Here is a 72,089-nt window from a genome sequence, read left to right as displayed (position 1 = left end):
TGAATTCCCATTGGGGGATCTTGAACTCGGCAGGCTTGGACATCCCTCGGCCCCGATTTGCCTTTAAAAGAACATCCAATCTCAAGGACACTCTGATCCATACTCGTCCTAAGAAGACGAGCACTCATCCTCAGAACACCCTCTGGGATTTGCCCCCAGTCACGGGCCACTACCGATGCGGATCATGTGTGATATGCCCTCAGACAACTCAAGGGAAATCCATAGTGCTGTCTAATAATTTTACCTGGCATCTAAACAAACAGACGAACTGCAATAGTTATAAATGCATCTACATGTTAACTTGTCCATGCAAGTTAAACTATATCGGTATGATGATGCGCATTGTAAAACTGCGCATCATGAAATATAACAGTAACATTCGCTGCAAGAAGACACACACCAGGTTAGATGAACATTGCAGACAACATAGCCACCCCGCTGAGAGCATACAATGGACTGTCCTTGAATGTCATCCATCTATCAACCAACAAGCGCTATATAGAATGGAACAGCGATGGGTTCATCGTCTACAGACAGACACACAAGGACTTAATGACTCTGTTCCATGGAATATGCTAGCCAGATAAACCATGCTTAGATTGCCCAAGTATCAACAAAGGCAACGAAATATCCCTTCACTTTTTGACATATGGGACCTATACCTATTTGTGATCTGCTCCCCTTGACCTCCTGTTGTTCTTTCATCTCGCATTGCTTGCATCCCTTGATGCACCATTCCCCGGGCATCTCATCCCCATCTTTATGACTGCGAAAGTACTTTATTCACAGTCATCCCTTTTCTAAACTAGGGAGACTGCCCCGTGCCAAAGGGCTAAACTCATCCAAAAGAGGAAGAAACCCCCCAGGCTCGCTGGGCGACAGTATAAGCCCGTGTTCTTTCTCAATACCCTTTACAAACCAGCTCTACACGGCCCAAAAAAACATAACTTGACTCTGTGCCACAACGAGTCATCAGGTTTACGAGGTTCTCTATCCTGTTGCATCCCCTATTTTACTGGCGTGATAAAACAATTACATTCGCCCTATTGGGGGCCGCTCCATTCCAAGATGGCCCTCCATTTGGACGCTTTTTTAGTACTGCCTCCCTCTCCCCGCCTGACACACCACGCTTTGTTGCGTTACCTAGTAACGCGCCCCTGACCACGCCCACTCACGGCGCCCGCGGAAGCTCGCATTTAAAAACTACTGAGACTTCAGCTCAGTTACCGGCTGTCCTGCGATCCCGCATCGCCGTCGTGGTAGGGGTAGGTGCTTTTCAGCATGTGCCTCGAGCAACCCAGGTATGGTGTGGTGACGAGTGGAATGGGGTATGCCTACGGTTACCTCCGTTCAGCTGATCTCCCAACGCAGCTTTGTGCCGTTTGGTTTTTGGCGCTCTGGTGAGCACCCGTACGGACGATCCTTGTCCTGGCCGCTGCCGGAGTGCTTTGTCCGCCGGGTTCCGCCGGGCTCGGGGCAGACTTGCTTCCTATAATGGGGCAATTGCGGCGATCGCCTTTCGGGAGCAGTATCCCCCTTGGTGAATTGATCGCGATCGGCTCCGGGCGGCGGGGCTGTCCGGTGGTCGTCTGGTGCCCGCGGGGCTATTACCTCCGCGGTCTGCTTGGTTGGGATCATGTCCCCTGGGGCTCCAAAGGGGCCGTGACTGGACTACATGATGCTCGCTGGACAACCCAGTCTATCTCTTCCGTAACCCTTGAGGTCCCACACTAAGAGGACTATGTAACCTTGTCCATTTCCTCTTCTTTTCCCCTCCCAAACCCCCCCTTCTTTTATTCAGGTAACCACCTAACAGCTCAGGCCCCACAAGGACAGTCTGTGGGGACCATCCACCAGGGATTAGGGGTAAGAATTTATGATTAGCATGACACCCTGGTGTTCTTTCAATCCCTCTTCCCCATTGAAGTGCTAATGGCTCGCTTTGTCAGTAGCTACACTACCCCTTGGCTCTGTCACACAAATGAGTGACAAGCATGGAGTGTAACACATTGTGTACATTCATTTAATGTATTCGTAACTTGTTTTTACTGACGCATGCCTCTCCGTGACACACACGGTGTACCTTTTTTTGTTCTCTCTCTCTCTCTCTCTCACTGTGCATAGGTGTGAGCCTCTGAGCCATACCAAACTTTGGATAAATATCCCTCTGTGCGAAGTCCTGACTTATATATTCCATTCGAGGTTGCAGGGAATGATTCAGTCTTTCTTTTCTCCTCTTTTCCCACTCAGGGCGGGAACCGATGCAGGACTCCTTCCTGCCTTGGTACATCCACCACGCAGGTTGTATGTGAAACTTCTTTCAATTTTGATAGATTTCTCTTACCAGTTGATGAGCATACTTAGGTCCTGAAGAATTGCCACTGAGGCATGAAACATGTTGACCACACCATAGGCAAGGGTCAAACGAAGCCCACCCACCTTACCTTTGAGCTTCGGTACCCCTCCCTTCACTATTTTAACAAGGCAGTGAGCCACATGAATAAAGTAATCTGAAGTGGACTTTACTGACCTTTTTTTAACTTTTCCTTCACGCTCACTACTTCACCTCCCAGGCCCCTCACACGCACGCATCTGTTGGCCAGGAACAAAAGAACTCCACCAAAGAGTAGCACTCTGTGCTACCCGTCAGGCATTGCACCGCCAGCCTGTCGCTGGAGCAGGAGGCCAATGATGATACAAAACAACCATCAGGTAGGATGACAACAGTCGTCCAGCTTTTTAGTTGTGTGAGGCATCCTTACTTCCGATAAGGGATTACCTTTATTCCCTGTCACGATTTTACACAACTTTCAGTGAGAGAGTCACCCCCCTAACCTATTACCCTTCTTTTGGGGAACTTTGTACATTCTGTTGGTTTCCAGGTGTCCAGAGCGGCACAAATAAAAGGCAGGTTTGACCCTACAAAGGAAAGAGGTGGAAAACCCACATGGAGAGATTATAAGGATGATGATGACTTACATGAGTAGGTATTACACCTTGATTATGATGAGGATAGAGATGAATTTTCAAAGTTCATTGGCATGGATGTACGTCATTAAATCGCATACCAATACCACATGTACCATTACAACGCGGGTATTACTACGCAATGTCAATGACAACTACATGCCATTACATCGCAAACTTTTACCACAACTATGCCTTTACCACACATGCCATTACAACGCAAAAGCATGCGTGGTAAAGCTATACTTGTGGTTACAGTTTGCAAGGTAAGTGACTACCCTACCCTTGCACACCCCTTCCCCGATCCCAGTCCTCTCTCTACAATACACTACACTTCCCTGCACAACCCCCTGACACTACCCTAAAACACTACACTACACTACACCACTACCCTAAACCCTAAAACACTACACTACTCAAACACTACAACACTAACCTAAAACCTAAAACACTACACAAACACTACAACACTACCCTAAGCCCTAAAACACTACACTACACAAATACTACAATGCTACCCTAAACCCTAAAACACTATACGACACAAACACTACAACACTACCCTAAAAATTAAAACACTACGCAAACACTACAACACTACCCTAAACCCTAAAACACTACACAAACACTACACTAGTGGAGTGGTGTGGCTCACTGGTTAGAGGCGGCAGACCCGGAAGCAGAGAACGGCCCGGGACCAGGGTTCAATTCCCGACGCGGCAGGGTCGTGGACCAGGGTCAACGGACTCGATAATTCTCGCCTCGGTGCCTACTCTAACCAGCGATCACACTCGGCAACTCTGGGCATTAAGCTTGCCTCATCTCTACAACGGCCCCCCACAGACGCCAGGGATGCCTGGTTTCACCCTGGAGATACCCAGAAGGGACCATCTCACAGGGAAAGCCAGGACGGATTCCCCAGCGGTCTTCAGCGCCAGGACACCCCGAGATGGGGTAACAGTGCGCTTTACAAGTATCATCATTACACAACACTATCCTAAACCCTAAAACACTACGCTACATAAACATTACAATCAATCATCAATCAATCATAGCATTTTTAAAGCCCACTACATACCTGTGAGGGTCTCAAGGCGCCTGGGGGGGTGGTGCTGCTACTGTTCGAAGAGCCAGGTCTTGAGGAGTCTCCTGAAGGTTAGAAGGTCTTCGGTGTGCCATAGGCGGATGGGAAGGGTGTTCCATGTCTTGGCGGCGAGGTGGGAGAAGGATCTGCCGGCGGTGGTCATTCTTCGGATGCGGGGGGCGGTGGCGAGGGCGTGGTCTGTGGAGCGGAGCTGGCGGGCAGGGGTTTAGCGGATGAGTCGTCTGTTTCGGTACGCTGGTCCGGTGTTGTGGAGTGCCTTGTGTGCGTAGATGAGGAGCTTGAAGGTTATCCTCTTGTTGATGGGGAGCCGGTGTAGGTCTTTCAGGTGGGGTGTGATGTGGCTTCGGCGGGAGATGTTGAGGATCAGGCGTGCTGAGGCGTTCTGGAAGTGTTGGAGTTGTTTCAGGAGTTTGCCCGGGGCTCCTGCGTAGAGTGCGTTGCCGTAGTCCAGTCTGCTGCTGACGAGGGCCTGGGTGACCGCCCTTCTAGTTTCGGTGGGGATCCACTTGAAGATCCTGCGAAGCATGCGGAGGGTGTTGAAGCAGGAGGAGGAGCCAGCGTTGACCTGCTTTGTCATGGAGAGTGTGGAGTCGAGGATGACCCCTAGGTTTCACGCCTTGTTGGTGGGTGTAGGGGGTGCTCCGAGTGCCGTTGGCCACACAAAGTCGTCCCAGGCCGAGGGGGTATAGCCGAGGATGAGGACCTCCGTCTTGTTCGTGTTCAGCTTCTGTCGTCTGTTCCTCTTCCAGTCAGCAATGGCCTTCATTCCTTCGTGGAGATTGGTTTTGGCGGTGTGGGGGTCCTTGGTGAGCGAGAGGATCAGCTGGGTGTCGTCGGCATAGGAGATGATGTTTAGGTCGGGCGACGTGGGCGAATGGTGCCATGTAGAAGTTGATCAACGTTGGGCTGAGAGATGAACCTTGGGGTACGCCGCAGATGATCTTGGTGGCTTGGGAGTGGACGGGGGAGGAGGACGCTCTGGGTTCTCCCGTAGAGGAAGTAGGTGGTCCAGTCCAGGGCCTTCTCTTGGATTCCGGCATTGTGGAGGTGTGGTCTTAATGTGCGGTGGCAGACTGTGTCAAAAGTGGCTGACAGGTCCAGGAGGATGAGGGCCGCGGTTTCTCCATTGTCGAGCATGTTCCTGATGTCGTTGGTGGCGGCGATGAGGGCAGTTTCAGTGCTGTGGTTGCTGTGGAACCCTGACTGGGATGGGTCCAGGATGTTGTTCTCTTTGAGGAAGCTGGTCAGATGTATGTTGAGAGCCTTTTCGATGACCTTCGCCAGGAACGGGAGCAGGGAGATGGGTCGGAAGTTCTGAGGTCCTTAGGGTCCGCCTTGGATTTCTTTAGTAAGGCGTTGATCTCTGCATGCTTCCAGCTCTCCGGGAAGGTCGCTGTCTCAAAGGAGATGTTGATGGATTTCTGGAGGTGGAGTGTAATGGTGCTGCTGACTTTGTTGTAGATGTGGTGTGGGTAGGGGTCTTCCAGGGATCCAGAGTGGACGGTGTTCATGATCGTGAGGCGATTGGTGCGGGTGGTGGTCTTGGGAGCGGGGGTGTGGGCTGTTGCCGTGGTGGTGACGGCATCAAAGGTGTCGTGGATGTCTGTGATCTTGCGATGGAAGAAGGTGGCCAGCGAGTTGCACAGGTCTTTTCTGATGGTGGGATGTTGTTGGTGTTGTAGCTGGGGTTGGAGAGTTCCTTAACGATGCTGAAGAGCTCTTTGCTGTTGTGTGCGTTGTTGTCTAGGCGGTCTCTGAAGGCGGTCCTTTTGGCAGATCTGATGAGTTGGTGGTGTCGGCGGGTGGTGTTCCTGTGGGCTGTGTAGCTTTCCGGAGTTCTTTCGCGGGTCCAGTTTTTTTCTAGTTTTCGGCAGGTTCGCTTGGAGGCCTGGAGGTCTTCAGTGAACCAACTGGCTCTCTTGCTGGTGTGGGTGTTCAGGGGTTTCTTGAGCAGGGCGAGGGTGTTGGCGCAGTCGTTGATCCATTGTCTGAGACTGCGGGCTGCGGCGTCTGGGTCGGTTGGGTCTGCGGGTGGGTTCTGGGTGAGGGCGGCAGTTAGCTGGTCCTTGGTGATCTTGCCCCAGCTGCGGCGAGGCATCTGATGGGTGCGGTGGGTTTCCGAAAGGTGAAGTGGATGCAGCGATGGTCAGTCCAGTGGAGTTTGGTGGTGTGGTCGAAGAAGACGTGGGTGCTCGCTGAGAAGATGGGGTCAAGCTGTGGGTGCTGTGACGAGTTGTCTGAGTCCGAGTTTGCCGAGGTTGTCGATCAGGGTGGAGGAGTTGGCGTTGTCGTTGCTTTAGAGGTGGAAGTTCAGGTCCCCGAGGAGGATGTAGTACGTGGAGGCGAGGGCGTTAGTGCTGACTCGGTCGGTAAAGCGGTCGCAGAACTGAGGTCGGGGTCCGGGGGGTCTGTAGATGAGGGTGCCTCTGAGGGTAGTGTTGGGGTCGGTGTGGATCTGGAAGTGCAGGTGTTCGGCGGTGCTGAGGGTGTCGCCGGCGCGTGTCGAGATTTTGAGAGTGTTTCTGTGGGCAATGGCAATTCCTCCTCCTATTCCGTTGGTGCGGTCCTTGCGGGTGATCTTGTAGCCTAAAACACTACCCTAAAACCTTAAACACAACACAAACACTACAACACTACCCTAAACCCTAAAACACTACACTACACAAACACTACAACACTATCCTAAACCCTAAAACACTACACTACAGAAACACTACAACACTACCCTAAACCCTAAAACACTACACTACACAAACACTACAACACTACTCTAAACCCTAAAACACTATATTACACAAACACTACAACACTACCCTAAACCCGTAAACACTACACAAACAAATCCTACGACACTACCCTAAACCCTAAAACATTACACAAACACTACAACACTAACGTAAACCCTAAAACACTACACAAACACTACACTAAACCCTAAACCACTACACTACACAAACACTACAACACTACTCTAAACCACTACCCACACTACTCCCACCCCTACACTACCCTAAACACTAAAACACTACGACACTACAACACTACCCTAAACCACCACCCACACTACTCCCACCCCTACAATACCGTAAACACTAAAACACTGCAACACTACCCTAAACCACTACCCAAACTACTCCCGCACCTACATTACCCTACTACACTACACAGCCCTACACTGGTTGACAGTGGGAAAGAAACTCATGTTTAAAGCAATGTTCCACTGTCACTGCATCCTATCAAATAGAGGCCCTAGATACCTTCAACCACTACTGACTAAATACACCCGAGGGCGCAGCTCAAGATCAGTGGGAAGGGCACCGGTGACAGTTCCAAGAATATTCAGAGGACGAATGGGGGCCCACTCCTTCAGGTGCCTAGCAGCAAAAATCTGGAATACAATGCCTGCATACAACTTGGCTGTTCACAAAAACTGAATAAATACAGCTCCCGGGTCTTGCAGTTGGCAGCAGCAGTTTCACTAGCTATGCCTTAGCATGGGGAACCACTGGGCGGTGTAGCCATGCATATTACAAATGATTAATTAAGTAAATAAATAAACCCTAAAACACTACCCCTAGCACGACCCCCTACACTACCTAAACACCACTACACTACCCTAAAACACTACAACACTACCCTAAACCACTACCTACACTAGTCCCACCACTACACTACCCTAAACCCTAAAACACTACGACACTACAACACTACCCTAAACCACTACCCACACTACTCCCACCCCAAGCACAATCACCCTTACCTCTCTTTCCTCTTGGTTCCTCTCCAGCGTCGCTGTCTCTGGTCCCGGTTTCTGCTTCCGGCTTCACGTCGAGGGGCGGTGCACGTCATTGTGAGGAAATAGAAGAGCCTCTGTTTCCTCAAAACGAGCTGGATCGGCATTACTTTGCATGCGTTGTAAGAGACCATGCGATGTAAAATCATGGGTAGTAATGGCTAAGCGTTGTTACATCCCATGCGTTGTTACGCTTGCGATGTAATGATATTGTGGCGAAACAGCCGAGTTGTAATGGCTGTTCCCTATTCGCACTAATGCTCAATCTAAGAAAGGGATGAAAGATCCACTTGGGAAAAAATTATTTAACCCAGCTTTGATTAGACATCCGAGAAGTTTGGAATGGTGGCCAATGGAGCATGTTTCAGAATATATAAAATGTTGGATTCAGAGACTTTTGGAGAGAAATTAGAGAAATCTCATGAAAGCAGAGTGCTCCCGGCCTGTAATTGATGTAAAAGAGACCATGACTCCTAACCTGGACCCGGACCAAATAACATCTATTTAAGTTAGGTTGTGACCCAAGAAAAGGGTTAGAAAGATCGCTTAAGCAATGCGAAGATAAACCTTTAGATTTACTAGGTCTTGTGGCCAGAATTTTTGACATGATGGAAGAGTCATACCTAAATGGTACTGATATTGATTTAGAGCTCCTAAGAGGTTGGAGTCAAAGGGCGGTGTGTTTAATTGGAAATGCAAATGCAAGCTTGATAGCTGAGAGATGAAAGGCAGTCTTATTCAGAATAAGCCCTAAATTAGGGGATTTTGCCAGAAAGGAAAGCAGTGAAGAGTCAAAGGCCTCCTTTTCGGATATGGGCTGGTAAAATCCTTAGGGAAACATGTGCAAACATTTACTTCTCTAGATAAGGCACATGCGTCAACGAGAAGAGTATTCAGAAGTGGAAATTTATATGGCGAGCCGGAAGGAGGGCTCAGTCTTTTGGCAATCCATTTTCAAGAAGCCCATTTTATCAAGGAGGGGGAAGTTCCCAAGTAAGAGGTAGTTTCAGAGTGAATACATTCTATCCACAGAGAGGACGTGGAGGAAGGAACAGAGCAGCTCGGGGAAGTGCAAGTTATCAATCTGGAGGACGATCAGGTCAAGGGGAGTATGAAAAATATTTTTAGTTTTACCCAGAAAAATTTAGGAGAAAGACTGAAAATATTTCTAGAAAAATGGAAATACATAATGGGAGACCCCTGGGTTTTAGAGACAACAAAAGGTTATGTGATAGATTTTGTTACAGTGCCCGAGGAGGAGAGAGAACCAAAGGAAATATTTTTCCAAAGGGAAGTTCAAACTATTATAGAGGACGAAGTGAGAAAAATTTTAAAACTAACAGCAAATAACAAGAGTTTCAGAGGGGAGGAAAGGGTTTGTAAGTACCCTTTTTGTAGCAGAAAAGAATGAGAAAGGGTGGAGGTCTGTCACAAATCTGAGGAAATTAAATCAATATGTAGCTTACAATAGTTTCAAGATGGAAGGAGTCCATCTGTTAAGAGATATTTTGAAGGACAACAATTGGATGGTGAAAATAGACTTCAAGGATGCATATTTTTCAATAGCTATGGCAGAGGAAAGTCAGAAATAGCTTCAGTTCAGGTGGAAGGGTCACCTTTACCAGTTTGTATGCCTCCCCTTCGGACTATCTTTGGCCCCTTGGTGTTTTTCAAAGGTTATGAGACCGGTTGTGGGTTTCCTGAGAGAAAGGCGGGTGCGAAAAGTTGATTTATATGGACGACATACTGATAATGAATGGAGAGGAAAAAAGTTTATTAGTGCAGAATCTGTTGAAGGATTTAGGTTTTGTCTCAAATTTGGAGAAATCTATTGTAGTGCCAGCACATGTTTTATTTTTTGTGGTGGACACGATAAAAAAACAGTTGGTGTTACCTGAGAAAAAGGTTATTTTTTATAAAAAGAGAAGTGAAATTATTGTTAAGGAAACAAAAGGTAAGTCTAAGAGAGTTAGCCATAGTTTTGGGACTTTTGTGTTCAACAATTCAGAGGATATTGTCAGGACCATTGCATTACAGAGCGTTGCAGAGTGTGCAGGTTTGAACAAAGGATTATGGTATGGAGACAAGGTGAAATTGAATGGGGAAGCAAAGGAAGAATTCATTTGGTGGTTAGAAAATTTAGAAGCATGGAATGGCTGGGCAATGTTTGGTACAGCATCAGAATATGTGATAGAGACAGATGGCATTATGCCTCTACTGTCAAGTCCTCTGCAACAACTGTGATCAAAAACTAGAGTGGAAGAGAAAAAAGAAAGGTTTTCAACTGTTTTCTAAAATCTGCCAGCTGGATTGGTATCTGAAATGCTCCACAATATGATTCCAGAAATTGGAGATGAGGCAAACAAAACCTCTACCACGTCAAGGGACTTTTTTGGAGACTGCAGATGATAAATAGCTGTTTGATAAGTACCACAAGAATCTTCTTTTGAGTTGTTCAGGGCCAGACAGATTAAGAGGTTTGTGAGCTGTACAAAACGGTTCGAAGGCGACCCTCTTTTTAACCAGGATCCAATGTAATTCCTCGAAGCTTTCAAGACAGAGTCAAACTTTTTTACATTATTAAGCAGACAAGCTGTTGCATTCTGTATCCTCTACATCTTTTATGACATCCCTTGCTGCAAGAACAAATAAAGGGCATTTCTATATTCCAGCCTCGAAAAAATAGGGGAAATAATAACTGTTGTCCTGAGATCATAAGGAATAAAGGGCAGGATTTTCTTTAGTGTTCTTAGCAGAAACATAAATTATGTGCATGTTGCAAAAGCATCCACACCTGAAAGGTGAATCTATATCTAGCTTATCAGTTATTGTTTTCTACAAGCTTCTTTTTCAATTACCATATCTTTTTCTACTCTACAGACATCTTCAACACAATTATGGCTTTAATGGCTTTCACTGTACTGTTTTGTGTAGTGGAGTCTTTCACATATGCCCTTCTTTTCCGTATATATCGACTTATGGTACCAGTTCCCAATATTAGTGCGCAACTTTCTAAACTAGTGCCAACGTAGGAAGTTGTGCCTTATCTCTAACACGGCATGTATCTTCTGGTTTGTTTAGTTGATGATTGTCTTTTTGAAGAAAACACCTAATGAAAATAATTTAAGGTCCATTGGCCACACTTTTGCAATGCAAAGTTGCAACTAATGCAATGTATAAGATCATCATATCCTGGCCAGTTGCTCTGCTTTCCATGGGCGTTACAGTGGGTGTTCCCACACAACACCCACATTTTTGATGCTTTCCCAGATCTACAAAACCATGTAAAACTGAGGATGCGCCAAAACCTTATGCCTCCCCGGCACAATGAGGAGAAATAACTTTATTTTTCCTAGTTTTTTCCTCTTTCCATGTGTGCTGCATTCTGCAGCACAGATCGAAGGATGAAAAATCCTCTCAGGATTGATTTTATGCCGGAAGGTGCCCCTTTCTGCACATAAATTATCCTGCTGACAGCACAGGCACCCCTGCACCATGGTAGAAGGGTGGCTGCATTGCGGCTAAGCTGCTGAAACAGTGCCAGCGATGGGGGAAAGAACAAGAATGCAGCGTATTAGATAAATACGGTGCATTCCTGCCCTTTCTCTTTGACGTAGGGCGTGCAGCAAGGTGACTTGCTGTGCTGCCCTACAAGAAACCCCCATAAATGAGGCCTAAATCCTGGAACACTAAAACCCCATTCCTGATCAAGAAAATACATCTAACCTACAGAATGATATCAAAGACGGTCTCCTATAAGCAGAGAATTGAATGATTGTATTCTTGCATCCTCACTATGCTCATCATTGTGGTGAATCCTTACACTGACCCATATGGCACCTGAGGGCACACAGATAAACTGACTGCAACTATTCCAACAAATACAAACAATCATTCACTCCAATCAACCTAGCCTTTAATAGAACCTCAATGCCACAACCTGCAGCTGCAGTACATGATGTTTTCACTTTTTCTGGCAATGGTTTTAAAACGTCCTGGATCTAAAAGCAGGCATTGATTACCTTACTTTATTAAAGGAAAGAAAGCAACATAATCTCCGCAAGACCGACATGAAAGTCACTATTCAAGGTTATTCAGCAGCCTACACAGAGTATACTAGACACACAGGCAAACTCAGCAAAAACATGGCAGAATGCACACTGTTGTAGTCTTGAAATGTTAAGATATTCTGGATAAGTGTCAAGCCTGCAATACACCACAAGCATATCAACCAGCAACAAAGATAATGTCAATCCTTTCAGTAGTGGACTAGTCATCGAGAGAGAATAATTGCCCAAACAAATACAAAAAGAAAAGGATGTTCCTATCCCATATCCACCAACAAAAAACTATCCAGACTAACAGACTACTTAATTCAAAGCAGCATTATTTCCTAGAGATTCTCTTCAACTTTAGGGATGTGCAAAAAACTCATACTGAGCTCAGGGATACCATTACAAGTAACCTCCTCTGCATTTGTGTCTTTATTCAGTCATTGCTCATATGCTGTGATTGTCTGTCTCCTCCTGCTGGGATATACTACTGTATATCTATTAGACTGTGAAGCGGGAAATGGATTGGGTAACACAAAATCTACAAAACCATCATTGATCAAACAAATTCCTACCTCAAAACAACCTATTTTTCAAAGTTGAGGCTGGGCTTCACAATGCATCAGCTGTATCAATGCAATTCAGCAGTATTTGTGACCCACCAAGACAGAATATATTATTTGTAAAACTGTACGTTCATCACATATCCAAAGAAACCATGGATTCCATGAACCACATTTCATAAATGGCTTCTACCCCCACTGGAATAAGAGCACATTTCTTTTAAACCTTCCAGTACTATTTTTCTAAAGTCAAACATCTATCTTATGACTGTTCCAACCACATGCTCAAAACTGGCAAACCATGCACCTTGTCATTGCTAAGAATCAAGAACTGCAATCCAGGACTTTATATATTTTGAATGAGGCAATCACCTGATGTATTATTACTGCTACATAAGTAAGAGCAACTATAAAGAAGAAATTCACATACAGGTGGGCTAGTGAATCTATGTAGAATCACACTGTAAAATGAATAAAAATCAGGCTCGAATAACCTGAGAAAAAACACAGATCCCCACTCCCTACCTGCCAAATGGTATAAGACTGTCACTTGGATCAATAATGTTCTATCTCAAAATCCAAGATGAAAATAAACATAATCGATTGTCTCTCATTATTTGTCTATCACCAAAACAGTCAAACAATATGCAATGGGTAAATACCTTACTACCAAATGGTAAATGACAATCATTAACCTACTAATGAGAAAATTCCATAGAACCAATCTCTTATCAGCCAGATTCACTTATCTCCAAATACCAAATGATTAAGAGCCTGAGTTGGAGTTAGGCAGACAGGTTACTCCATCACAAATGGTGTGGATATGACGTCCACCTTACTACAAAAGCCTACAATAGAATGCACTGGTAATTAAGCTGATGGGATGTCAGTCACGTTTATAGTAGAGTAACCCATATGTTCACTTACACTCATACATCGAGCCACCCTGAACTTATACTATTATTGTCCAATTAATCTCCCTCCAAAGACTGCACTTCAATCTTCATCTTAAACCTCCTCTTGTTAAAGCTCTTCCAGATCCAGAGAGATGCATCTCTGGTCTACAAAGACTTACACCATAACACTTCATAGGCATTACTAGAAACAAAGCTAAAAGCTCCAGCAGGTCAACAGGAACTTCCAAGATCATTCAGAAAACAAAACAGAAACATGAAACACCCCAAAAATAGTTGCAACATGATTGCTAAATATTACCATTAGTATTAAAATGTCATTGTAAGAGAGTTTATTTCAATCTACAATAGAAGTTTTCACAAACTCCATACAAAAGTTGGTCCTCATAGCTGCAGTTCAATTTACATCAGTGCAGCAATCAGGGATCGTTCTCATCTTGCAAGCACTATAACTGGTTACTGACCCTTACTTCAATACTCACTCCATTTTTAAATGGGTTGCCTACACAACCAACACCCGCATCAAGACACATATAATTGTTTCTCTTGAGCAATGTGCAGAACATTGTCACCCACAATACTGAAGTGTCCCAACATTGCAAAGAATTCAGCATTGTTACCCACAATATGCTGGAATAGGAGCTTTTTGAAATTGCCTGCTCCTGTTTGATTTTTTCTGCTAATTTCTTTCCCTGTAAGACTATGCCCTCAAAGCTTGGAGGATGCACATATTTTTCATCCAGGTCTTCAGCAAAAGCCAACACACCAAGGACAGTTATTCAAATGTATTTGATGGTGACCAGCCATTAGATGAAAACAAGAAATGGCTTGATCACTTCGTGTTTGACCAGGCTCACCTTACAGCTGAGAGAGTGGGATCTCTGTAATGCATAATCCTATCCTGTCTGGTTGATACACATCAGCTTTGTTTTAGCCTCTTATCTTTGGTTTACAACATGTACAACAGATGCATGTACCTAGCCTGGAGTCTATATAGTAGTAGAGACTCTGCAACAATTCCCCTACTCCCACCTAAGGATATTAAATTGTAGCAACAGCCACATATTTTCCCAAGAAAGTAATTTCTATTAGGGGCCAACCATTTTCTCAGGAGATGGAGGAATGAGTTGCTTCAGAAAATTGCTCCTCAGTGCTTATTCCCTGAAGTTCTTCACATAGTTCTCCCTGAAGTGAGGCTATTGGCTTCATGTGATTTCTCATTTATAATAAGATGGCATATTGTGGTTGTTTTTATGCATCATTTCTGACTTGTTTTCTGTTTTAGATTGTACACTGTTTGCACTGTTCTTGTATCATATTTCTACATGACAGAGATGCATGTGGATAGATTGCCTGTCCTGTACCTCATATGCACCACTGGTTTAAATGTAATTGTAGTATTTCCATCCATCATGTTTGCTACATGAGTTCACAAATGTGACATTTAGACACCTGAAACCATTTTTGTTGAAAAAGCATCTTTTTAACTCTAAAAGTATGTAAGCAAAACTTCTCAGGAAGTGTCCCAAGATGTGGAGTTCCATTCTTCTGACCATTAGTAGAACTTCATTAAATGGTTTGCTCTAAAGGGATTTTCCAGCATTACTTCCTCCCATGATGTGCCCAATGCTAGATTAAAGACTGTCCTCAACTGTTTGACCTGACAGTCTTGGGGTGGTCTTCCCCAACCTTTTGCCCGCCTCCCTCTATTTTTCTGTACTGGTTTTAGGACTCTGCACACTTTATCACTACTAATCAGTGCTAAAGTGCTTGCGCTCTCTCCTCTAAATATGGTAATATTGGTTCATCCCCAATTGGGATGGATAATATATTTAAGTAACCGGTAAAGTGAACTACATGTAACCTGGGCCTGTAAATTAAATGCTAATAGTGGGCCAGAAGCATTGATTGTGACTCCCACATAAGCAGCCCCTCAACCATTACTCAGGCATTCTATTGCAGGCAGGGCATGAGTGTACAGTTAATATCCACATTGACTTGCCATTTAAAACTACATGCCAAGCCTTAAACTTCCCTTTTATTATACATAAGTCACCCCTAAGCTAGGCCCTAGGTAACCCATAGGGCAAGGTGCTGTGTAAGGTAATGGTACGACTTATAGTTTGGTGTTTTCCATGTCCTGGTAGTAACAAAGGGAAAAAAATCGTTTTTCACTGCTTTGAGGGCTACTTCTCTCATAGGACAACATTGGGAATTCCTTAAAATGCACTTAAGCTGTAATGCCTGGCTAGAAAGGAGTAGCTCCAATATGTTTCATATCTTTGGAATGGTAATGATAAATCCTCTGCAGATTTATCATTGCTTTTTTTAGAAATGCTACTTTTAGAAAGTGTATTATATTGTTTGGGCAACACGATAGGCCTTGAAGATTTGGTTAACAAAATTTTCATCTTCAGGACAAAAAGATTCTTATGTGGACTGAAGACCCCTTTAAGACTAGTTCAATGTAAAACCTTAAAAAAAATTAGTCCAAGTAGTTAATAGTGCATCTAAAATGTTTTTGCTATTTTATATGCCACCAGTAATTGGCAGAGTTTCAAATCAAAGTCATAGAGAAATTCTGCCTTCAGAATTTTGGCATATCTATTATTGCGTTTTCATGTCCGAATGGTGCCATCTGAGTGCGACATCCCAGCAAAGAGAATCTAAACAGAAGCTGTTTCTCTATGACTTTGTTTTGAAACTACGCCAGTTACTCTTGCCATATCGATGGCAACAAAATGTGTTTGATTTATTATTATCTACTTGGACTAAGTACTTTAAGGTCCTACATTGATCTAGTCTCCAAGGCGTCTTCAGTCCACATAAGAATGATTTTGTCCTGAGGATGGTCTAATAGATGAAATACATGACAAGACTGAAACGTCAATCAGTCTAACCCATTTTCTGTGAACCAATTGTTATTCTGGAATTTTTTAATGAATGTTAAATAAAAAATTCTATTTGCAAAAAGGCTTTAAAAAAGGGTTATACACATACGTGACCAGTAGACATTTTATTTGGAAGATTGTCAATTTCTGTCATTTATGTAAATGTCAATATTTTTTAATACCCTTTGAAATAAATGATTAGATTATAAATTTCTACAACAAAGTATACACCCATTGTTGATTCATTTTTTTGATTTATTCACTTTTGATTAGATACATTGATTTAGAAAATTCATATATTTAAGGCCATAAGTCTGGCCACTCATAAATAATGTTAAATTGTTTCACTAATCTGAAATAAAATCCCTTGCAGGCACTTTTACCTGACAAAACTTTTAGAAAGTAGACATTTCTCTGCTTCTCTGCTCTCACTGCTCTGTGTGCCTTTCAGCCTGTCTTCAATTCACGTCTGGGCTGGGTGACAGTTACACTTTGAGCATACCCCTGGACAAACACAGGGAGGCTAGGTGTGCCTGAGTGCCCATCTACGTACAGCTGCATTCTGATGGCCCTTCCTGGGCAGGGAGGGAGGAAAGGGCTCACACTTACACTTCAAAGAGTAGTGACTTGACCCCGCATCAAGGACTAATTACCCCCACAGATAGCCTGGCATACCAGACTGGAATGAAAGGGATACTTGTAAACTTCAAACCCATTCTTTAAAGTTTCCCCCACTTCAAAGGCACATTTGGATATAAGCACTAGGTCTCTGACCCATCAAATCAGGCCCTTCTTGACCTACACCTGAACCTCTTTCGAAAGAACTGCTGAGCTGCTCAAAGGACTCAACTGGACTTCTGATCTGGAAGACCTGCTTTTATGTTTGTTGCCCTGCTGCATGCTGAACTTTGACTCTGCTGAGGGACTGTTAGACTCTGCCTTCTTCCAAAGTGGTCTCCAAGGGCTTGTGCTTTTGCCTCCTGTTGCTTGAGACTCAGGGAAATCAGTCTCTACCGCCGCTCCTGTGTCTGACTCACTGGAAGTGGCCTTTTACTCGCATAACGGACTTTGATGCATCTCCTATCTGCTTGTAGGAGACCCAGTGCATTGACCCAGTTGTGGGAGTAGAATCAGCGCATTGCCTCAAAACTAGTGGGTTGCATCCAGAGATCAACACATCGTACAGTGTATCACCGCTGCTGCAGCTTGATCGATGCATCCTCTCAACTGTGTGGCAGAAACCGGAGCATCGCTCGATGCCTCTCCACTTCGACACTCGTCTTCCGAACTGACGTATCACCTTCATTGCAATCAGATGATCGATGCATCTCGCTATTTGCGAACAGGAATGGTGCTTTAACCGGGGGCATGAGTTGAGTCCTGTAGCCAGTCGGTGCTCCATTACGGTCAGCCTGAACTTTGACTTTGCCTTGGCCCAGAGCTACCTAAAGTAAACATTTTAGCTCTACATGTTTCTAAGCGCTTCAAAGTATTTTTGTCTTCAAAATTCAATAACCCAACTTCTGTGCATTTGATTTGTGTCTTTTGGTCTTGTTTTATCTATAAATCCATACTTTCTTTTTTTTAAACTATTGTGGAGTCTTTTTGTGGTGTTTTCACTGTGTTACAATATGTTTTTGCAAAATACTTTACTACTTTAAACATTGCCTTCAAAGTTACGCCTGCATGCTCTGTGCCAAGCTACCAGAGGGTGAGCACAGGATTCTTTAGGTTGTGTTGTGACTTACCCTGACTAGAATTGCGGGTCCTACTTTGACAGGGTGCATACCACTGCCAACCAGAGACCTCATTTGTACATCAACCCTTACTCTTTCACTGCTACTGTAAGCAATATTAAAATGGATTTATTCAGAAATTAAAACAATTCAATGGATAAAACCTTTAGTGAGCTTTATTTTTATGATCATGAAAATGTTGTTTCAAAAACAGCTTTATCCACGTACATTAGCAATATATTGTTGAAACCTATAAAACTAAATTTGAATAATTATGGTACTATGACATTTGTAGCAATGAACATTAAGCATAATAGGGACTAATCATAGAGGTATTTTGGAGTTCATAAAACAGCACTCTTGTGGTTCTCTTACGTGGCTTAATGACATGGCACCATACTATCTAATATGGGAATATTCATGCACAACTAGTACACATGGAAAGTCCAGTACACTCTTTGCATTTTACTAATAGGGAGTTGGATATGGTGGAGCTGTTTCACAAAGCCATGTGAGAGTATCCAGAAGAGTACACTTGTAGTACTCTTTCCATACTGATAAATGGTTTTGTGAACAAGCCACATATGTCTTGCCAATACTTCATGTAGCATTCACACCAGTAAAAAGCCTCAAAATAGGTACTATTATATTGTCAAGCTGTCATCAATTAAAAATAAATGTAAATGCCATTAGTTTGTTTTGGTATTGCAATGAATGAACACAAGCAATGTATTTTACAAGGATTCATCTCATGGCATGGCCCGGATTTTAAACACATGACTTTAGGACTTCTACTAGTAAATGCAGTACAACACCTTTTATGTGTCTTAGAGAAGGATAAGATTCAGGCTCTTAAATTTGTTAATGGCTTGCCAATGAAACAATAGCAATTTCTTCGGTATGGTCTAGAGCTGTCTATAAGTAATAAGAAATAAGGCAGACATCCATGATGCACCACCTAGATTACTATGGGTACTCCAGATACTTGAATATTGATTTGTGGGTCAGTGGAACCAGAAACCCTCAGATTAATTGAATAATTTATAAGGATACAAAAGAATATGGTGGTGCAATTCATACACCAGACTAAAACCAGAGTGAAAGAACAGATGCCTGTAAATAGTCCACAGGTCAGAGGATTTTCCATTATCATCTAATTTATTAAATGAAAACTTAGGCCATTTCACAGTCCAGCTAAAGAATGGTAAGTATTTTCAACAACTCCATGTGAATGGTAAACTATATGGTAAAGCGTCAGCACAACGCTGAAGTGATGGTTTTAAGTGTTTCATCAGTTGCTGATGCTGCTGCATCTACCCAGGAGGAGCCTGTGCTATAGCTCTTTTAATTAGAGCAACAAATATAGTTATGTTATGTTACGTTATGTTATGTTATGTTATGTTATGTTAAAAGAGCTTATATAGCGCTCGGCTGCCCCAGCAAAGGGGCGTCCCGGCGCTTTAAAGACAAAAGGTGTAGCTGCAGATGGAACTTGCAATGAACATAACAATACCAGCTTAGCAGAAGAGGTGGGTTTTCAATACCTTTCTAAAAGATAGAAGATCGTTCAGGCCACGGATCGGGGGAGGTAAGGCATTCCAAAGCTTGGCCGCAAGATAACGGAAGGAGCGACCACCCATCCGGGCTAGCTTAATGCGGGGGACATATACAGAGGAAGACACATTCACTTCACACTCATACCTATTTGAAGAATCAGTGCAAACACTAGTGTGAATCATTATTGACATTATGCCTAAATGATCAAAGTTCAAAGCACTCCAGAAACCAAGTGTTCACATACATGCACTCATTAGCGTCCCTCTTAAACCTCACCGCATTCTTGTAGAGGTTTAGAGATAACTGAGTGGGAGGAGTCATGCCGCACTTCGCAGGTGATGGACGGGGAGTGTTTCCAAATGTGGTTGGGCAGTTCAAGAAGGCTGATTAGGCTGTAGGAACCATCCCCATCCAAGACTGGTACCACGGTGGCTTCACTCGTGGTTACGCTGCCATTGATCTTCCAAGTCACTTCCAAGACACCTGGATAGAAGTGGCTGACGACACACAGGATGTACAATATAGGTGCAGAAGGGTCCTTGTCGCTTGTGAGTAGTATCACAGAAGGTTGCCGCACTGTCTGGCCTGCAATAAACAAAAAAACAAAAACAGAATACAAATGATTTATTCTAAACATTTGATGTACTATAACAAACTGAAGCCTTCAGTATTTTAATATCTGTAGATCTCCTGTGTGGATATTTCACCCACCAGTGTCTGACATTCATACCTTTTCAGTGTCTGGCATTCAACATGTATGTCCCTGTCCCATTAGTAACCCGGTTCAAAACCACCCAAATCCATACTATTCTGTGGTGTCCTGCACATCTAGCACTGTTCCTTTGAAGAATCTCCACAGTTCAAGGCTGCTTTTGGTTATATGACTCCCTATGTACAAGTGGTATAGTAAATGTAAGAATATGGAAGAAAGTTTATGTTGAGGAACCAAAATAAAAGGCCAACCAGAGATAAAATTGTTCCTGGAGGATGACTTGATCTAAAGGGCCTCTTTCCAAGGCCATTTGGGAGAATGTAAAGTAGTACTCTTGTAGCACTCTATACTCATTCTGAAATGCCTTTGTGAATTGGCCTCCAAAAGATTTGACAGTTCCAAACTTTCCTTTTTAACACATATAAGTCACCCCTAGGGTCGGCTCTGAACAGCCCATAGGGCAAGGAGCAGCGTTTTTAAAAAGTTGGAGACGCACTTTTAAGTTTTATGTGTCCTGGTAGAGAACAATACTTAAATGTGTTTTTCGCCATTGCAATACATACCTCTCCCATACAATAACATTGGGTTTCCTTATTACACTTATTAAATGATAACTTTTAATTGGGATCAGGATGACAATCCGAGTTTGGTGTCTAAAGATCTGTAATGTAATTAAAACCCCTTTTTAATAGTAAAGTTGGATTTTAAGTCATAATTCTGAAAATGCCTCATTTAAATTGTTGCCATTTTCTCACCTTAACCATTTGGTGACTGCAGCCTGTTCCTGGGTCACATGACAGGTGTAGCTGGCAGTTCGTCCTTAGGTATTGCTCCCAGGCAGTGAGACAAACGGAAGAAGTATTTTGTCACGATGGGCCATTCGGATTTAAAGAGGGGGAGGAGCTGTCACCTACCACACTTGCACATAGGAAAGGCTCTGCCTAAACACACTCACATAGGGTTTGACACAAGTCTTTTGTGCCCCCAGACAAGCTGAAACCACGGGAGGGAGGAAGAGAATGACTGACACAACAGGGGAGTGGACACCTCCAGAACCTTCCTCTACTTCAAAGTGGACACCAGGTGTAAATAATGGACCCTTAGATCCAACTCTTTAGCATACTTCTGGACCTGTGGAAGACTCAAAAGGAGGACTGCTGTGCTGCTTTGCTGCAAGAAGTACTGCCACTCAGCTGCCCTGCTGTGCTGTCCTGCTACTTGAGTGGGACAAACTGGGCCTACACCTTGAACCGGGATCAACAGAGAGATTCAAAGAGATAGTTGGCTGGCCTCCTGATTAGAAGCCTCAGGGACACAACAGGCTTCCTCCATCTTAAAACCAGGCACCTGGACTCTGTTAGCTGTTAGCCCCGCCCTCCTAAGTGGTTCCACCTTCGTCGTTGGCCCTTGGAAGTGAGCCTAAAGGTGCTCTTCCAGGCTCACTATGGGCCCAGCTGAAATGACTCAGCGTGATGCATCGCTGCTCAGAAAATCTGCATTGAAGCCAATGCATGACGCATAGCCTCCAAAAACTCACCACTGCTCACTACTGTGCAACTTCGATTCAGGACTTTACATCACAGCCCACAGCTTCATCAGAATCCCCACTGTGCAAAGCATCCTCAATGCAGGTCTTCACATTGCACGCTCTTCATGGACAGTAGTCTTGATGACAAAGCAGAACTCCACATCACAATCCCCACAGCGCATTTGAAACCAGCCGATGTGTGACACATCTTCGATGCAGGATTTTGCATTGCAACCCCCTTGTCTATGGCTCCCTCGATGATGATGCAGGACCTCGAATCACAGCATTGCAGCTTCTTGGAACAGTCACTGAGAGATACATCTCCTCACCAGGACATCCCATCGCCTTGACTTCATGACACATTCTCAACATGGGACCATGCAACGCTCCGCAACCAGGATTTATGGGTCTTTGTACAGAGGGCTTAAACTTTTGACTTTGTCCTAGTCTGGCACAATCAGATAACCACAGTTGGCGCTTAGATCTTTTTGGCACTATATTCACTTAAATCTTAAAAATTGCATATCTCCGGTTCTACTGATTGGATTTTAGTTGTTTGGTCTTTAATTATACACTAAATGTTATTCTATGTTTTAGGATTTGCCTAAAAAATCTCGGGCTGCTGTACAACATATGAAAAAACATTGACAAAGCAAATAGATTTCACATAGGGGAAACATATTTGCTTTGCCAATGATTGTTCGAAATTCGTGTGGGACTTTTCTTGCGTTGTGTTTCACTTTACGGCTGTGTGAATGACTGCATAAAGACTTTACACATTCCATCGATAAAAAGCCTGACTGCTCTTTGCCAAGGTACCAGAGGGTTGAGCACAAGCTAATTTAGAGTTTGCTTGTGACTTCACCCTTACAGACTATTGTGGTTGCTGCTTGACCTGGATTTCAATCTACCGCCCAAACAGTAATCCAATTTCTTACATCCCATCATTGCAATATGCTTATAGAAGACCACATTTGACTCTTGAATTTGAGAAAAAATCACAGGTGGATTTAGGTCATATGAAGTCTTAACTACCGACTGGGTCAATGGCACCTGACCCTCATGCACCTTTCTCCATAAGATACTATATATATCTTTTATTGCAGTGCAATATTAGAGTATGTAGTATAACAAGACATATACAAATATTCGCAGTTATGGTGGATTTGGCCCTTTATGCAGGGTTATCCCAAAAGTTGTTGTCTTCTTCCTCCTATTTTTTCTGACCTTTTTTTGTTTGCTTTAGGACTCTGGGCACTTTACCTTTGCTGATCAGTGTTAACTCCATGGCTGCTAAGGCAATTTCCCTCCTGTGCTGGAAATTGCAATTTGCATTGTTTCATGACGAGCTGGGGTGCATATGCTCTCTGGTGTCAATTGTAATTGTAATTATGATTGGTTATTTATGACTGGCATATTTGATTTACTGGTAACTGCACCAGGTGTGCCCACGGTCTTTAAATGCTACTAGTGTGCCTACAGCACTAACTACTACCAACTAATACCTTCTGTTACCTTGTGTATTAACACTGGCAGTCGTAATAATGGGTGCAATATCTGTCTCCCAAACTTTTTTTCTTGACTACGACGTGCGACTTGGGGCGCATATACTGGGATGAGCAAGGTCTTCTTCGCTCTGGAGGCACAAGCTACACCAGTGATATCGCAGTGGAGGGCATGTAAGATTACAATGGCAGGAACAGGGTTTCAATTGGGACATTTATTTCTATAGCCCAGGGCAGAGTTAAAATGAGTTCCATTTATTTAAATTGTAAGGGACAGGGTGGCATAAACAATGTATGAGTGAATGGCAACCATTGTAGAGCCTCATGAGGGGAGTTGCAGGCCGGAAACTGAAAAAGTAGCACAGGTATTTGTTTTCAGTTCTGCAGCTCACTACTATGCATAGACGCATTTGTTTGTGGCACGTTTCTGCCATATAAAATTGCGATGTGCTTTTAAAAATACTTTTAATGTTTAATTTTACTACTTGTATTCTGTACGTGTCTTTTGCTTGCTCACCTTAAGTTGGTCTTTTGGTAGCCTCTTCTGCCAGCGCCCCGGTCCACCACGGGTTTTCCCCCTTGTTGTGGAGGGCGCCGGCACAGATCTCAGGTCACTTCCTGATTGGGGGGCGAAGGTCACAAGTTGCGTTAGCGTTCCAGCGCTTTCCCTATTTAATGCGCATGACACACTTTGAGCGCAGCGGATGCGTGCAGCAGATGCATGCAGCTGATGCGTGCAGCGGACGTGCGCAGCGGGTGCGCCGCTGGCGCGCCGAAGGTGCGCCAAAGGCAAGCCCTGCTGCGCCCGTCCGTGCCATGATCGCGCCATGGTGGCAGGCTCATCGGTCCCCTTCACCCAAGTAAGGATTTGTTATACTAGAAAGGTCCTGCTAGAACTCAGACCTACAACTAAGATCTGTCACCATACTTATGACACTGAGGCCCTCTTTTAAAGAAAATATGGTGGGTGCCCAAGCTGTGATTTTAAAAAGGGGCCGGAACTGAAGTCCTGGACCGATCTTACTGTATCTAAGTTTGCCTCTAACCCGAAAATTGAAAAAGGGTTTCTTATTAATGCCAGATCATTAGTAAAAAATATTATTGCTTTTAGAGACTTTGTCTCAGCCAGCAATCCGACCTGGGTGTTTGTTACAGAAACTGGGGTTACAGACGCCTCGGGATCCGACCTGGTTGATGCAATTCCTACCGGCTACGCGCTGTCCAGGATGGACAGAATAGGCTGCCGAGGAGGAGGACTGGGAATCCTGTACAAGGATTCTCTTATCTGTCGTACCCAGTCCCTCTCCACTCCCTCTGATCCCTATCAGGACTTCTACTTCTCTATTAATTCTCGCCTTTCAGATTCTTTCTCTGGCCTCCTGTTTTATAGGCAACCAGGGCCCAGACATTCGTTTAGTCAGGATGTTATTAAACTGATAGAGCCATTCCTTGAGAGACCTAATATCACTCTCCTTGGTGATTTTAATTTTAATTTGGAAAATGTGGCATGTAGGGATACCCAGGTTTTCCTGGAAACTCTGGGCTGCTGCGGTCTGGCCCAGTTGGTGGAAGGCCCTACCCATCTGGCAGGACACACCCTCAATGGGGTTTTCTCTAAAAACCCAAGGCTAAAGGTGGGACTTCCTGTCCCACTAGCATGGTCTGACCACTTTGCCGTGCCGCTGGACCTGTATCCTCAGGTAGCAGTACTTCCTTCATCTGGTCCAATGAAGTAGGAGCTGAGAAGGAATCTTAATTCGGTTAATAAAGAAGTACTCGCCCCCTTCCTGAAAAAGCTGGAGCTTGCTGATCCGCCGGACGCTAATTCAGCTGCTCTGGAGTTCCCGCGCACTCTTTTAGGAATAATGGATATTCTGGCCCCTCCCAAGAAGCATTACTCAGCGAGGAAAAGTTCTTCGGCCCCCTGGTTTTCAGACAGACTCAGACAGCTAAGACAGGGCTGTCGAAAACAGGAGAGGCTATGGCGGGCTCATCTTGATCCCTCCGAGAAAGAACGACATAAACAATGCTTAAAGGAATATAAATTAGCCATTATGGAGGAAAAAAGAGCTTATTTCTCTAAAGTCACCGCCTCACTTAATTCCTCTAGAGATCTTTTTAAGGTCATAGATTCCTTAACTTCTCCTCAGGTAGTAGACTCATTTGTGGAATCTCAGGATCTGTGTGACAAAATATCTGCCTTTTTTCATGCCAAAATCCTTGATATCTATGCTACTTTGGAATCTTCAAATTCCTGCATTAGGACTTCCAACCCTCCTCCCTCTCCAGGGGTCAGGAGTTTGCCTGGTGAGCAGACTCCGAGTCTTCTTTCCTTCCCCACTTTGTCACACAAGATCGTGGATCAGCTTCTAGACTGTGCTAAGTCGTACTCTCCTTTAGACTCATGCCCGCTTAAAGTGCTGAAAACCTGCCGGGAAGTGTTTATTCCTCCTCTTATGAAGGTTATGAACCGTGCCATTTCAGAGGAAGTTTTTCCCTCCCTATGGAAGACGGCGGTCGTAAAACTGCTTCTGAAGAAACCTGCCCTAGATCCAGGCGTCTTGAAATTTTTTTGCCCCATCTCCCTGCTCCCTGCTCCCTGCTCCCTGCTCCCTGCTCCCGCAAAGATATTGGCGGCCTATCTTAATCTACACCTCAGTACCTATCTTAAGGACTTTGCCCTCTTGGATAGCTCTCAACATGGTTTCAGGAGATACCATAGTACCGAAACTGCCCTCACTGCAGTCGTCAACAATATCCGTTCCCAGGTCGACAAGGGCCATACTACTCTCCTGGTCCTGTTGGATCTTACAGCGGCCTTCGATACTCTGTCTCCCCTTATACTGGTTTCACGTCCTAGAGAGATAGGTGTCGGGGGCTCTGCACTGAGTCTTCTTGCTTCCTTCTTTAATGAAAGAGAACAGAGAGTGAAACTGGGTCAGTTTCTTTCTGCCCCTAAACCCTTGCACTGTGGTGTTCCTCAGGTCTCTTTATTGAGCCCTACACAGTTAACATCTATGTGGCCCCCCCTTGCAAGGGTGGTGAGATCATTTGGGTTGGAGGTGCTGTCTTACGCAGACGACACCCAAATAATGGTCTCGCTTACTCACTCAGTGAAGGATTCTGCCCAGAATTTCAGGAGCTGTATGGAGGCTGTCACTCAGTGGGTGGTTCAGAACTTCCTGAAATTGAACGGGGAAAAAACTGAGGTACTGATCTTTGGGGGTAATCAGGAAACCTGGTCTAGGGACTGGTGGCCGCCCTCGCTCGGGGAATGTCCCCGCCCAGTCCAGTATGGTAAGAACTTAGGGGTGCTAATGGACACTGCCCTTTCCTCCGACAGTCAGGTAAACTGGACCATCTCCACCTGTTTTGGGATCATCAGGATCCTCAGAAAGATCTCCCATTATCTTTCTCCAGACACTCGCAAACAGGCCACGCTGGCATTAATTTCTTCCAGACTGGACTATTGTAATGCCCTCTATCTGTGCATCAACAAGAGTCTCATCCATCGTCTTCAAATGGTTCAGAATGCTGCGGCGAGGATGGTGTTGAGCCTCCCTAGGTACGCCTCAACCTGGCAAACCAATCCATCCAGAATAAATTGTCCATGACCGTAACAGTAACAGTGAATGATTTATGGCCCAACTGGAGACCCATTGTCTTCCCCAAACCATCAGAGCTTTCTGGAGAGGTCTGTGTAAACAGAAAAGTACTCACTTAAGTAAAATGAAATGCTGTACAGCCTTGAATTTACTGGAAACAAACACCAATTGTATGGGCAATGAAAAGGCTGTTTTTTCAGTGGCTAAACCAATAGAATTCAGCCATCTCTATTAACTGTGATTGGCTGTTGCCAACCAATCAGTGTACAGGAGGGTTTCTCAACATTGAAAGTATGGTGGAATGACTGAACGGTAAGGAATGAGAAGCAGGGATGATGGATGAGGGATGAGTTATGAGAAGCAGGGGTGAGAAGTAGGGATGGTGGATGATGGATGAGAAACAGGAATGAATGATTAATGACAAGTCTGAATGAGAAATAGGGATGATGAATGATGGATGAGAGGTAGAGATGATGGGTAAGAAGTAGGGATGATGGATGAGAAATAGGGATAATGAATGATGGATAAGAAGTAAGGAGGATGTATGATGGATGAGAAGTAGGTATGAATGATAAGAAGTAAGGATGAGCAATAGGGTGATGTATGATGTTGAGAAGTAGGGATTCTGGATGAGAAGAAGAGATGAGAAGCAAGGTTGATGGATGAGAAGTGGGAAAGAGAACTAGGCCCTTCTCGAAACAAGTCCCAATGGGCACCTTTCCCAGTAAGTCTTCAAGCCCAGGTTGTCTCACAGTCAAACTCGAGAAATTCAGCGGATATCGAACATTTGACAGCACAACCAATATAATATGTAGTGACATTAGGCATATCATGCTCTACATTTGAATTTTTCTTTGGTCGGAAATATTTCTAACAAACCTCTTAAGCAAAGACAGTGGAACCACTGTTCTTAATGGTTCACTGTGTCTATGTGATTTGACACATTTTTAAATTATTTTCTTGACCTAGGAAGAATAAAAGTTTGCACATTTATTCTCCACACAGTGCCACTCTATATTTAAGAATCACATTAACTGCTAGCCTGGTATTGCTGTCAGAGGATGCAATCAATAGGTTGCTATAAACTTGAAATGTGCACAGTAACATTGATAATCATGTTGCTGCATTGTTTTCTTGTTACTAAATGCTGTTAGAAAGTAAAAGAAAAAACATGATTCTTCATTGAGGAGGATGCACAATTTAAGCTCCACCCCTATACGTCACAGAAGAGCAGCACTTATGTTAATTTGCAAAACACATATCTCCTGTGTGCCTTAACATTACTAATATAAAGTGAAGTACCAAACACATTGCTAGAGTGCATTTACTGCAGAAAGGAGTCATTCATATAGTTGTGTGCTCTAATATGTCTCTTATAATGTAACAAACTGTAGTTCTATTTCACACTTACACTTGTGCATATCGAGTTATAAAGCTTTTACTGAAATTGTATTTTTATTTATTTTTATTTATTTTTACCATTTATTAAGCGCACTGTTACCGGGCAGGTGTCCTGGCGCTGAAATGATATACTTTCTCATACGATGTTAGTCCCTATAGATTAAAAAGCCATGTTTTAATGTTCTTCCTGAATGTCATTAGGTCAGTGCTTTGTTTTAGGGGGAGGGGCATTTTATTCCAGATATCGGCTGCTCCGGAAATAAAACTGCGACCTCCCCATCGAGCTTTCCTAATACGATCAGTCTTGACAAGCCATTTGTTGGATGATCTTAACTGTCGGCCTGGATGATACAGCTGGAAGTGTTGTTTAAGGAAAGACGGACCTAGTCCATTCACTGCCTTGAACACTATGCACAGTGCTTTGAACATCATACGTTTCCGTACTGGGAGCCAGTGCAATTTGCTCAGTTCCCCAGAAACGGATGCAAACTTGGGTAGACCCGTAATTAAGCGGACAGCAGCATTTTGCAGCATCTGTAGCTTGTTCAGGATCCCTTGCTGTGCTTGCAAATACAGACTATTGCAGTAATCGAGGCGTGACAGCACTAATGCTGTCACGACAGTTTTCCTGCTGCTAGTGGAGAGAAAGGGGAGAATTTTCCTGATTGTTTTTATTATCCAGTGAACAGAGGATGAGAGGGCATTGACTTGTGCTTTAAAAGAAAGTTGTCTGTCAATGAGTACCCCCAGATTTTTTACTGTCGTGGCAGGTATGGGAGATTCTCCCATTTCTTGGGGCCACCAATTGGGGGTCCATAAGTTGGTCTCATTGCCAAAGAGAAGAACCTCTGTTTTCGAGGAGTTCAGTTTAAGGCAATTCCTAGCCATCCATGAACTTACTGCAATCATACAGTCCTGAAATCTTGCTGCTGTTCCTTCCTCTCGACCCGGGAGCAGAGATACCACAATTTGTGTATCATCTGCATATGATGTCAATTCAAAGCCAAATGACCGAATCACCGGGGCGAGGGAGGAAATGTATATATTAAAAAGGGTAGGGCTCAGGGAGGAGCCCTGAGGAACCCCTCCTGGGAGTGTAAAAGGAGTGGATTCGAAATCTCCCAGGGCTACCACCTGAACCCTGTCCGAGAGGAAAGATCTCAACAAGCTCAGCGCGACTCCTCGCACTCCGCACCCTTCAAGGCGGTCCACCAAAATACTATGGTGGACCGTATCAAAGGCCGCGGACAAATCAAGAAGCACCAGGACTGCCCGTCCGCCCGCGTCCAACACCTTCCTGATTTCTTCTGTGGACTTAATAAGGGCAGTCTCAGTGCTGTGGCCTTCCCTAAATCCGTGTTGCGCCATGTCAAGCCCTTGAGAGGATCTGAGGAAATCACAGAGCTGAGCATTCATGGCCCTCTCAATAAGCTTGGCCGGCAATGGAAGTCTAGCTATGGGCCGGTAACTATTGGGGTCTGAAATGTCCAAAGTTGATTTTTTAAGCAGAGGTGCGATGGAGACTTGCTTCCAACACAATGGATATTCTCCCCCTTTAAACATTGTGTTAAAGACCTCAGTTAGCATAACTGAGATGGGAGTGGCTGCAAGTTGAGCCACAGCAGCTGGACAGGGATCGTGGGGTGAGCCTGATTTAGTTCTTAACAGTAGCTTTGTTATTTCTTCTACTTTTACTGGGCTGAACTCCACGAATTCTGAAGGCTGTGAGTTCTTTTGTATGGATTTGTGGGTTTCTTCACTGAGAGTAAGCCTCACTTGATGTTCTAGGGCGGCAAATATTTGCTCTACCTTTCCCAAGAAGAATTTAGCAAGAGTCTCGCATAGCTCCAAGCTAGGGGGAATAGTGACTGATTTCAAAGTACTTAAGTTCGTCACAGTCTCAAAGAGTTCTTTAGAGGAATTCTTCGCGGACTCAATTTTGGCGGAAAAATAAACGCTTTTTGCTTTTCTAATCATTCCTTTGTATGTCTTAAGCCTGGCATTAAGTATCATTTTGTCTGCCTTTGCGTATTTTGTGCGCCATTGGCGCTCTAATTTTTTACACGACACCTTATAATCGCGTAGTTCCTGGGTGAACCAAGGAGCAGATGGTATTGTACGCGTTGAGCGGCAGAGTTTGGGCTGGACTAGGGAGGTACAGGCATGATCTAACCAATTTGTATAGCTTTCAGCGGCTTCGTTTATATCTGTAGGTGGCAAAAAAGTGGAGGCTAACAAGTAGTCCTCCAATACTTTACCATCCAAATCCTTCCAGCGCCTACAAAGCTTGGCAGGCTTTCTGTCTTTTCTTGCTCTGTTGGGCTTGAACGGCTGAATTTTAAAAAGGACTGCTGAGTGATCCGACCAGGCTAAAGGCTCTACATGGCTGAAGTGGAGGTCTGGATTATTTGTGAAGATACCGTCCAGGGTATGTCCCTTGACATGAGTAGCTCCACTTACCACCTGAATCAATCCAGCCGCGAGCATTGCATCAGCTAGAGATGCAGTATCAGGGTCTGAGTCTTCCTCTAGATGAAAATTAAAATCACCTAGCATAGTGAAGGACTTCACACAGAGGGCTGCTTCCAGATAGGTGCCTACCTCCTTTAAGAATTGGTTTTTGGAACCTGGTGGTCTATATAGGAGGCAGCCTTGGAAAGTGCAGTGGCTAGAAATAGAAAACTTAAATCCCAGTGCTTCAGTCGACTGTGAAGTCACTGTCTGGAACGTGCCTTGGAACGAGGCATGATAAATAATGGCGATCCCGCCCCCTCTTTGGCCTATTCTATCTAGAACACGACAACAATAACCTGTAGGTGTAGCTATGACCAGGTCCGGTCCTGAGGCCGCGTCCGTCCAGGTCTCTGTGATAAATACAATTTTAGCCCTTCTCTCTAAAATTAGGTCAGCACAGTCAGTGCTGTGTTTGACCAAAGATCTGGCATTGAATAGGAGGCAGTTAATCATATCATCTTCTCCATACTGTTCGACATTGTGGGGAACAGTTAGGGCCTTGATTGGTGTCCACAAAATGTCCGGTACACAAGAGCGGCAGACTCCACAGACCTTTGGCATGATAGGCTTATCATTACCTAAGATTATGCGTCGGCAGTCAACTCGATTCACCCCCTTGAGGCTCCAAAGTTGATCGTGGCTGTACACCATCCTAGCATGTAAGTTTGGGCTGAAATGACCAGGGGTCCTGGCACTGGGCGCTGAGCTGGCGCTGACGGGCGCAGACGGGCTTGCCTTAGGCGCGCCTTCGGCGCGCCGTCGGCGCGCCCGCTGCGCCCGCCCGCTGCGCGAACGGGAGGTGGTCGTCATTAAATCCAGGGTAGAGGGGGGGCGTGAAGCGTCCAACTGCTGGACCGCTCCCGTATTCCTCTCCCAAGATGGCGTCACCCCTCGTAGCTTCCCGGCGTCAGCCCTGGATCGGCTGAGCCGGTCAAGAAATGGCTGTCAAGTACCTCGGGGCGACGTGAGTCTCGCGCCGAGGGAGCAGCAATGCCAGCAATTAAAACGCACCGTTTAAAATATTTACAAATTTTAAAAGAACAATGTGGCAATCAATATGTTTAGTGCCCGAGGGCGAAAGGGAAAGATAGAGAGCCCCCGGCTTCCGCCTCAGGGGTGAGAGTAATCAAATCTGGGTGCAGATAGGGGAGGCTCCTTAAATGCACTGGGAGGGCGGGAAGCGTCCAACTGCTGGACCGCTCCCGTATTCCTCTCCCAAGATGGCGTCACCCCTCGTAGCTTCCCGGCGTCAGCCCTGGATCGGCTGAGCCGGTCAAGAAATGGCTGTCAAGTACCTCGGGGCGACGTGAGTCTCGCGCCGAGGGAGCAGCAATGCCAACAATTAAAACGCACCGTTTAAAATATTTACAAATTTTAAAAGAACAATGTGGCAATCAATATGTTTAGTGCCCGAGGGCGAAAGGGAAAGATAGAGAGCCCCCGGCTTCCGCCTCAGGGGTGAGAGTAATCAAATCTCATTTCTTATGTACTCATGTATTTATTTATTAACATTTTGCATTTATTATATAATTATATGTGCACATATAATCATGTATTCAAGGTGCACATTGACTGTCTTACTAAGTTAGCTATACCAAAGGCTGTAAGCCTTTGGTCTTTAACCCTTTCGTGTGCGGGTGCCGTCGGCCAATGGCCGACGGCAGCACTACCTCCCCAGTGCTGCCGTCGGCCATTGGCCGACGGTATTCCACCCGCACACGAAAACACCCGCACCGGGTTAATGATTAACTTTCAATGTGAAAGTTTCGCTTGTGCTGCAATGTTCTTTTCTTGCAGGTACACTCACCTGATCTCATAGTTTGTGAAAGGCATATTGTGTATTAGAGCTAGTGAGGTTTGGGAGGAGAACATTTGGCAAGAATGAGAGCCGCTAACGAACTAAGAGACGACTCCTTCCTATTTATGTTGTATCTGGAGAAGGGAGACATCCAAGGTTGTCCTGGTGTTTAAACTGTCGGAAGGGAAAATGCGGTGATGTTGCCAATTTATTCCGTGAGAAGATGGAAAAGGACTGGAGTCCATGATATGAAATTCTAAATGATCTGTGGGTTTAATTGGTGTTGAGAATGTTAGTCTTTAGGGCACATTTTTTTGTACTTTAAGGGGTGCGACCTCTCTGCTTTCATTCTCTTTGTGTAGCTTTCATTAATGTAATCGATTTGGAGACCTTTTACTGATGTCTCCACTAAGCTTACTTAGATTTGATTCAACTAGATTTAACTAGGCATCCTGTCTTTCTTAACTTTAGGTTAGGCCTATTTTAGACGACTTTAGATGTATTCATGCATAGACAGGAGGATGGAAACCTGTACATGCATCATCAAATCCTATTTCTTATCTTCTATTGCCGGAACTGATTTTCTTGTATTCTTCATGCTACTAAGAGTTAATTTCATTCAAAGCTTTGGCATACCCGTGGTGATTTTGTATCTTTACAATATGTTTTTGAGATTTATATACACCAGTTTAGCCCTTAATTTGTAATAAAACCTACCTAACCGTACAAATTGATTCTTGGTCATTAAAGTGTGGCCAAATGGGCTACACGGTAAATTCAATTGTTTGATTGGTATTAAGTCCCCCTTTGCGTCTCTGGCAACTAAAAAAGATTATTTGCAGGATAAATGTTAAGGTCGGCCCAGTGCTCTAGCATTGACTTACCTCCAAACACACTGAGCCTGGTTCCTTCTCCATAGGCTGCATTGCTGAAGTTGCCTGACTCTACCATGCACCAGTAGATGGCACTGTCATCGGTCTGAACCCCCTCGATCTGAAGCAGGTGGGAGTTGTCGTCTGGCCTGCGGGTAGCTTGGAGTCGCTCGGTGAAGCCACGGAGTCGGTAGACGCTGCCGTCCATACCGTGCTTGAGAACGTTAGCTGGTGGGAGGCCAGGCTTCGTCTGGAACCAAAGGACGTTGTAGTCCTGAATTTTCCCCTCTTGCACCTTGCATGTCAAAACTGCCAAGCTTCCTTCTCGAAAGGAGGCCCTGGGAGGCTGGAAGACTCTGGGAGCTGTGCTGCAGTCTACTGGAAGGGGTGAGAGAGGAGGGAACAGGTTTTACAATTAGTGCAATGTACCCTAATGAAGTAATTGAGGCGCTGCTCTCTGCCACTGCTGTATCCCTGTGACTACACTACTTCACTTCTGAATTATTAAAAGTAAGTCTGCCTTTAATGTAAACTTACCCTCATAGCGCAGTTTGGACAAGCCTATTAGGAAATCTAGTAGTGCCCGAAGGGCTGGTCTGGTCGGTCAGTGTGTAGGTTGGCATTTTGATGTAAGTGGGCCTGATTTAAGGCCTGTGGGTTTGTTTTTCACCGCTGATTTAACTAATATTTACCACATACATTACTTACAGCAAGCACTAATGAACGAAGTCTCCCATGCTTTGCAAAACACTTAGACAGCATGCCTTTACAAATTCAAAATGAAGCTGATTGCCTAATGAAGGCCACTTTTATTGTTGTGCCTGTACCTTTTTTTGTCAACTTTAATTTTGGAAAATAATTGCATGGCATGTCCCTTAGTAAAAGGTCATGTGAGGTCACTCTCTATTATGTCACTAGAGTCAAATGGGATGTGATGTAATTTCCACTAACCGGTATGATCAGTGAAATTGCACCACTGGTAGGAAAACACATCTGAAATATTGATTTATAAGGAAGACTATTTTCTCTTTGAATGTATGTTAGTTCCTCCGCTGCCACTAACTGTTCTAATTGCAACACAGACATCCCTACCTCAACCTACTACTCAACCTCATTATAAATTAGCCTAACCCAGCTCATTCTAACCCTATTCCAAACCTAACTATAACACCATCTCCAACCCTCCACAAGGTGAGTGTATCTAGTGGTATGCTTTTAGTGGTATGTTGATGAACTGTTGATGTACTTATGTCTAAGTACTAGTATATCAATGTGGAGGAGTGTCGACTTAGGGGCCTAATGCGATGTCGGTCAGAGTTTCCTTTGACCGACACCATGGTGGAAACGGGACCAACCGACCTCCTATCAGCGGTACTGACTGCCTAATTATGATGCTACCGCACATGGTGCGTTTGCATTCACACATTTCCCTGTGGGAGCATGTATTACAGTTGTACCGGTTGTAGTACATGCTCCCATTGGGAAATGCGAGATTGTGCTAATACCTGCACCCTTAAATTACAGGGATTAACAGGGGGGCACCATAGGTGTCCCCTCTGCCCCCAACCGTAGGGTACAAGGGAAAGGGGGCACTGCTAGGGGCCACCAAACACATTTTCCAATGGGGTTTCCATGTTGGAAAGCCCGGCATGGGAACCCTGCTGGAAACCATGCATAGTAATCTGGATGGCGTAAACCGCCATCAATATGGATTATGGGTTGGTTCCGACTAGCGTTTGGGCTGCTTGAGCCCATCGGAAGCCAGCCGAAATGAACGGCCAGTTTCAGTTGTGACCGGCTGTATCATAGTGAGCCGGTCATAAGTGAAACCTATGATGTTGGTCGTAAAGCCTCCGACCTAAGGTCGGAGCCTTTCTGACCGACATCGTAATTAGCCTCTTATTTGTGGATTGAAGTCTTGATGTTAGTGGTGTCTGTGTAGCAGTACTTTGATGCAGTGGAGTCAGTGTAGTAGAGGTGCATCCTTTGACTTCATAGGTTGCTCAAGACAGGGCAATAGATTTCATTTACTGAGACTTGAGTGAAGTTTGAGATACTGACTCTCATTGAAGTTATGTAGAAAAGTTGAAAATCCGCGGGATGAGGGGCAAGTTCGTAAACGAGTCATAAAAGTTGGCAAACAGGAGGTGACCAAGTGTGAGCACCATTTCTGGAGAGGTGGAGGGGCAAATGTCATAGGGTTCAGTTCACCAAGAAAGGTGAAAGTGATTTAACTTAAGGTGAAGTCTAACTTGGAACTCATAAAGATTTCAAGTGTAGATCTGGAAATCTAAAACTTGCTCAGCTTCCCATGTATCCTCTTATGCGTAAATAGTTATGTTTACAGACAAGTGGCAAGTCTACATATGCGAGTTTATAATTATAAGTATTTTGTGCATTTGCACTGAATATCCTGCCCAGTGATATACTCTTTACATAAACTCCAACAATTTTAGGAATATTCTGAAGACGGATAGCCCTTAATAGGAGAAACTCTGTCTCTGTTCTTAGGCTTTGGATGTTAATCCCATATTTTTTAGATGTCTCCAATCGTGATGGGCCACGCCGAATCATGTGAATAGATTCCTTCACACTTGAAATTATGCTATGCCATATTGGAGTAAATGTGTCATTTCTGAGTTGCCAGGGTGGATTTGCATTCATACGTTTGTGCTATTTCTGCTTCGACGCACAAATACTTCTGAAAATCGGTCCCATAGGCTTTATTCTCCATAAGAAGTAGGAAACATTTGTAAGAGTGGTCTAGGTATAGGCAACTCCAGTTAAGTGCAGGATAGTATAATGTCAGGCCACACATCAAATATGTATTGATGAGAAGTGCAAAATGTGAAGTGAGGTCTTAAGGAACTTCAAAAAGGAAAGCAATCTTTGGATTAACATCACATTCCTGTCTTTATTTATGCCAAGATACTGCAAATCAAATTACCTAACTAGTGCTAAACTTTGTTCGCTCTTTCTAACAATGTGGACTGGATTGTGTAGATCTAACACAGATTATGGGCCAGATGTAGGTAAAATAGATTTACTGATTTTTAATTACCGAATTTCACCGATTCGGTAATTACAAATCGATAAATCTAAGGGGTGGATATGTAGGTATTCCAGATGTGCTGGAATACCGATTCCGATTCCGAATCGGTAATGACCATTCATTCCTATGGGCTTTGAAGCCCATAGGAATGAATGGGCATTACCGATTCGGTATTTACAGAATCGGTAAATACCGATTTTCACAAGGGTGCAGGGGGTGTCACTTTGACACCCTCTGGCACCCTCAAAACACGCTCGGGTGCCATGTGGCAGGCATACATGCCCTAAGGGCAGGTCTGCCTGTCACATGGCATAGGTGTGCATGCACACATGTGCATGCACACCGGAATCTGTATTTTACCATCAAATAGGATTTGGTGGTAAAATACCGATTCGGTAAGGCCTCTGGGACTCTGAAGAGTCTCACCTACATCTGGGTGCCTCAGAATCGGTAAAATTACCGAATTTTTATTTTACCGTATCGGTAAAATTACTGAATCGGTAAAATAATGCCCCCTACATGCCTGTCACCCATTTACCGATCGGTAACGGCCAAAATCGGCCGTTACCGGTCGGCAAATGGCCTCAAACGGCCACCTACATCTGGCCCTATGTTCTTAAGGTCTGTTGTACATGTAAGAAATTTAACTTAGAGACAGTTCCTCCACTCATCTGATTATCGACTAACAGTAAGTGAAGATTGAGGCAAAGGTGTGAAGGGTGTTTTTAATAAAATCTTTAAAAACCAATTATTCAGCAAATGAAAATGATCAATCGATTGAGTTGCACTAACACATCACAGAAAACGATACAAAGAAATAATTTTATAAAAGGTATTTTACGTAGGGCCAGGTCTGGATTTTCATAATGTCCAACTTGAGTTAATTTATATTCAATGCATCTAAATGGAACCGATTTAAATAGTCAATGGCAATCTTGAAAATCCGACATAGACTCAGTCTTCTTTGACCATCCTTGAGCAACCCTGCCTCCTAATTCTGAAATAAAGGTAGTTGGCAAAATCTTTCTGGGAAAGAACCATGCTCAGATTTAGTATGGGCTTGCGCTGCCTTTGAGTCATGCAAGGTGATGCAGAGCAACGCCAGCCCTTCAGGCAGATTTACTAAGCCACGCAAAGCCACCGTGCACGACTCCGCATGGCTGTGTGAATCTGGAGTGACACAGGGCAGCGAACATTGCTGCCTTGCGTTACTCTGCACTGGGAAGGCATTTCTTGGGTGGAGTGTGGGCGTTCCCATGCATCCATCCATGGGTTTTGATGCCTTCCCAGATATACTAAGATTAGTAAACCTGGAATGCGTCAGAATGCTGCGCCTTCCCGACAGTGGCATAACAAGAGAAATACGTTTATTGCTCCTCGTTATTTCCTCGTTGTAAGTGCGCTGCATTCTGCACACAGGTCGAAAGAGGAAAAGGCCTCTGAGGATTGTTTGCCAATCCTGCATGTAACGCAGGGACCCTCGCACCATGGCACAAGAGTGCCTGGGTTGGCGCTAGGGAGCACCAAGTGTGCCAGAGCAGGGAGAGAGCAGGAAGGACAATATCTTAGTAGATATGATGCATTCCTGTCATGCAGCGCAGTGCAGCAAGTTGTCTTGCTGCGTTGCGTTGCATGACATTATATCAAATCTGTGCCCTAGCATTTTTTCAGCTAACATTTAGGGCCATATGTATCAAGCCAAATTGACTTCGCAAACGCCAAAATTCGCAGAATTTCGGCGTTTGCGAATGCAATTTGGACAAATGGTATGTATCAAGGAAATGTGCTTCAAAAATAAGGAATCGCAAAATTTTCGATTCCTTATTTTGCGATTGCATATAAGGAATTGCAAATTTTGCGATTCATTAAATGCAATGTAAGAAGCCCAAAAAATTCTCAAATTGGCATTAAGGAATCACAAATTACCACCAACTTCTAGTTGGCGGTAAGTTGTGAATTCCTTTAAAAATGCATATTTTTGCATTTTTCAAAGTGCCATGTGACGCACATACATGCCATTAGGGCATGTATGTGCGTCACATGTGCACCCATGCATATTTCAGGGGTGCAACAGGGTGTCCTTTGGACACCCCTGCACCCTTGAAATTATTCTCAATTTGCGATGAGCAAATTGCGAATTGCAAATTGAGATTAATTTCACATTCATTCCTATGGGCCTCCTGGCCCATAGGAATGAATGGGAAATTATTCCTTACTTGCGATTAGCAATTCGCTAATCGCAATTAAGGAACTTTAAGAAATCGCAAAAAAAAGCAATTTTCTACAAACATACCATTTTGCGATTTCTAAATAGCGATTCCTTAAAAATCGCTATTAAGAAATCGCAAAAGGTTATGTTGATACATATGGCCCCTAGTGATTTACCAAGCCAATGAAAGCAGCTCATATATCTTGGGGTCATTCACTTTTAAATTTCAAATGTTGACTGTCTGGAGCATTCTTTCTGTGAAGTTGACTAAGAGTCCACTTGAGATGCTCGGGTGAACTTACCCTGGGAAGGAAATACCAGCAGGAGGTAAAGCACTCCTTGTAGGACCGATGCAGTGCGATTTGCAGCCCTCATCTTCCTAAGTGAGGAAAGGAGAAAGTGAGAGATAAGTGATGCAATCTTAAACCAGGCAGGAGGCATCTTTTTAATCTCAAGCAAACAATTATTCCTTTTTACAAATCTATGTAGCTCGCCAAATAAAAAATATATAAAGAAAACATTTCTATAACATGCTTTACTTGGTCAAATAGCCATATCATACATACTTTGCCTGATTACAAAAATCAGGGAAAATCAAACTGAAACAATTTTAACTTCTTCTGTAATCCTGGATTTAATAAACATATTTTACTCCTGTCTATATGAAACATTTTGCTGTAAAGCAGAAGTTGGTAAAATGGAGTATGAAATCGTATGTGGCAGATGTATCAATTTGAAATCCTTTCGCTGAGATTTTAACAAAGCAAACCTAATTAATTAATATTCTTTTTAAAAAGAACTTATTGCCTACTCTATTTTCTGAGATGCAATCTAAATTTCAGATTTTAAAACTGAACTAATGTCTGTTATTCACCTACGTACTAATATGTATTCAGCAAAAAAAAGGACTTGAAAGGAGAAATCCTGGGTTATTAGTGATCCAATTAAGTGATAGGCCATCTTGGATTTATCTTGGAGAGAGAAAACTCTTACCGGAATTATAATACAAAGACACACATAATTGTAGGTAAAAACACATTCGGCATGAAACTGAATCGCCAAGTACAGGCCCTGAGCCTGTTGATTTCATTTACAGGCAAAGAGAATCATGCACAATGCATTTACTGTGGTACATAATGCATCAGGAACACTGTTTCCACTCACCTTTATCTCCCCATAACCAACAATGAACCTACTTTTCAGTATCAATCACCTGTAGTCCATGTAGATGGGTTAACAGATGGAGCTGCAGAGCGCATGAGCGATGCGTTCTCAGATGGAACAAATCACATAAGACATGTGAAGGCATGTCCTGCCGTGCTCACAACTGATGCGCGTGCAGGTTTTATTCCCATTTCTCTGCACTTTAGTCGAACCCATCTGTATTTATGGAGCTGATTGACAAAACCGTATTTATTGCATTAATGCTGCAGAGGAATGACACTCCTCGCTGCAGCAGTCACTCAGCCGGCCCTGGAGCGTCGCCTGAACTTCCCTTCTGAAGTACTTCTAAACGGGCCATATTTGATGCATAATATTCGGAAAATATCTTTTGAAATATGCCATTCGGCCAATGTTCTTAAAATGCTTCGGAATGAGTAGCTAACTGGCTGTGATGCGTAAACCGTAAGTGAGGGCCTTGGCACGAGGGCTTCTCCCTCTGACGTGGCCCCTGGTTGCACCTTCTCTTTTTGTTCGCCATGGCTCCCTTGTATCAATAGCATAGCTATGAAGGTTAGCTTCTAAACATTATACATTACTTATGTGTTTTTGAGATGTTTTTATCCGTTCGGATGCACAAACCGTGACCCTTGGGGTGTTTTCCGAATTGCCTGCTTCCAGAGACGCTTCAGTGGCAGTTCGGCGCCCTTTCAGGGTCGGTTGGGCTTTAAGAAACAAAAATAAACACATTTCGCATTTGGAGGGAAAGTCTGTGCTGGCGCCGGCTGACCACTTCCGCACTGTCTGTTTCCTCAGCAGGAGCGTTCTGAGTCTCCGAGAAGCACGGGCGGGAGGAGGCAAGTGTTGTTCACGGTCCCCGGGGCCATAGTAGAGAAGGCCGTTACCGGCTGCTGGCACCTGCCCCTGGAAAGCATCACAACAGTGCCAACTTGCATAGCTCCCACCACAAACCGAAGGGTATCAAGGCACTACACTGTTTGGACGGAGATATGGGCCGCGCCCAATGAAAATCTACGCTGCATCTGCAAGAGCCAGGCTCAGTTGGTCTTGAAGTATTGTGGCTCAGTTTTGGGCAGCAAGCATATAAAATTATCGGGCCCGATTCACAGAACTAATTTAAGACAAAATCCTAAACCTACTACTTTTGGTATTCAAAGAAGTTAGGATTTTGTCTTAAGTTTGTCTTAAGACAGACTTAAGACACAATCCCAACTTAAGTCTGTCTTAAGTCTGTTTTAAGACAAACTTAAGACAAAATCCTAACTTCTGTGAATACCAAAAGTAGTAGGTTTAGGATTTTGTCTTAAGTTAGTTCTGTGAATCGGGCCCATCATCTTTAAGCCCAAATCACAAAGGTGCATCTATGTGCAGAGAGCTCTGTACATATAGATTTACTCTTGGGCCTGGATGCAACTCTCTCTCTAAACCCAAATCAATAAATACAGATGGAGGAGATTCACGCCCAGGAGCTGGAATATTCCCCCCACCCCCCCATTACTTGATGTGGCAGCACGAGCGCGTCCAAATATGACCGCAAGATTACTACTAGTAAATCAACTTGGTTGATTTTACTAGTTCATTTGTTAAAAGTAGTTCTACACCAACACTGCATAGAACTACAAATTGAAAAGAATTGGGAAACATGCAACACCTGAGGAAATAACAAACACCTGACAAGCATTATTACTGGAAGCACAAGAAAAGAACTCACCTCCTGACCTCTGACTCCTTTAACTTGTGCTTCAAAAACATTGTGGAGTCAGATAGCACCTACTTCTGGTGTGTGTGTGTGAATGTGTGTGTGTTTGTTTGATTGATTGGGATTTCTAGTGCCTGATTTACAAAAGTAACTTACCATTTTGAGAAAGATTACACTTCAAACTTCGTGTGTAATTTACTACCCCAACATTGCTGTAGTAAGTCTATCACTACAACTGGTCAACCACTGGTTCTGCAACCCCCCAACACCCTCTATTGAAAATAATGGATGCCTGCTCGCTCTGTAATACTACTGGAGAAAACTTGGGTATATCTTTAGAGAATTTCAATAGACTTATGCTTTTTTGAGGGTGTTAACATTTTCGCATGGCCCTTCCTGCTTCCCTTTATTAGTCTCCTTCTGCTCTTCCCACTTTACAATACAGGATCCTCATTTTCCCGCCACTCCTACTTTTCATTCTAAAATGTAAGCGTACTGGGTCAGAGTTCTCTGCACTGGTAGTGGAGTATTCTGCACATATGTTATAGGACAGGCATAGGTGGATATGTTTGCCCGTGCATTCGTGAATTGCATGTATGAGTACTGGAGTACTTCTTCACCTACTCAAAATGGCTCCACAAGTTGGTCCCCATGACTCCTTCCGCAGACAGTGGTAAACAGCAATCTGCAGGTTCCCTTCCACACCATCCCACCTACATTTTCCTGGTATTTTCAATATTCTGTCTGGTCTCTAGTTTACACTTCTGTCTCTTACGTATCTCCCAGGAAGTGTAGTTCACTGGACTTATTTGCTATCTATTTTAGATGGGTGGAATATTTCCAGCCCCTTGCGGTGCTCTATCTGTCATGCAATGCTGCTTTGTGGGGCCGGTCCATGTATTGGGCGCACTGTTCATGCTTGTGCCACAGCACACCATTAAACAGATGCACCAGGTGTAAACATGAACAGTGTGCCAGAATACAATGAGTGCTCTGCCCTCAGAATATCTGTGAACTCCGCCTGCCCTCGGGCAGTGAAGTACAGGGTGGCTGCCTTCATCAGCCGCTCTGTGTTTCAATCTGAAGTTGGAACCTGACTGAGTGGATAGAGATCCTCTTGCAGGCGGGTGCAGTGAGTGACCGCATCCCCCTGCAGGGAGGTGTGCGATTGATTCATGGGACCCCATTGTCCCCCGCAGAGGGCTGCGCTCAGAGGGCGCACAGACAATGCACAACCCTTTTGTTGTGCAGTCAGTGCTCCCACTGACAGCTTTTTTGTGCTCACATCCATAAAACAGCACAACCGGAGAGACAGAGATTCCTTCATTTGCAAGGGGATAAGCCCCCATGCAAATGAGGGAATGCCCGCTGGAGATAGTACTGGTGCTACATGTTTGCCAGCACTATAACTATTACAGAAGGGGCAGCACAAGCATCTATGGCCCCTTCTCTATTGCCAAAGTCCCCAGGGGCGTATCAGGGGCGGCTCCTCCATGTGGGCAGAGGAGCGTCGCCCATACTCTTGTCCTTCTACCGCACATGGAACATTGTGAGTCCACTGTATTGAATGAGTGTGTCCTTCCTCTTCTGCCAAAAACAACAGTTGATGGACGGAATGCAGAACAATGTCATACATTCACCCCAGTACAAAGATCTGGGCCTAAATCCATTGTTTTTTTGCTCACCATGCCATTCCAGTTTGAACCCAGCCATATGCAAATCAGTCTTGACCCTGTGCCTCATGGGAACAGTCCAGCCCGAACCGCCAAGCCAGGTCCTCCCTGGACTGGAAACAAGCATCCCAGGACCGTCAGGGAACTATTTGTTTCGACACCATTGTGCCTTATTCAGCATTTGATCAGAGAGCATGTGTCTCCTTTCCACATGTTTGTCATGTCTTTACTTTCTGCTGTGCTCTCCTTGTCCCCTGTCTGTGATTCCTAGTTGCCTGTGTTCACCCCAGTTTCATTTCTCCATTCAATTCTTTCATTCTCTCTACTAGTTGCATACTTTTCGTTGATATTCTGCTGTTTTCTTTCCCCTGGTCTCGCCCTCTATTTGCACCCTACTTCTTCCCTCCAATTGCTTCATTCTCGTACTCTCTTCCTTCCACCTACTCTCTGTTGGCACAATAAGACCTCTGTATCATTGGTTCACATACTCGTAAATATATTCATGACTTTATTCCATAAAGTTTAGGCTAACCTTAAAAGAATATTTTAATTTTGGAGGCTTCTGTTTTTATTGATGACTCTTTTGACAAAATGAAAAAACTTTTTTCGCATTTGTCTAAATCTGCGTCTACAGGGCCAATCAGGGCTGGCTTTAGGACAGAGTGACCGGTGTAGCTGCACCTATCGCTGAACTTAGGGGATGCTGTGCTTAGAAATAACGTATGAGTTTACAAACACCTACTGGAGTGTTTTCTGCATGTCCATCAGATTTCAGACAACAATAAAAATGTCAAGATAACTCTGGTGGTTAATGTTCCTGCTGGGGAGGGATCAGAGTGTTTTCTAGTGGCAATTTGACAGATCTGGGGTGGTGGGGCAGGGGTGAGAGGGTAATGAGGTAAGAGGTGAGGGGATGAAGGGGTAAGGAGGTATAAGTATAAAAAAAACATTACTTACCTCTTAGAAGCTTTACCCAGGTCGTCTTTCCTCCGTCGAACAGGCAGCAGCCAGGCTCCCCTGTGCCAATCACAATGCTGCAATGCAGCGTTGTGATGCATCTTAGCGACGTGGTTAGGGTGCTCAGACGGGGCCTGGCATGTTCTCCATGCAGGCTGTAATGCAGCTTGCATGGAGAACATGCTAAAGTGCACATGACTGTTTGGTCGGCCCGAGCGGGCTGGTCAAAGCATAATACGCACTTTAGTATGCCCACCACTCCTCCCCTGCTCTGTCAGCAGCGCATACCCGCCTGCCCTCATGCTGCCACAGCAGGGACGAATAAAACCATAATAACAGTGCGGAATTATCATTTGATTTTTCCTTTCTTTTACTTCTGCACAGCAGCAGTGGGTCTGCGCTCCTCTGCCTTAGCAGAGGAGCCGCCACTGGATAGCTCAGTGGGTTACTGCTTTTGCCACAATCGTCCTTTTCCTTATTTGCAGCTCATACATTTCAATCATAATATAGCACAGTGACTTATGAACTGTCATCAAAGAGCGCCATGCAAACTGCATAGGACATTATGTCTTTTGCCAGGCTTTCAAGATCTATTCCTAATGTTCATAAAAGGCTTAATTTGGGTTGAGCGACATTCTTATTAGTAAAGCCAACCTCAAACATTGCTTTAAATCAAATGAAGCATATGTGAGAGAGTGCTATGGTCAGAGGAGTGCAGGGGCGTACCTTGATCAGTCAGATTGGGGGCGTGTGAGCATCATATATTCTGACAATCACGCTGCATATAATGTTAAAATACATTATAGGACAAGCAGGGTGCATGGAAAGGGGCTAAGGGGGCAGCAAAAAGGAAAACGGATGTGGATTGGTAGGGGCACTTAGTGAGAAAAAACACAATATTTAGCAAAATAACCAAGATTTTTTAAGTCGTTCAAAACAAAGAGGGAGAGTGTGTGTTTGTGTGTGTGTGCTTTTTGGTCTGCTTGTGTGTAAAAAATTGCTGGTGAAATACAACAGACACCTCACCATATCCAAGTGAAAGCACATTTGCCCAACTACTAAGCAGAACATACATGTATTAGGTGGATATAACTCCCCAAACACCACCCATGATGGGTGGTACTGTGCAGGGTGGTAGTGGGGGAATATGTGAAGAAGGCGGTCATGATAGGGACCCAAATAAATTGCCGCACTGTCCACCACCAGCGCTAAAGCTGGGGTCTATTTACAAAGACGTTTATGAGTATGTAAAGTAGTGCTACAGGAGTACTTCAAAAATACTTTGATGCTTTGGTGAAGAGGCTCCAGATGGTTTTCCAGGTAACATAACAGACTACCATTTTCTTAAAGATAGGGAATAATGTGAGTGCTAAAGGTAACTGGGTTTTCTGAAGTGGAAGTACACAAATTAATAAACAGTGACTAATTTCCTGCCCCTAGGGAGATAACTGGGTCTCATTTGCGTATCTACAACTAATACCCTATGCCTGCTGTGAAATTAAAGAGGCTTTGCCACTTTTCTACACCTGCATGAATATCATTTCAACCAATCCAAAGCTTCAAAATTCAGTAAGAAGCTGACCATTTGTGATGGTCAGATATTGAGTGTCTGTGGTGTTGTATAGTTGCTCAGGGAAAATCAGCTACTCTCCGGGAAAAGACAGGGAATTGCCAAGTGTTCCCTAACTAGTTGTTTTGCAGTTTTGAGGCACTCTAAGCTTGACAGAATTTGATTTTGTTATTCAAGAATTACTGATTCATAGTCTCTTAGTCAGCGGCGTCCGGCTCAGGTGCGGTGGGGCAGGACGCGGCGGCGGGTGGAGCCAACAGACGACGGCATAGGTATTATTTATTTAATTATACCTATTCCGTCGTCTATCAACTACCTCCTCCCAACCCGCACCGCCCCACCTTGTTTACCTGTGCCAGCCACCGCTGCTCTTAGTACAGAATGACTGACACCAGTTCTCACCATAAAACAGCAAATTCTACTGCAGCAAGCACTAAATAGCAAGTGATTGTTATACTTATAAATAAATAGGCCCCTTTTGAAAGAACTAAGTGCAGGATGTACAACGCTATTTTGCATGCGCAAAAGGGTTTGTGACCCGTTTGTGCATGCAAAATCTAATACGGCCATGTACAATCCCTACTTAGCGAGTCACAATTTTTTTGCGACTGACAAAATAGGAATTGGGAGTCGCTATTATGAATGGCCATCCAAGGGCGTCCCTTCCGAATAGTGAGTCAGAGGCTTATGTAAGAATATTTTGTGACTGCAATTGCGATCGCAAAACACTCGCAATTTACCTCCCTCTTTAAGAGGGTGGTAAAGGACTCGCAAATGGGAAGGGGTCTGCAGGGGACCCTTTCCCCTTTGCAGATGCGGGGTAAAATATTTTTTAGGAGCAGGCAGTGGTCCTGGGGACCACTACCTGCCCTTAAAAAATGAATCGAAAACGTTTCCTTTTTCTTTTTTAAAATGCATCCCGTTTTCCTTAAAGGAAAATGTGTTGCATTTAAAACAAAAAACTGCTTTATTTAAAAGCCGTCCCAGACATGGAGGTCTGCTGAACCCTATAGGCCACCATACCTGGGAGGGCCAGCCATTCCTAATAGGGTCTCAAATTGCGAGTGCCTCATTAATATGCAAGAGGCATGCAAATTGCGACCCCATTAGGAATCGCTAACAGTGTCTCCGACACTGTTGTACATGTCATTTAGTGACTCGAAAATTGCAACTCACAATTGTGGGCAAGTTGCGAGTCGCTAAATGACATGGTCGTACATCAGGCCCTAAGTTCTTGTCACAAAGTTGAGGCCAAGTCAGAGGACTAAACAGACATGAAAAGTCATAAGATTTATGGAATATTTTCAAATTCTCAAAATCTAGTTCCAGCAGCAATGTCAGAGCTAAGAGGTGGTGATGGTCAGCTGAATGAAAGGACCGGGGTCCAGCAGAGAGGTGTCTGCTGGTAACAAAGACAGACCACTTTAATTCAAGTGTATTTAATTCAATTTTGCTTTTTTTCACAGTTTGTCAAAGCCATCAACAAAGGGTATATACAATACAATTTTAAACAATATCTATAAAAGTCAAATAAAAAATGTGCAATTTAAAACACGCTTTGGAACACGTTGTCAAAGAGTATTGTGCATTCATATACTTTAGAGCCTCATCAATCGCTCATATTTAATATTAATTGTGTATTTTCCCTAAAGAAAATCACTGGACTTAAGGCTTACGAAAATAACAGGTGATTCCATCTAAAAGAAGGTTACTTCCTCCTAAAACATTATTGGAACATAAAATAGGAAGCCCTCAATTCGAGAATTAACCAACAAATCTCTAAACAATAAGATGCCCCTTCCACATAATATTGCATTCGAGATTATTGGACAGAAGCACAGACTTAATCACGTAATTTTGTGTGCATTTTCCAAGCAATACATTTTTACATTTTTTTTCAAAAGTTTGTGAATTAAAATAAATCTGTATAGTAAGCTTTTTCAAAAGAAAAACTAAGCAAATTCGGATTTCCGTGGGAAAAAAAGTGTTAATAAAAAATTCCCCCACAAGTGCCCTTTCTTTGAGGCAATTTCACACAAGGTGAAGTTATATGACTCTCACAATCTTCCCAAGTCATGAAATGGAAAAGTGATGCAGGTCAGTCTATTCCACTAGCATAGCTTAAAACATTGCCAGCCTTAAATAGAATGTTCAAACTGACCTTGGAGTCAGCAGCCTTGCTCTGTCCATCAGTCTTCCTCTCCTGGCTCCTTGAGCTTTTCTCTCAGACTTCAGTGTTTTGAGGTGCATGCGGTGAAGCCACCAGTCCCTGGCCCTTAGTTTACTTTTGTGCTGCTGAGTGAATGCTGAGGCACAGCTGCTGCAGACCGTTAAATGGGCTGCTGTTGTGGTCAAATCAGCTAGTGCAACCACAAAGCATGCTCACAACAGGCGATGTCAGGGTGATCACCAGCCATACAGTGGTCACCATATTGTTCCCCACAAACACAGTGAGTCCCATTCAGAAATTGTAGTGTGAAGGTGTGATGTGGTCTCATCCAGGGCCTGAACACATATGATCACATCACCCCCATTCTGTTTCCTCCAGTAGAACATAGCTTCTGGAATATGCCACTATATGTTGTAAATCTTTTAAGTATATGATTTTTTTATTTTTTACAAATAAAATGTAATAAATAAAAAAAAGTCCTGAAACCTATGTTAACAAACAGAGTAAACACACACACGTCATCCTGCTGCACTGCAAATGTAGGCACCCTTGCACCATGGTGCAAAGGTGCCTGTGTTGTAGGTAGGATTATTTTTGTGGAAGAAGGGACACAAAAACTGGGTGATGCAGAATGCAGCAAACATTGAGGAAATTATGAGGAGAAATAAATATATTTCTCCTCGTTACACCACACCTGAGAAGACGTATCTTTTCATTGCTTTCCCAGGTTTACAATGTCTTGTAAATCTGAGAATGCATCAAAGTCCATGAAAGTTGAGTGAGAACACCCACACAATGCCTACCCAGGACACAGTTTGGCTCGCACGGTGCAAGAGAGACACAAACCGGGTCACAAATATGGCCCTGTGTCTATACTAGTTCAAAACTCTCCCAATTTGCACATTCTTAGATTTCTAATTCACTAATGGGGGCCATTTTAATTTTGGTGTCCAAATACCTGGAGAAGCAATTGGAGAAGCGTGGCTCACTGGTTAGAGGAGGCAGACCTGGAAGCAGAGGTCAGCCCGGGACCAGGGTTCAATTCCCGGTTCGGCGGGATCTTGAGTGCTAAAATGTCCACGGACTCGACAATTCTCGCTCCGGTGCCTACTCGATTCACGGGTTCCGACTCTGGGCAATAGTTCGCTTAATCTCCACAACGGCCCCTCGTGGTGGGATGCCTGGCTTTCACCTTGTGGATACCCTGCTGGGGTATCTCACAGGGGAATACCAGGACGGGTTCCCTAAGCAAGCGCTTAGATACCGGGTCGGTGATTTGCGCTATATAAATACATTTACATTTACATCTCTTCTGTCTCAGTCCCTGCCTATGGTTATGGCTGCTATGCTGTTGAGACACCGTCATCACTTGCATGAGTAACACATGACTTCTGAATAACTGTGCTTTTGGATTCGGAAAGATAATAAGAACTGCGCTCGCTTTGATAGTCTACATCTCCTTACGACATAGCACATAACATTGTTGCCTTAATTACTGGTTGCAATGCTTGATTTTGACCTTAAATTGCACTGGTGCATTTTCTTCCCTTCTATCTGCTCCACCCCACACCATTGCAGTTTTACCCCTCTTATGCCCCCCCACTTGTTCGTATTTCCACTTGCGTGGGAGCTTAATTTTTGTTTACTCCGACAAGAGGTGATTTTCTTTATTCTAGTAAATGTGGAGGCTGCTCACCGTCCATACACGTGTAAAGCATCTAATGATCTCTGTAAGTCCACTGCTGGGTCTAATAACATGATATGTGTCTAAAGCAATGATTGTGGATACTTACTCCCAAGCTTAGGATCACAGTACCCAATATCCCATAGTGAAATACCTTGCAGAACCTGAAAAAAGGTTCTCAGTACACATCCTTGTTTTAAGCTTTCATTGGTCTGAATATTGTTTGTTTTCTACATCATTTTATGTTTGAATCTGTTTATTGCAATTTTTAGATATTCATTCAATACTATAAAATCGGCAAGAGAAGTCAGCATCAGTCTACATCATTTTGTTTGTACCATGCATTAAATCTTAACTTGGACCAAAGTATGTAAGAGTAGAGTGGGGTTGTCCAACCTTTTCTGCAATAAGAGCTACTTATGGTCAATAAAAATCATCCTGTGCTACATTTAATATTAGTGGCATAATATAAAACATATCAGAAAAGATTACATTAGAGGTCACCCCATGCAATGCTGTCAGCGACATTGACCTCAGTGCATCAGGCAAGGCTGCCAGCAATGATGTAAAAAACATGTTATTAATGTAGAATGCCTCTATATTGATACTGCATAACAGCTATAGTTGCAAGCAGTGGCGGCTCTTCTGCTATGGCGGAGGAGCGTCGCCCCACTGAACAGAAGGAAAACAAAAATGATAATAACTATTGTTATGATCATTTTAGTTTTCCTTTGCAGTTAGTGGCTCTCGGGGCGTGGCTGGGCACAGCAGGAGAGAGGAGTGATTTGCACTCCTTAAGTGGGCATGACTACTTGACCGGCCCTCTCAGGCCGGCCAGACTGTCCTGCTCACTATGCATCTTCCCCACCAGGCTGCATTACGCAGCCTGGTGAGGCACATGCAAAGCCTGCACGCCCCGGTCTGAACAGCGGTCCATGGCGCTCAGACCAATCACAACGCTGCATTGCAGCATTGTGATTGCTTAGGGGAGCCTAGGTGGGTATTTCCTGCTGCCGGCTGGGACTGCAGGAAGATGAAGAGGACGGAGAATGGAGGAGAGGGGGTAGCCGGCCGTTTGAGGTAAGTGTTTTTATTTTATTTTGTCTTCGTCCCTCGTCCCCCCTGTCCCCCCCAGCCCCACCTCCCGAATCCGGTAGCAGCCACTACTGGTTGCAAGGTCACTGGCACCGAGGTAAATATATGAGTAATAAGTCTCCCCAGTCCCATATGATTTACCAATAAAATATTGTTGGTCTTCAATATTTTTGGGAAATTAAAAAAAAAATCTCCATAAATCAACTAGACTTTGGAGAGCTGCAGGTAGCTCGAGACCTGTCAGCCACTCATTGGAGAAGATTGTTGTAGAGCTTTAATCAGCAACTTGCGTAATTCTGTGTAGATTACTGATAAACATAAGAATTCTGTGAAAGCACGCTTGAATTACACTAGAAGGACAATTCTGTGTTTAACACTATTTCAAAAATACCCCTTCGTATTTAAAAAGTACACAAGGATGCATTTTTGTGCAAAGAAATAGCACTTGCAACAGAAAACTAATAGCGAGTGTGAGTATGAGCTCTCTAAATATGGGATAGGCTCTTCCCCAACTCACTATCAGCATTTAGCTCTATTTTCTTAGCACACAATGGACGCGAGGATGCATTTTGTACTAAGAAACAATGCTAAATGCAGCAGAACATGAAAATCCAGCGTAAGCAGCTACTTGCAGTTGCTATATGTGCTCTTGTGGTAGGACTATTTCCCAATTTTTACTCTTAATTTTATGAACAGGAGTAATCTCGTAATGATTAGTAATTACGGGTCAAAGAGTAAAACTAAATTACCACTCTGGCATAATTAAAATTATGCCCAGGGTAGTCGAAAGCGGAGCTAAAATAATGCAAAAAGCATGTAGTGATACTTTCAGATTTCTAAATTTCTCGGCTGGTCATGGTCCATTAGACAAAAGTTTTTAGACAGATGAATTAAGAAGAGGTCATTATCAGAGTGTTTATATTGTATTTTATCTGTAAAATTTTATGTGATAATGTAATTGATGCATTTTTATCAACTTTTTAGCCTCATTTCTATCAATATAAATGTTTTTAATGGCTTTTAATGTTGTTTGTAAAGCTTTTATGAGTTTATTCTCGAATAAAGCAAATTAAAATAAAAAATAAATAAATAAAAAAGATACTTTCAGATGACCACATAAGTGCTACATAAACCAATAACAAAAGTTTAATGATAGTATCTGTTGTTTTACAATCAGTGACAATCTCTGATGAACCAACCCCTCTTCTTTATTTGTATTTATTATTCAGAATGCAATGCATACCATAATACCATGCAGAGCATAGCTTCAAGTGTCAAACATAAAACAAATGACAGAATAAAGAGTTACAACGTGTTACAAACAAAAATAAGTAGCACACATGTAACATAAAACAAACATGAATACCTATCATGAGCAGCTGCTAACAGTTGCTATATGTGCACTTGTGGCACGACTTTTCCCCTCAAATTACTCTTAAGTACATGAGCAGAAGTAATGTCGTAATGATTGGTAGTTCCGTGTCAAAGTGTACTAATAAATTACCCTGCTCCGGCAAAATTGAAATTCTGCCCAGGCCTAGTCGAAAGTGTAGCTAAAAGTAATGCAAAAAGCATATAGTGATAATTTCAGATGGCCACATAAATGCTTCATAAATCAATAAGAGAAGTCTTTTGATAGTATCTGTTGCTTTACAATCCGCGACAATCTCTGGTGAACCAACCGCTCTTGTTTATTCGTATTTATTATTCAGAATGCATACCCTAACATCATGCAGAGCATACCTTCAAAGGTCAAACATAAAACAAAAGACAGAATAAAGAGTTACAGCATGTCACAAACAAAAATACGTAGCACACATGTAACATAAAACAAACAGTGTGCATTTTAAACCCGTGTTATCACATCTGAGCATATAGGCTTTCGATTGTGATTTAAAGGGAGATTTCCTAATTAACTCCAGCCAGGTTCAGAAATGTGCCTTTTAAACAGATTAGCAATGTCTTGAAGACATCACCTCAGACTTGTATTCAGTAGTTTGCGGTGGACTTTCAGGGCCTGAGCAGGTATGCAATTTCCACATTAGTGTTAAACACTTCACAGGTAAGGTTCACACATGGCGCTTGAAGCACCAGTCCTCCCAGAATGCATGACATGTCTCTTTGCTTCCGAAGGTTCAGCCAGGTGCCTAAGAGACCCTTTGTGTACATTCCAGTGCATGTAGTTGTTGGGTTGAAGGTTTCAGCTAGAGTGGTCAGAGAGAGTTTCACTGAGGAGAGCAGATGGCTACTCTCTCTGGGTCCCTGTGGAGATATACCAGTAACCAATAAACACATTGATTTAAATATACTTGAAATTGTGAGGCTTTGTTATTACAGTGGAGAACAATTTGTATAATGTTTGCATCACAGATGCAGGTTAATGAGATCCCTGAGCACCCTACCAATGATTTGTACAGGAGACAGCTACAAGCCTCACATCTCCCCTGAGTGGAGGCGACAATTACAAGTCTCTTGTGGGCCAGCTGCGAGGCAGACCATGCTTGGAGCAACATGAAAGACTGTGGGTTCACCTGAGGACACAGAGGCACAGCAAGCATGCAGAAGATTACACATCATAAAGGTTCTGTGAACTGTGTGATAAGAGTTGTATCTCAACAATAATACACAGTCACACTGGAGAGTTCAGATGTCATTAATGGTCCGGCTTCAGAAGGGATGCTGGTGTGTAGTCAAGTGTCTGGGTGGACACCTGTCTTTATAAATATATTACCCTTGTTTAGGCAGATTTTCCTGGTAACAGGGAACATGCATTTTTTCAAAGTCTGAGTTCCTGTAAAAACAAAGATAAAGTGGGTACTAGGCCCGAAATGACTGCATTGCGCACACAAACACACCCACATGAGTGCACACACACATGCTCTCTCACTCTCTCTCTCTCTTTCTTTCTCTGGCTGAAGAAGAGTGAGATACCCTGAAACCGGTCCCAGTATGCTTGATTCCGGGCCAGGGAGGATCTGGCCTGGCAGTTCGGTCTGGACTGTTCCCATGGGGAACAGGGTCAAGGCTGATTTGCATATGGCTGGGTCCAAACTGGGGTGGCGAAGTGGGCAAAAGAACGATGGATTTAACCCAGATCTTTTGACAGGGAGAGAATATTTGCATTGTCAGCATTCCGTCCATCATTTTTTTGCTGTAACACCATACATAATGAGAAAGATGGCCAAGTGTTTTGTAAAAATCAACATATCCCTCAACTCTGCAGAGTGAGATGAGGGCTGTCCTTTCTTTTTTAGAGCAATATTTATTGTTGTTATTGCTTTGAAGTAAAACACTACAAAAACATGTGCCATAAGCCAGTCCTCAACATTCCCAAGCACCGATATGATCAATCTTTCTGCTCATAGTAATACAATTTGCCTTCTCACAATCAGTACTCCACGAAGATGACCAGGGCTCATCCCCGGGAAGGCATTGGCTCGGGCTTTGTAAACCAGTTTCTCGAGTGCGGCTCAGTAGTTCTTCGCATTGGTTCACTCAGTGATTGAGAGGGCACGAGAAACTCACCAGTGGCGCTATATCTTTCTTTGACACCAGATAACCACAAGGGTTTGGCACTTCAAGGTCCCCTCCAAATTTTCTATGATGCCCAAAAAGGTTATTTTAGGGTCTTGCTCAAGATTTCTGTCTAAAACACTTTCCAAGGTTCTGATGCCAATAATTTCAAATATCTGGGCAGTCCCACACTGTGTGATCGAAGGTGCCCGGTGAGGAGTCTCAACAGATGCAAGCAGGGTTATTGGCACGTCCCATCTGCCATAGATGAGAGGGAGAATTGTAGATTTTATAGAAATATTTACCCAGAATGAGGTGAAATAGCGTGGAGAACACCAGCAGCCTGGGTGCCATTTTAACCTCAGCCCACTCTTTGTCCTCAAGGGCACACAGGTCCACCTCCCACTTCGCCCTGAGCACTAATAAGGGGTCCAGTGCATGAGTACCATGAGATTTGTATAGCCTAGAAAGGCCTCTCTTTTCCAAGATATCTAATATTAGTTTATATTCTATGGAGCTATATTTGGGGATTGCAGTAATTCTGATCCTGTAGGTTTCCAGAGCTTGCTGCAGCTGCAGTTACCAATAAAATAGAGGAATGGAGGTTGAACTACGTGGCTGACTCCTGGAAGGACATAACGTGGCTGCCCCTCCAGACTCCCCAGGAGTGGAAATACCTATTAAATCACAGCGACCAAACCAAAGACAGCCATGCCATGGGCCCTGCCACATCAATGTTGCTGCTGTTATTTTGGTGTGCCGTTTAATGTGTATTAGCCTGGCATGTCAACCGAGGATGGGGTGTCATGAAATGGGGGGCAGGGAGTGAGAAAGGGGTTCTACTATAAAGCAGGTGGGATATTTCATGGGGATTAATGAGGATGAGTTCTACCCTAATGGCGTGTTCATCCCATTCAGCATATAGCCAGTAATTTATGGGAACCAGCTGGGAAGCCGAATAATACAAGTTGACATCAGCCCCGCCCAACTCTGACTCATATGGTGTTAAGCAACACTTCTCAAATGAGCAAACTTTACCCCTCCTAAGTGGAACAATTCAACACTTTCACTAATTATTTACTGTTTGGAGTGGGAATAGTAAATTTAACTTAAATTTATGGCTCTCTTTGGAGTAGAAATAATACATTTAACCTCTGTGAATTCAGACGCTTTTCCAACTGTTGCTTAGTCTAGAGTGGAAATAGTAAATTGAACCCATCTGAAGGCAAACACTTTCTAGGAATAGTAAATCTAACTCCTCCAAAGTCCAACATTTTCCCTACAATTGCAGTGACTAGAGTAGAAAAAGTAAATCTAACCTCTCCAAAGTCCAACACTTGGTCTACTGTTGCATATTTTAGAGTAGGAATAGTATATTTAATATTCTTAGGCTCCTATTGTATTAATAATATTGGTTAAGTAGATTTTGTAGCATTCATTGTTTTGTGTTTCAATTGGTATTTTCAGTAAATCTGTTCTGGGGGTTTATAGTTTTTTACAAATATTTTAGCTATTGCCTAAATTAATTAATATATTTATTGTTAGTGAATTATATAAATGTTTATGGTTTTATTGTATATTTGTGTTTGTGTGTGGGTGGTTGTGTTTTTAGAGTAATAAATGTAAAATATTTATATGAACAAAAACACATGTGTTTATATAAGCATATATTCATATATGGTATTAAATGTTAGTTACATGTATTTATTTTACATGATATCAAATGAACAAACTAAAATATTTATCATTTACTACTGTACACTCTATTTAAATTAACAAATCGATTTTTTAAAAGGTTTGGGTAATATTAGTGTCAACGAAATCATTTTATGATATTTTTGCACTTACCATTATAGGTAAAGGAGAACAAAATTGTGGCAAAAAATATTTTTGACAAAATATTTTTTCAACATTATTGGTAACAACTATATTATGATCCCCTTGGCATATCGCTGACCCCTTCCCTTTACAGATGTGTCCTTCCTTCTTGACTCATGCAAATCTTTTTTACTCTTTTTCAATACCAGCTTGCATGGACATTGGATGTATGCCGTTACAACGCATACTTTTACAACGCATACCTTTACAACGAATTTTTTACACCGCAACATTCATTACAACGCATTCCATTACAACGCATGCCATTACAACGAATTCTTTGAAACTACCTTTACAACGCATTCCACTACAACGTATACTACATTTACAACGCATACCATTACAACACATACCATTACATTGCATGTAGAGTAAGTGTTGGATAGTGTAGGGGTAAAAATTACTATTCTAACTCCAGGGGGTGCAACAGTAGGGTAAGTGTTGCACCATCGTGACGTGGTGAGTACGCCTCACCATTGATTGGTGATCAGGCTCCCAGGTGACCCGGAAGCGATTGGATCGCTTCCGGGTCAAGGGGGAGCTTGGGGTCAGGCCAATTAGAACTGGTCTGGCCTCATGGGGGGTTTAAAAAGGCCGGGGAGTGCGGGAGGCGTTCTCTTGTTCTCGCCCTCCCAGGCCTGCCCTACCTCAGCCATGTAGGAGGCTGTCATCTTTTTTCCCCACCCACCATCCCCTAAAGCAGATATTGATTGTTGTGTTATAATGTGGTTAATAATGTTTTTTCCCAACGTAACAGGTAAGTTGTATGAATATTTTGTTCCTTAGAACTTTTCCCCGTTTATAGGTCATCAATCCTCGTATTTAGTGCTATACCTTGGTCAGACCTTAAGGTCATGATTGGTGAGCAGTCAATTTAAGGTCCTTAGGGAATGGCGCTATTCTTTAATGGGGTCGCCCAGGGTGAGGGACAAGTGGTCTCTCCTAGAACTCCAGGGGCGGTACATCCGGTTGGCTGGATGGGTGCGGGGGAGGGGGGAGTAACGCTTCCCTTAGGCTAGTTAGCCACCCGGCAAGGGCACAATGACGTCACTAATTGATAAGGATCTGACACCAGTTAGCGACTTGGCCGTAGGTCCAATAGGATACGCAGAAAAAGCATTAATGAGTGATTATGATTCGGATATTAGTTTCGGATAGGAAATACTTTGTATTAGAAGTATGTTAAGGTTAGCCATTTGAAAACTGTGTACATGAATTGTAATCTAATGTCAAGTACGTTTTTCTGCGTAAATAATTGTGTAAATATTGTTTAGTTCAATTCTATTTGATTTTTATGTTTTTAATAAATACGGCCGGGGGGGGGGGGGGGTTGGACGACCCCCCGCCTCCAAAGAAATCCTCTCTCATGTACAGTTTAATAAATGTTGGTTTACACAAGGCGGGGGAGGGGGATGCTCGGTAGTCCCTGGCCATAGTGACACGGAACTGTATTTTAGAATCTTTACATTTTCAGGGTGTTTGAAGATTGCTACGTGTTGTTTAAGAGCTGCAGCAGGGGAAAGGCATCATCACCAAGAAAGCTGGATCGTAAAATCCCAGCACATATCAAAAAACAATTGCTGGGCAATGTTAGCTTTCCTATTTCTAGGGCTGCATTTGTGTAAAAATTCAGCTGGCTTCATGTTGGCTATGAGCAAAAGGCCCGACTTGAGGGAACATGCTTTGGTTAATAAAAAACATTTGAAACTAACTAAAACCAAATGAAAAAACTTATCTAAGAGACCTCAGTGGCTGAATATAATATTTATTGTTTAAAATGTGTGCTCTTCTTTCCTATTTAGATTAATTACTGACCGCTTGAACAATTACATATCTAAGAACTGTTTTTCCTTAATCATGCATTTCCATGGTAATGAATGGGTGTGCATACTCTTGCAAAAATATTTTCTGTGGTCAAAGAGATTGCTTTATCGATTGGATAGTCATCATAGCGGCATGCATCATCTTAGGCTGAAAACCCCTTTATGTCTTACGGGTCACGCAGTGCTGACGAACACGCCAGCGATACTTTTACAGTGCAAGCGCAAGCTGCAGCACAGACTATCCCTCAATGACAGCGTTGCTAAATTTAACAATAATGCTGCCATTCAGACCAAAAACCCCTATCCAGGGCTTTAAGACAGTGACATTGGCCCTAGTGGCATAATAAATGCACCCACAGCCCGTGTAGTGCGGGAGTGGGGGGGGGGGGGGGGGGTGGAGGGAGTGCGAGCTTCAGGGAGACCCCCTCAGCACAGTACCCTGGCCTGAGCACTCCTGAGTGAGTCAAGAGGGAGGGCCCTCGGAGGGCCATCCTTGTACTTTGCAGGGGGGCCCTCAAATTTCATTATGCCACTGTTTGGCCCCCTTCAGACTCTGTATCAGATAAAACACTGATCAGTTTCTCAACAAATGACTGTAAAAAACCCTAAGGTAGTGAGTGATACAGTGCCTGTTTCACTTCATGTGTACTTCATTTTGCATAACCTAAGTGTGTTTGCTTTTTCCAGATATTTTATAGTTTTTTCATCAACATATAGAGCGTTCTGTTCAATGAAGCATGTGGGTGTCTAGCTGAGGACACGTTGAGTGTGGTTGCTATGAAAGGGCACACTTTAGGGTGCTAAAGCAGAGGCTGGAGGCAGTGCAAGTCTCTCATCGTGGAGGTCAGTGGTGTTATAAAGGTGTCAACACACTGACATGTACATTCATTCCTTGGCTTCTGTGCAGAGGGCATAGTGTGAGAAGGAGGGAAGTGTATAACAGAGTGAGAGAATAAGGTGGTGCTACTGTTTGACACTCCACTCTATGCCACTCTACTCCGGTACTCTTCGCCACACCATAAAACTATGTCATTCCTCTCTCCGACACTACTCTGCTTCTATGCCACTCCACTCTATGCCGCTGCACTCTAACAGTCTACTACACTTTGACAGACACTATACAAAAATACTCTACTGCACTCTACACAACACCCTCTGAGCAACTCCTCTCTGCTCCACAACACTGCACAACACTCTCTGCCACTCCATAACACTCTACACTGACACTTGTACTACACTCAATTCTATGCAATTCCACAATATGACACTCTACTCCCTCCATTAGATTCCACAACTCTAAACACCACCCCATAACACTCCATACCACTCAGCTCAACTCAACACCACGCCACTCCACAACACTACACTCTACTACACCCTACTAACTTTAAGCCACACTAAACAGCAGCTACACTAATATTCAACATGGCTAAAACATATTAGCAAATCAAAAGGTGAGACCTATTGGCAATGTCAAAGCTTGTTGAAAACCTTTTTAAGTATTCTCTGATATATGATAACACACAATAAAAGGTAATTTAAGTAAATTTTCTACCAAATACCTTTTTCCCTACACCACATTGGCTTCCCACAAAACCATTTTTAGGTCTCGCATAACGTTGCAGCGCAACACGTTGTCGCTTAGCTAGAAGTGCAGTACACACTATAGTGGGGGGAAGCTCCACCCACTTTTTGGCCATATTTTTGACTGGCTTCAATCATAAATGCTGCATTTTGATTAGTTTTTGACTTCTTAGTACCTCCTCCTGACGGCCATGTTGTCATTTATATCCTTCACTGGCTATTGGCCCCTTAACTCCAAAACTATAGTTGGCCCTGTGTTCCACCCCCGTGCCCCCTCCCGCAGGCTGTGACTTTTCAGCCCACCCTCTCCCATTCGTGCCTTCCAGGACCCTCACCCTCCTGTTTCCAATGCAGTCGGTCTCGCGTAAATACGAGTCCTGTTGCATTAAGAAATGCTTGTTTGTTGTGGGATTGGCTGGCTGATTGCACTCTTTTTTGGTGTTGCACTGCTGACGGCTTATTGTGCCTGACCAAAAGATGGCAGTCTCTTTAACACATGCGCAATACAAGCATGCAAATGCATCACTTCCGCCTCTAGTGCACTTGGTGCACCGTCCAAGTTACAAGAAACTGGGTGATTCTGGACCGTGTACTCTAGACCTGTCCTGTGACCTGAAGTGTGCCCTCTTTTTACTCACAGTCTTGCAGTTGTAATAGTTTTACCTTAAAGAGTGGTGGTGGAAGCGTACTATGTTTTGTCAATCCATGGTTGTTACCAGACCTTTCTGTTCTGTGTCTGTAGAGTGGAGTTCTCCTGGCCCACTCATATAAAGTTCTGCTTCTATGCAGTAACCAAGATCCTAGCGTTTCCATCCCAAATGTAGGTTGTGCATGACCTTTTTCTGTGCACAAGACAGAGGTGACTATGTTTTCCCAGACAGTGGGAGGGTATTGTTGATGTTCCTTAAGTTGAAGGAGGCGACCAAGGAAGTGAAGTGGGGACAAAGTAAATAAGGCTCCTTTACAAATTCAGTTATGTCATTTGCTAAGAGAAGCCGCTGATTAGTAATTATGTAGCATTATGTAGTAATTATGTAGCATGACCACTAGACACTTTGTAGGTGGCACCGGTGAACGGGGGCTGAATTCTCTGTTGTTCAAGGTGAAAGAGATCCCTTAGGTGATGCCTGCCTTTTGTCTTTCCTTTCATCACCATTCAGCATGGCGGAGATCCGTGAGTCCTAGAAATGGCGAGCACAATCTCTACAGCATCATGGTTCCAAGCAGGAATTGCAGACCATGGTGCTGTGCAAGAAGAACGACTACAGCGGACTTTATAGCCTTAACCAAGACCTGCACTCAAGGCAGACTTGGAAGCTATGACCAAGAATTGTGTCCATGTCGTACTCTGCTACCATGACCAAGAATTACACTTAGGCCCATATTTAGCATGAGATTGTGTTGCCTTTGTGCCATTCAAGAGGGCGCCAGGGTGGTGGAAAACCTTGAATGATATTTACCAAGCCCCTCAAGACCACCTTGCATGACCCTCCAAGGCTTTGCAAATGTGGAGTAATGCAAGCAAGTGCAAGTCGCAGCCTGGCGTTACTTTGCCCCAGGGAGGCATTACATGGGTGGAGTGTGGGTGTTCCCATGCATCCACTCATGGATTTCGGCGCATTCCCAGAGTCAGTGGTTGACCTGGGAATGAGTCAAAATGCTACGCCTTCCCAGGGGAGGCTTAACATGGGGACATGTTTATTTCTCCTCGTTGTTTCCTCTTTCTATGTGTGTTGCATTTTGCACCATACATAGAAATAGGATAATGCCTCGGAGGATTATTTTTATTCATGAAGGTGCCCTTTCCTGTACAAAAACATTCCTGTCTACAACACAGGCAACCTTGCACCATGGTGCAAGGGTGCCAGCTTTGGCTATAGGCAGCAGTTTGTGCACCATTGTAGGCAGACAGCAGGCAGGAATGTGTCATATAATGCTAAATATGGTTCATTATTGCACTCTCCCTTTCATACAGGGCAGAACATCAAGGTGGCTAGCTGCTTTGCATTGTGTTTACATTTGATAAATATGCCCCTTGGTGTTTGCTGCTGCTGCATTCCAAAAGCGTGCTTCTTGGCCACCATAGTGGCACTATGATCCCTATCCACATTTTGGCTCACCTGTTACACAGACCTATGCAACTCAGAAGCAATTTAAATGTCTGCCATGGGCTGCACTGATGACCTCTTCCTGTGTTTGTTGAAGGATTTCAGATGGCGGCACCAGCTACCCAATCCTGACAAGGCCTACCCAAATCTGCAAAAAGCACAGACCCTTCAAAAACAGGAGCGAGGGGAGATGTGTTCCCAGTTTCCCAACAGCAGAAAATAGGACACAGACACATGCATTATGGCGAGGCTTTAACAAGGGTACCCTACTGAACAGACCAAAATCATTATTGAAGTATAGTAATCTGCACCTGAGCCTTCATGTTTTGCATACAAACACCCCAACCTTATCACCTTAGCTGCTTCGCAAATATCCCTCCCCAGTGCTGCGCTGTCCATTGGAACTAGTGCTGAATGGACGTCCAATGGTCGTGCGCAGCACTGGGGAGGTAGCGCTCGTGACGACCATTGGCCGTCAGCAGCGCTTAAGAGGTTAAGGGGACAAGAGGAGAGTCAGACACATCAACATAGCATGTAATACTTGGTGAAGGTAGGTGAGGTTTTGTTGTGGGTGCCAATCAAGGTATATGGGTGAATGCATGATGTACATTTATGGTTCCCTACATTTACGTATTCTGAACATTTATATTGTGAATATTTCTTTCATGCATTTAATGACAAATGCAGATTTAGGTTCGGTTCTAGTTTTCTCAGATGGAAGCCAAAATACTGAGGGCCTCATTTATGAGGCCATGCGTCACTTTTACGCCGCCGGTGCCTCACTTTTTGTGAAGCACCAGCAGCGTAAAAAATGTGACTTGTTGCACCATATTTACAAAGTGACGCATCTAGGTAGATGTGCCACTTTGTAAAACCCTGCAATACATTATACCTACACCAGTTATAATGTATGCAGGGGGCGTTCTGACGCAAGAAAGGGTCATAGAAGTGGGGCAGTGAAATCTATAAGATTTCACTGCGCCACTTCTAGGTCTCAAATATGTCAATTTCTTACGCCTGCCTCGCTGCAGGCGTAAGACTGACGCAGGCCCTTTCACATGGGGATTGCCCCATGTGAAAGGACACATTGCTGGAGTTGCGTCACTTTTGTGACACACTCCAGCAATGCGTCACTTTTGCGCCATACAGATATGTCAGAAATACTGACGTATCTGTAACTCCTTGCGCCATGATGCGTCATACTGTAAATATGACACATCATTGGTGTCAAAAGGAGGGCTCAGTGAAAAGTGACGCATCACTTTCCCGAACCAAAATGGCATCCACAAATTGAGATTCATATTCCATACGAGAACAAACATGAACTTGAGTATTGCATGCATCTTGGAACTTTAATATACCAAGCAACTTACCCTGGACAATCTTGATTCCCAGTGGCCATTTATTTCTGCTCACATCTCACCCAGTTTGTGATTGTGATTGATTTGTATTACAATCATTTCTGGAATATCATATTTGTGGTATCAGCTGCATTTCTTCAGTGGAACAAATTACTGTTGGAGTGGCAGCACCTGCATTTGTATGGACTTGGGTATTTCTTTAAAGTTGGTATGGTTTCATGACTGATTCTATGGAACTAAAATCACTATTTCGTCTGCAGAGTGACAATCTTTCATTTCCTTTTGGGACATTAAATTATGTATTGGCTTTCATATTTGCTATGACTCCAGGCAATTGATGGAGCCCAGGGTAGGAATGTTGCACCCATATAAAGTGGCCGCAAATTGCACACCAACCTTTTTGTGAATCAAAAAAGTTTTGTGAACCAGTCTATGTACTAATAAGTTAGTTCAAAAAATTCTGAATCGTATTGGGTTACAATAAGACCTGTCACCAATATTTATGAGTTAGGCCACAGTTCACATTTCACTACAATTGCATGCCATTACATGGATAATGTCCTGTTCAGGACAACAGGCTATCTTGTCTGTGATTGCAGTTTAAATAATGCATTCAAGTTTCTCATGCAACCACTGCAATGCCATCAGCTGTGTCTTATCTGACCTAATACCAATAGAAGTTTAAATTAAATGTTTTAAGAGTTACCACTTTATTCCAATCAAGATGGCTTCAGGTGTGCCATACCTTTGTAATAAGTAGGACTGTTAGCGCTCTAGTTGTTCTTTAGAACACTCTGGGAAGCTGTAGTAGAACACAAAGGAATCAACTGACAGTCTCTGTCCTTGTTGGATGTACATATTTACTGAGAATGTCAGACTTCATTCTCACATGACTGAGAAAGATAATGTGAATTTGCAGAAAATATGCTTTCAGTTTAGCTTATAGATCTCCTTTCAAACCACTGTGGGAAAAGCATGAGATAATAGTTTTCTTTCAAACATGATTCATGATTTCCCAGCAGAAGGCTTTTTCACATGGTAAAATCAACTTAAAACACACGATTTATAATGTAACTAAAGTCCTAAAACCTTCTATTAACTGCAATGTTTTTTAATGAGGTGCTATCATGTATATTGGTCCCAAGATGGCTGCCAACACTGCTTGGATGAAGTCCTGACAACCAATCAGATCTCACGATGAGATATGTGGTTAGGCTCCGCCCAGATATATATTTTTTTCTTTTGATTTTCTCAGGGACTACTAGAGGGATTTAAACCATTTAAGCAAAAGGACGATCTGCGAATCCTTGATGTAATTCCGTTCAGCGGTTCGGGCTGTAGCCGTGTCTAATCGTCCTATGGAAATGAACATGGGGAAAACACGTTTTGGGACCCCACTTTTTTCTCGGCCCCTGCTTGTCGAATCTACCCGAGACTTTCATGGAAAAAGCGGAGCGGAACGGGCCATCTTCTTTGAGAAATTCGCGAAGATTCAACAACTGGCGGCAAAGTTATTTCCAATAGAATATTGCGGATTTCCTATGGAAACTAGGTCCTAACTATATATACCTACTGGCGACATATATATATCTTTTTTTTTCCACTGACATAAATCAAAGGTTACGGGGATGTTCTGGTTTTTTAAAGTAGTAGTTGCGTTTGCAGAGTTTTTAAAGTAGCAGTTGCGTTTGCAGTGTTACGCGTCACCAATCAATGGTGAGGCGTACTCACCGCGTCACGATGACGCGCCCCACCATTGATTCTGGACCGTGTACTCTAGAGTGTGGCGGTCTTTCAAACTGGGTACATGCTACACACTCGCAGAGTCACATGTCCTTTTGATGATATAGCACCTGTTTCGGATGTGCTGGTGGTTACAGTGAGACAAGCAACTCAGGTCAGCCAAGCTGTTGCAGGCACTCAAGCTACTGGGTCTCTGTGCACTGGTCCCGAGGAAGTCCGAGAGAGTCTACTCTTATGGGTACTGAGGGATTACAAAAGAAATGGCTGAATAGGTGTGATGTTGGCCCTATTGAGGGGATCAGTGCAACTGAAACGAGAGTAGTCCCTGTAGGCTGTTGGCTCAGATTACAAGATAGATTGAGACACACTCTGACAGAAAGAAGAGCACCACAAACTATTTCAGAAGTCTCCAGTTAGTCTGATCAAAGTGACAGTGAAGGTGAAGGACCTTCAGTAAGGAGGTCCAAAAGAGCTAAGGTACTAAGTAGGAGTTTAGCTGTACCTGCATGGACTTACTTGCCACTGAAAGACTGGTAAAAGGCATATCATGCCTTGTGCTACTACAATACAAGTTTGCATGAGCAACCCTAATGAATTTTGTATTCAACTGAACTTTAAATTCGATTTTCAAATAAAAGAACTCAGCTGATTTGTGTTGGAGAAGTAATACAAGAAACATGAACTGTGTTGTAAAGAAACGTAGCTGAAAGGTCTGAATTCAGGTAAGCAATAGATCCAAATGTGACATCATTGGAATGCAAACACATAGGTTTATGTATGTTAGCTGTGTTTTTTATCATGCTTGTAGGAATCTTGGGGCATATGTAGGTAATTTCCATTTTCCCAAATAGCGATTTTTAAAGAATCGCTATTTGAGATTAGCAAAATGGAATGTAGGCAAAAATTCTCAATTTATTTGCGGATCTCTAACATTCCTTAATTGCGATTAGCAAATTGCGAATCGCAACTAAGGAATGAGTGTCCAATTCATTCCTATGGACTAAGAGACCCATAGGAATGAATGGGGATAAATTCTAAAATTGCAATTTTCTATGAGAAAATCGCATTTTGAGAATCGCAATTCCAAGGGTGCCAGGGTGTCTAAAGGACACCTGTTGCACCCCTGGACTGTGCCTGTAAGCACGTGTGGTGCACATACATGCCCTAACGGCATGTCTGTGTGCGCCATATGGCACTTTGAATTCGCAAAATATCATCTACTTGAAGTAGGTGGTATTTTGCGATTCCTTATGCAAAAATCACAATTTTTGAAGCACCCCTACATAGCATTTAAGGAATGACAACATTGCGATTCCTTAAATGCTATAAGCAAAATAAGGAATCCCAATTTTTGCGATTCCCTATTTTGCTAAGTGGCACCTACATATCAAAACGCAGTTTGCGATTCGCAAAAGCCAAAATTCGCAGAATTTCACATTTGCGAATCGCAAACGGCTACCTACATATGCCCCATTATTATTTAGAATCTGCTCCATTAATATGCATGACGAAAGTTAAACCTATTTATTTGTCGAAAAGTCCTTTAATGAATAATCATGGTCTAAGTATTTAAGATAAGGTACTGCATGGAGACCTGTCTACTGGTGATTGTTCAATTAATGTTTTTACAAAGGTTTTATATAAGTCGAGACTATGGATGCTCGAGATTGGTATATGTGCTTACAACCGCCTGCATCCTTTTCTGTGGGGGTGATCTTATCACCATCTGTCTGTTACATACCAAATTTCTTGCAGTGTATTAACAAGCCTATTTTATGGCAAGTGACGGTTCCAGTATTATTCTTCTAACTGATCTCATCTTTCACGAAGTGCCTGGGAAGAAATATATAAATGCTGTACCTTACACTAAAACAGTTGCAATGATTGGTGAATTCTTTGAGCCTGCGCAAAATTAGACACTGCTTATGCACACCAACACAACCTAACATGTATTTTACACATAGTAGAAAAGGAATTTGCAGAATCACTATAAGGTAGACAAAGGGAGATTATATCCAAAGCTGAAAATCATACAAAAATGCCACCTTGAGCCCTCAAGAAACCCAAGTTTTAAGTGGGAAATCAAGCTGCTATAGCTTTAGATTGCCAACATAGGGAAACAACCTTTACAAGACAACATTTACAACACATTACAACAAAACTTTTACAACGCAACATCCATTACAACTCATGCCATTACAACGCAACCATTACAACGCATGACACTACAACACATACCACTACAAAGCATGTCATTACAACGCAGTCATTACAATGCATACCATAACAACGCATACCATCACAACGCATAGTACCCTTACACTATCCAACACTTACCCTACTGTTGCACCCCCTGGAGGTAGAATAGTAATTTTTACCCCTACACTATCCAACACTTACCCTACTGTTGCACCCCCTGGATTTAGAATAGTAATTTTTACCCCTACACTATCCAACTCTTACCCTACTGTTGCCCCCCCCTGGAGTTAGAATAGTCATTTTTACCCCTACACTATCCAATACTTACCATACATGCAATGTAATGGTATGCGTTGTAATGGTATGCGTTGTAAAGGTAGTGTGCGTTGTAATGGAATGCATTGTAAAAGTAGTTTTTAAAAATTCGTTGTAATGGCATGCATTGTAATGGAATGCGTTGTAATGGATGTTGCATTGTAAAAAATGAGTTGTGATGGTATGCGTTGTAAAAGTATGCGTTGTAACGTCATACATCCGCAACATAGAAGAAAGCTATGTATATATAAAGGAGCACAGTACGTTTCTGACTGGACTTGAAATGTTCTAGTAAACGGAGCAAGAACGACTGGAGCAACCATCAAGCACACGGAGTGAGTGCAACAAGTTAAGGCAGTTCAAAGGGCACCCGGAGACAAGCCGGGACAGAAAAGCCGATCGGCTGTCAGCATCGTGGAAGTGAAAACGCACATTTGGCGTTTTGGATAATGGCGACATCAAGAAATGAAAAAAGGTATGAAGCAGCAAACAAGATGTTCGAGACCACAACCCTGGGTCAAACAGACATGACTGATATCAGCGCGAAAACAAGTGGTGGCGCTTCAAAGAATGCCCTGTGGGATCGCTTGTGGAAATATATGAAATTAGAGCAAAATAAATGGTGGGAGTCCACTACCCTGCAAATATACATAGATGCGGGTCGTGTGCCGCGCGGGCTGCGTATCTTTATTACCCCCACATTTAGTGAACCAGATCCGGCTTTAATTGAGGAATGGGCGGAGAATAATCACCAATGTTCAACAGTGATGTTGAAACTGCTTGTAAAATATGCAACGAGAGACTGTGAAAAACTAACCAAATTGATTGAGGATATTACAAATAAATTAAAGGAGACATTTGAGGCTGAGGAGTTCGATCGGGATATGGCAAAAATTGAAAACAAACTTGATCGAATTGAAAAAGAAATAAAAGAGAAGAAACAACGGAAGTTCATGCGGGACTTCATCGATTATGAGAAAGGACAAATCTTAACCTTTTCAAAAAAATTTGATCGCTTGAGAGGGCAAACGGGACAAGGTGGAGCAGCAAGGATGGCGACACCACAAGAATCTAATGAGGAGGATGAAGTCACGGCGGTAGATAAAACCCCTGAACAAACAGCCACAACAAGCAGTAGTGCCCAGGCACAAGATTTGTCAGTAAAAGACAAAATTTTAATCGAATTCTCCATGATGGCCCAGGAGAAATTGGCAATCCAAGGAAATCAGGGAACAACAAGCCAGCGAGGACGAGGGCGTGGACGCGGAGGCAGAGGCGTGGAAAGGCTACAAGGGACACCAAAAGGATCCACGGACAGCCCAGTGGGTTCCCGAACCAGATGGCAAAAAAAGACAAAAGAATGGAGCAAGCAGAACTAAAGAAGCAAACAGTTCTGAACCTGTCTAATAGAGAATTAACCAAAGAAGAGATAGATGTGCTTGCATTGAGGTTAACATTTGTCCCTACTAAAGACTTTGATTATACTCAGTCACGGATTTATTTATTTCACTTTACAAGAAAACTGAAGCTTAGAAAATGGTTTTCAACGAGAGTAAATACCGGAGGAGGACCCAGGACAGAAGATGAGGTCAGTGATTTGTGCATCAATGACATTGAACTCTTACATATGATGAATGAATTGGGAGAACAAAGTGATTTAAATTCTGATCCCCTATTGAATTTGGTGAATGACAATATAACAATTGATCTAAGTTGTAAAAGCCATTTTAAACCGAAATCCATATTTCTGCCACAAATTCCGAATGAAACTTTGGATATTTTTGAAAAGGGAGTGAAAAATGACTTTAGAAAATTATCCAAAATTCTGTTTCATGGCCGAAGAAATCTAACTATACAGCAGAAATCGTCTATTCGATCTTTGCAAAAGGACCCCTCAATTGTGATTAAAAAATCGTACAATGGGGAGTATGTAGGGGTGTGGGGAAGAGACAGATATGTGGAGGAGGGCTTAAGACAATTGGGAGATACAGAACAATATGTGAAAAGTTCTAAAAATTACTACGATGCCTCAAACAAAGAATATCACGACAGATTACATGAATGGAAGGAGAAGGGATGGCTGGAGGAAAATTAATATGAATATTTGTTTTGTAAATTCCCAGAAACACCTGTGTTATACCTTCTACCGAAGGTGCATAAAGACATGCTAAAGCCACCTGGGAGACCAATAGTCTCATCTAGAGGGTCGGGGTTGGAAAATACCTCAAGATATGTGGATTATTTTCTGCAGCCCTATGTCAAGAGGTTAGAATCCTATATTAGGGATACAGGGGATTTTCTGCGCATGATCAATGAGGTGGAATGAAATGACAATTGTTTGATGCTTAGCCTGGATGTCACTAGTTTATATACTAGTATTCCGCATGAATTGAGGGTAAAAGCATGCAGACATTACTTTGGAGAAAGATCTATCTCCTACCTTATGCACACTGAGGTTCTGATAGAGATGATAATGACATGCCTGACAAAAAATTATTTTATCCTTGATAACCAAATGTATAGGCAAACTATGGGCACGGCGATGGGCACCTGCTTTGCCCCCAGCTTTGCGTGCCTCTACCTGGGCTGGTGGGAGGAGCAGGTGGTCAGGACCCATGAACTATACAGAAGACACGTGAAAAGTTGGAAGCGATTTATTGATGATGTCTTCTGTATATGGGATGGCACTAAGGAGGAAGCGGATGAATTCGATGATATCCTGAATAAAAATGAGCTTAATTTAAAGTTTACCCACCAAACTAGCTCTAAGAAAATGGAATTCCTTGATGTGATGTTGGAGGCAAAAGATGGTAAAATTGAAACAGCCCTACATCGCAAAAATACAGCAGGTAACAGCATGCTACATGCCCGGAGCTGTCACCCTAACAGCCTAATTCAAAGTATCCCCTATGGGGAATTACTACGTGCTAAAAGAAATTGCAGCACCATTGATGGGTACAAAAATGAGTGCACTATAATGGTTAAAAGATTCAAAGAGATGGGGTACAGCAACCAATGTATTGCCACTGCATGCAGCAAAGTGGAAATAAGAGAAAGATCAGAATTGCTGAAAGTCAGGGAAAGTGTCTCCCCATTAGAGAAGATAAGATGTGTGACTACATACAGCAATAAGGCATGTGAAATAAGGAAATGTCTGGAAAAACATTGGAATATTTTAAGAACAGACCCAGACTTAGAACAAGCTATAAGTAGTTCACCTCAGATAACGTTCAGAAGAGCGCAATCTATGAAAGACATGGTCAGCCCAGCAATGCTACCGAAACAGAGTAAAATGGCAGGTGGGAAAGTGCAAGGGTTCTTTATTTGTGGGAAGTGCAAAGCCTGCAAATACAGTACCAATTGCAAATCTGTGAAATTATCGGCCGAGTGCAGTCCCTTCAAAATCCAGAAACATGTATCTTGGGAAACTGAGTATGCGGTCTATGCCCTTAGGTGCCCATGCAACCTATACTACATTGGTAGTACAATCCACAAGGCAAAAAAAGAGTCTTGGAGCACCTAAGGGCCATCAACCATCATGACAAGCAATACCCCAGCAAGACACTTTTTCAGGGAACATAAGCAGAACACGAGCCTCTTATCATTTGTGGTATTAGACTGTATACCAAAACGTGAAAGAGGAGGCGACAGGGTGAGAGAACTGAGACAGTTGGAGTCGAGGATGATAATTAAATATCATACATTGTACCCATCAGGGCACAATGGGGATGAGGCATTAGCAGTCCATCTCGGATAATAAGAAGTCCAGGGTTGTTTTATTGAAATTGTCTTGTAGTTTTAAAAAACTAAGCTGTAACTACAAGTAATTGTTCAATTCAAGGTATGCATGATCTATTTCAAGTATACATTTTAATGGGTTGCTCTCTCACTTTCAGGTTAAGGAAGATTTAAACATCACTGAAAACCGGTAATGCATACAATATGGGACATTACACATAGCACGGCTCAACAAATCACCGAAAGCCAAATATTTATACTGACCTTTATTGGCCCACTTGGGCGATATAGTATTAATTTTGTCAACATTTGGACGCAATTGAATATTCCCTATGAACATTGTAGTAAATAGCCCAAGAGACACATCGAGGGATAATGTTACGCTGGGATTCAATGCCCACTAGGGCGATAGAAGGTGTAATGCAGCGCTGGAAGCTAAAGGGCGCAGCGGAATGGGTCAAAGTTAGACGCATTTGAGTCGGGAAATGTTCAACATTGGTTTAATGCCCACTGGGGCGGAATGTAAAAATTGTGGCTAGTGGCATGGTGATGGGCGCCGCGAAATGTGTCGAAGTTAGACCCATTTGAATCGGGAAATGTCCAACATTGATTTAAATGCCCACTGGGGCGGAATGTAAATAAATGTGGCAAATGACATGGAAATTTATGACTATAAAGAAGACTCGGGTGTCCGAGCAGAAAGGATTATGGGACTTGCAGTTCCTAAAGGAATGGAAAGTTATTGCAGTTTAAACCAAAGAATAGTTTAAAACCGGTTAAAAATGTAAATATGACTTTGTGTGAATTAATACAGTGCATGACAAAAAGTGATGTAACTTGAATTATTACTGATGTTGAGAGAGTATGTTTTCACTTTTGATCTAAGAGTCACATGATGAAAGTTTCACTTGTATATAACTTTATTGTTCAACACTTGAACTCACTCGTGATCAAGCGGCTGCGGCTGCGAAACGCGTTGGGTGTGAAACGCCAATAAAGATTCACTGAGAAATGCATATGGGC

At 43.3% G+C, this 72,089-nt stretch overlaps 1 protein-coding gene across 1 annotated transcript; it reads right to left on the bottom strand.

Moving 5' to 3' along the window:
• Positions 1-19,498: 19,498 nt before the first annotated feature.
• Positions 19,499-48,147, bottom strand: LOC147684475 (immunoglobulin lambda-1 light chain-like). Its single transcript, XM_086942352.1, has 4 exons — positions 48,017-48,147; positions 39,077-39,153; positions 33,526-33,891; positions 19,499-20,163 (listed from the first exon to the last, which is right to left on the bottom strand). The coding sequence occupies exons 1-4, from the start codon at positions 48,103-48,105 to the stop codon at positions 19,844-19,846; spliced, it is 852 nt and encodes a 283-aa protein (XP_086798478.1). The 5' UTR covers positions 48,106-48,147; the 3' UTR covers positions 19,499-19,843.
• Positions 48,148-72,089: the final 23,942 nt, after the last annotated feature.

Source organism: Lissotriton vulgaris, chromosome 10 (assembly GCF_964263255.1).
Source record: "Lissotriton vulgaris chromosome 10, aLisVul1.2, whole genome shotgun sequence".
In the NCBI taxonomy this organism is placed as follows: domain Eukaryota; kingdom Metazoa; phylum Chordata; class Amphibia; order Caudata; family Salamandridae; genus Lissotriton; species Lissotriton vulgaris.
Note: the sequence above shows the minus strand (reverse complement) of the source record. Positions and strands in the feature narration are given on the sequence as shown.

Excerpts from the sequence above, each read along its gene's own strand:
- LOC147684475 (XM_086942352.1), bottom strand. The coding sequence starts at position 48,105 with ATGCACCTCAAAACACTGAAGTCTGAGAGAAAAGCTCAAGGAGCCAGG. Across the intron at positions 39,154-48,016 it reads GCAAGGCTGCTGACTCCAAG|GAAGATGAGGGCTGCAAATC; the intron begins GTCAGTTTGAAC and ends TTCCTCACTTAG. Across the intron at positions 33,892-39,076 it reads GCTGGTATTTCCTTCCCAGG|TAGACTGCAGCACAGCTCCC; the intron begins GTAAGTTCACCC and ends CACCCCTTCCAG.